The following is a 71,658-nucleotide window of genomic DNA, read 5'->3' as shown; positions in this document are numbered from 1 at the left end:
GGAAGAATGAACAAGATGGTTGAGAATTGTGGTAATTTCTTTCTGTGTGCATGAGATGGTGAAGGGTGTATCCACCTCAAACAGCTGAGGCTGGAATTCACATTCTTCTCTTCATTGTGTCCTGTCTGCATCCTGCAGATATAACAAAATGAAGGGGTGCTTGTCTTGGAAAAGGGTGTCAGGACTAGCATGGGAAAGGATGAGTTATGTAGCACCTAAATGTAGACAAATTGAATTTTCTTGTTTGGGAAGTGGTGACAAATGCCATGTTGGTTGAAGTAGTCTTCAACTGGCAGGGCTGTACAGTGGTAAGCAAAGTTTCCTGGGAAGTATTCTGGGAAATCTATGCTCTGGAAGTAAAATCTGTACGTGGGCCATTGCATCTGCTGTCCCCTGATTTGCAGAAGCAAGTCCTCAGCTTAGGGCAAGAGGCTGAGGCAACTCCCTGCGACCAGAGAATTTTTACTGCTCTCTCACCAGTTTCAAATTCTGCCCCATTTCCTAAATTCCCAACTCTCCCATTCCACTTGCAAGCAGTAAACTAGAATCAAATCCCTCCTAAACAGAATAGGCAATGTTGCAAGTGCTGGAATTTGCCTGAAAGTGTGTTGTATAATTTGACTTTCTTCCTGGTATTTTATTCATTTTATGCAATCTCTTCCTTTTAGCCAAGCTGTAGATGAGAGGAAGAATGAACAAGATGGTTGAGTTAAATATAGCACCGGGGTTGGAGCATAACAGACTGTCCAGGGCTCCACTCATAAAAGAAGAAAGAAATTACTTCAGAGAGGATTAAGCACTCTCTTGCTATAGAAGTTGTACATGATGTCAAAGAGTGGAGAGCACTGAACAGCATGCTAGGAAAAGGAAAATCCTGGGATGCTGACCCAGAACATTAACACGCTGCTCAGTGGTTAGCTCAAAATGGAAGAGGAGTTTCACAGCTCTTTTCCCTGAACTGGTGACAGCTGTGACAAAGCCATGCCATGGAGCTACAGCTCCAGCCTCATCCTCAGTGTGTGTGTGTGCCTGTGGGTAAGGAAAAGTCGTGATTTTGTACAGCCCCAGTGGTGTCCCAGAGTGAGCGAGCTGCAGCCAGGACACACTGAGGACTGCACTGGAGCAAGAAACTTGGCCAGATCCCATCCCACCCTGTGAATCTCTGCTCACACTTCCAGGATTAACCCTCTCATGCCAGCTCTGTACCTCCTAATGTTAGGAGGCACGAGGAAATGATTGCTGGAAGTATGAGTGTAACCCTGAACTGGGGGGAATGTGTCTGGATGCTGTCCGGAGGTCTGCAGGCAGTCTGGACAAAGACTGTCCATGGCTATGGCCAGTCTGTGTGGCCACCTCAGCTTGTGCTGCTCAAAGACCTGGCTCACCACCCCCCAGCCCAATATTCAACCTTCCAAATGCAAAAATAACAGCTGGACTGCACCAGAGCTTCTTCCAGGGCAAAGGAAGAGACAGGCAAAGGAGGCAGAGCTGGGTTTGGAGCTGGCAGGGGAAGTGCAGTGGCTGTGTCTGCTGGGTGCCACATCTCTGTCCCCTGAGCATCCCCTCACTTGGCACAGGATGTGGGACCCCTGCAGCTCTGCAGAAACCTGTTGTTGTGCAGGTGCTTTGTCTCCTGAAACTGTGGGGAGAAAAATACACAAACCAGGGGTTGCATTGCTTCTGCTGGGAGGGACCTGATGTGATGGGGGCAGGAGGTGCTCAGGATTTCTGGGTTAGTGCTGGAGGAGATCCTCCTCAGTGGAAAACTGTGAGAAAATAATGGAAATAGTTTCCAAACCCTTGCAAATGAAACAACCCTGGGGTTTGGAGAGGTGACAGGAGCTCAGTCACCTTTTTTGGTTGAACAAAGGGTGTGGGCTGAAGCAGGAGGGGAGTGAGTTCTCTTTTCCTACGTGGTGGAAAGCTTAGCTTTGTTTTTAGTATCACTGTTAAATAGTGCTCTCATGAATGCAAGAGGGTCCCCGTGGTGAAAATCAAGCTGTCCCCTCCCCACCATGCTGATAGGAGCTGTGTAAAGTCTTAGAATTTTATATTGCAGAGACATTCTGGGAATTGGGTCGCTACAGAGAAGAAAATGTTAGATCAGCAAGGAATCTGCTCACTCTGCTGCCTCCCCCTCTCTCTACATGAATACAAGGGCCCCTTCTGTGAAGAGAGGATTTAAAGAAAATTGAACATCGAAAGCAGAACCATTCACCTGTTATCATTTGTTTATTAAACAACCTCATAATAGTGATGATTAGGAAAATATTTCATTGAAATTCATCCAATACCTTTCTCTGTAAGGAAATTGCTATAGTAAAATGCTAGTTGTGCTGAAAAAAATAACAAAATCATCACAGGACCTATGGAACAGTTTACCCCACATATCCCATTTCTAGAAAACAATTCCCCTTCAATATCTGTCTTTTACAGTGAGAAAGAAATGCTAATCACTGGTTTAATTTCAGTTTGTATATCTCCAGATCTACACAAAAGGCATTTGCCCACTGAGTTTTGTGCCTTTTATTAGGAATGACTTACTGAAAAGGAATGTGTTTCACTTATAGTGACCCTGAACACTAGGATGGATGAAGAATTGATTTTTTGGTTTGCTGAGTGAACTAGGAATTTGTGAGGAAAATGTTTGTGGGTTGATCCCCCCAACTTTTTTCATCTTCCCACAGAAGTGTAAAATAAAAAAAACTAAAAAGGATTGCGTTGGCCCAAGCATTTCTTTGACATAGAACACAATATGTTGTTCAGAAAATGTGAAAATGAAAGGCCTGGAATGCTTTTACCAGAGGAAAAAAAACCACAACATGTCAGCTTTTACTGCTGGGAACGAATAAGGTCAGATCCCCTGCTCACTTCATCCTGAACCTCTTGTGTTGGAGCAAACCAGCAGTACCTTCAAACAAAACAAGAAACAATAGTGCAATAAAGAGAGTTTCTTGTGCTTGTCCGTAGTGATTCGCCTGAATTTTACAAAGAGCAGTAGTGTCAGCAACAACAAAACCCCTTTGCCAGAATTTTCAGTGGCAAAAGCTTTCACAAAAATGGAAATTGCACCAATAATGCCATTTTTTTTCAGATTGCTTCAGTTTTTTTCAGTTTTGAGAAAAAAAATATGGAAAAAGTGTTTTGCAGCTGCTAAAACCCTCGGCTTTTGTGTTTTAAATTAAGGGAAAGAAAGAGCAATCTTTGAGTTTTTCGGTGCAACTTCAAAAATGCTCAAACATTTTTAAAGAGAGCAGGGAAAAAGGTTTGACTTGTTCTCAAGATCTTCTCTAAACCAAGTCACATCTCTGCAGCTTCTTAAATGCACTGTGGTCACACACCCCAGCTTCTTGTGGGTTTGCACTCACAGAATTAATCACAAGGCTTTTATTTGCTTTCAGCTTAGAAAGGGTGATCTAACTGCACATGAAGCTTTTGTACTCACTCTCAGATGAGCTGGAACATTTTATAACACTTCTGGTCTATTTTCCAGCCCTGTAACAAATAAATAAACTTTTTGATGTTACCAGCTGAAAGCCTAATTGTTCCTATAATGATTCTTTGTTAAGTTACCTCTTTGCTCCTTGCCTGAGAAGATGTTTTCCACTGCCTGGGTTCAAGATGTTCTCTGAAAGGCCATCACATGATCCAATTATGTGACACATTGTAGGAGATATTTTGTGAAAGACTTTGGAAACTTTGAATCTTGGTTATTAAAAGATGAGGTGTTGCAAAGAATTATCTTGAAAGCCAAGCAAGATAGATTTGGGAGATTCACTGGAATGAAGCAGCTCTATTTTAAGAGCTGTCCATTCTGGTAATTTTGGGGAGGGAGATGCTGTTAAATGGAGAGGCATGAATAGAGAATGGCTTTGTTGAAAGAGCAAACCACCCTTGTTTGCTGCAGGGAAATGATCTCTTGCATAGTCCAGGATGTTTCTGGCTGGGTCCAACCTGGGCTCCACCCAGCTCCTGAACCTTGGTCCTTCTCCCACAGCCCTTAAAAGCTCTTGCTTGCTTAGAGGCAAGACATGACCTGCCCACATTCATTTTCCCTCTGCAGAGCACAGGAGGTGTAACTTCCCCCCTCTCATTCACAGGGATTGCTCACTGAGTCCTGCCATGTTATTCCAACAACAGCAAATTTTCCACCTTGGCTCTTTCCAACAATTTAATTTTCTTTCTCTCAAGTCTTCCTTCTTCCCCAAAGATGGTTCTCCAGCTGTGTTTGTGTATCCCAATTAACACAGCTCTGAAACAGAAGTGGCCATTGTATGATATCATTAACGCTGATCCATTTGCAGGAAGAATCTTGTTTCATTTTGAACTCATAGGTCAAATTTTCTAGTCCCTCTTCATTTATTTATTATGTGGAAAACTGCTGAAATATTCAGCTCTGGGCTATTCCCTACCTTTTGCCCCACCCTTTCATAGTTGATTAAAGCTATATGAGTCTTCCTATTGCTCCTTGATGTGTTCTCTTGTGTTTGCACTTCCTTTGTTAGTGTTGGAGCATGAAGGAACACAATGAAACACTAAATAATATGAGGTCAATGGAACTGTTAGAAGGTAAACAGAAAAAATGAGTATAAACCAGCGGCAAAAGGACCAGAGCCTGGGAACTGACAGAGCTTTTAGGCATTAGGGGAGTGTGGCCTTGCAACAGATATAACAGACTTAATTAGTTTAAGCAGAGAGTTTGATCCATTTGTGTGCCAGGTTTCACAGGAGAGCTGTATGTGATGGCAGGAGTGAGTCTGAGCAAGCTAGAAAGTCTCTTCCAGCCCTAACAGTTCTTCCTTAGGGAGGAAACATCCAGCTCCCTGTCTGACCCACTCCTGCTTGCTTTCCTTGCCTCAGTGGATTAGAAAGCTCTGTTTCCATGCTGAGGAGAAGGGGGCCAGCAGCACAGGTGGACATCCCTCTTTGTGGAGGCATGTTTGGGACCGGGAGAGGTGACAGCTTGGCAGGATTGTCTGTGGAGTTTCTTGACGTTCCTATTCTGAGGGAAACTGCCAGAAAATGCTGGCTGTTCTGGAGAAAAGAGATTCCTTCAAAGAGGAATCAGAGCGGGCAGGTTGAGTTACAACCTTTTCAGGTTTAGGATCTGTGTTTAACAACAGACCAGGCTGCTAAAGAAAATAAGCCATTCCCTCCAGGTTAGGCTTTGCAAGCAAACATTCAACTTGATTTGTTAACAGCTCATAGTGCCTAAGGGAGTGCAGAGCAGCTCAGTTCTCTGAAGGCGAGGAAGAGCAGGATGGAGTACAGGACATTCATCATCTAGCTCAGATGTAGAGCATCATGAGTGAAAAGGGAATAAATGCCAAGGGGTTAGTAAATTCTGGGGAGGCAATCTCCAGGCTGTTCAGCTGCCTGAGGTGCATCAAATAAAGGTCTGATAGCACTTGCTCCTCCTGAATACAGCAGCTCCTCTGGCTGTTGGGACAGCTGGGCCAATTCCAGAGTGTCACCAGAGGAGTTGTGCCTCTTGCCCCCTTCTGGCATCCCACTCATGTTCTTGTCCCCTGGCTTTGTACTGGCTATGCCATTGGAAGCTTCTCTTGGTTTTGCTCCCCAGATTTGAGATCTGCCTGCTTAGAGCATGGAATCAGCTGGAGGGAGGTTGGGGGTTAATCTGAGGGCCAGCCCCAAGAAACAGAGGCAGGAATGTGCAGATCTAAACTGGGGAGGAGAGGTGGAAGGAGGAGCAGGGCAGCCTGGATCTGCAGGCAGACGATGGCTGGATCAGCTCAGCTGAGTGTGCCCTCAGCCCATTCGCAGCAATTGCCCCTCAGGTTTGTGGGGGCCATGCTGGGGAGGGAGCTTGTCACTTTAGGACACGAAATAGAAAGGTATGGACACGATTCTCCAAGGTAAAAAAGAGAGCAGTTTAATTTCTGACTGCAACATTTATAGATTTTCAAAAGCGACAGTGGGTTGGAGGGTAAAAGTGCCAACTCTCCAATGACACTGGACAAGCCAATAGTCCATCAAATTTCTCTTCCTCCATAAAAGAATGCAAAACAATTAATTATTTACATAAAGTCCGTGAGGAAGTTCGTCACAAGAATGTAAACATTAGAAGGCTTAGAAGAACTCAAAAGAACAGGGTGACAGGAGCTGAGCTGGCACGGGGTGCCAGATATCCCTGGCACTGCCCAGCTGTGCCTTTTGTTAGGATGCTAAAAGCATTTCAGCTGAAGAAGAAAGTAGTGAGGCAAGACAAAGATGTAATCCATTGTGAGGGAGAGACCCTGCCGTCTCATAGAAAACTGTGGCATCACATGCTCTGGCAGAGACTTCAGGTTGGCCTAATTTAATCAAATATTCATGTTGTGGCTCTCCCAACTCTGAATGTGAGAGCAGCTGACATCGATCACCCAAAGCCTTTGACAGAGATAATTGCCCTTGTTGAGCTTTGCTTCTATTTCAACATCCCCTTGGCGGCATCTTTTCACACCTTCATGGATGTGCACATTTACTGCCAGTATTTGGTTCCAGGAGCTGCTGAATTCAGGTGTCTCTCAAGCAGCCTGTGCAGGCACATGTAGATCTGGACACAGAGCACATCCCCACGGAGCCAGCGTGCAGCATCCTTTGACAATTTTGATATGACATGCATTAACATGTCATGGCATCTTTTGCACAGCTGACAAGTGTGGCACTTTTTAAGAGCTAAAAAAGGCATTCATGAAATTCTGCATCATATTGCTGGCTCTTTGCTATCTTGTCAGTATTGTCTTCCCTTGTTATGCAGAATCAAATTGTGTGCCTGCAGAATTTGATAAACTCTAGCACTTCACACATCTGCAACAGGCTAACTTGATTACAATAGTTTAATTCTTCTTGATATCAATGAACTCCATACAGAGTAAGATTAATTATTGCTGTCACTTTGTCAGCTCTGTAATAAGAAAACATAGATTCTGAATGACAGATGCAAATTTGTTGGGAAGAGTCAGTTTGCCTCACCTGCTCCCCAGGGAGGGAGAAATCTGCAAAAGGTGAGCTGACCTGGCAAGGGATGTGCAGGCTGGAGCTGGGATTATCACCTGCTCTTAGATGTGCCATGGATGTGCTTGTTAGTATCTAAACCATCCCCTGTCAGCTCAGCAGAGCATCTCACAATTTACAGCCCTGCAATTAGGCTTGCCCAGACAGCCTAATTTTATTTTTGTGCGTGATGGTGAGGATGGAAACTAGGTGCTGCCAAATGTTTGTCTTCAGGAGACTGTGCTATGTATTTGCCTCTCCTTATAGTGATCTTCTCTGGTCAGAGTGGGTGTAAAATGCCACCAGATAGAGCAGCAATGGTTCCCACCTGCTCTGTGCTGCTAAAAATGAGTACCCAGGAAAGCTGGACTGAAAAGCTGCCTGCTGCTGCAGAGGTGACAGACATAGCTGTTATTTTTGCTTTGTTATTGTGCACTGGCAGTCTCCTGCAGACAGTACACTGAGTTATAGATTAGTATTTAACACTCCACACTCACACTGCTATGAGGGACTTCAGTTCTCTTACTGGAAGGGCAATGCTGGATGCTGGAGCATCCAAAGGCTGCTCCAACCTGTCCAGGGTGTGGAAGGTTCTGAATCAGGGAGCAGTGGCCATCTCTTCACTCTTCCAGCTTTGTCCTTGGAATAGGGAATGGAGCAGAGCTTGGAGCAGGGAAGAAAGGTGTTTGTTTTGGGGTGTGAGTTTGGTAAAGTGAATCTTCTGGAAGCACAGCTGGGAAAGGCACAGGCTGGTATCTCATGATATGAAGTGTGGTTTTCTAAATGGATCTGGTCTCTCTAGGTCAGTGTCTCCTCATTTGCTGGGTCTGCTGCACCTGCACAAATTTGGACCAGACGATCATTGCAGGTCCCTTCCAACTGGAAAGTTCTGCTCCGTATCAATGAGCACTAAGGATCCTGTTTTATCTGGAAGCAACAGGATGCTGCAGTCTTCCCTGCCCAATGACAGCAGCAGGAGAAATGATGCATTGTGCATAATTCCTGTTTCATTTCCTCAATACACAGTGCATACATCACTGTGGTGGCAGCTGAGCCATTAAGAACTACCCAAGAGCTGCCTCCAATATATCACATACATGAAAGGATGATATTATGAGGAGTTTAATGTCATATGATGATCCCTGGAATTGTTTGTCAGACTCCTGTTTTGGATTGGTCTGAGGTTAAAGCTGATGGCTGCCACACAATGTAATTCACACTGTCCTTCTCTTCAGAGTTTACTACCTGAAGTCATGCATTTAGGGGAAGTGAATGATGATAAACTACAGGAATATATTTAACCTTAACTGTTATTAAATGATAGCTCTTCTCACTGCTTCAGCTGTCAGTGATCAAATAGATGCTTGCTAATGACTTTGGCTTTTAAATTATGTGTTGAAACTTCTGAAATTCATCAGAGGCAGTCATGCTAACATTTTTGTAGCAGTAAAAAAGGGCAGCTAGAGTTGGAAGAGGGGAATAGGCATTTGCAAGCCATTTAGCAGAACAACTCACTGAAAACCCCACATTCCTGCCCAAGAACTGTGCTTTGGGCCATGGACTCCAGAGCTCAAGGAGGGGGTTCTAGAGAGTTGTGCCATTAGAATGAGCAGGAGGGACTGTCCTGTCACAAGATCAGTGCCAACCTGAGGTCAGCACAAGCAGTTCCTTAGGTTTACAAGGGTTTTTTTCTCTTCTTGTACCTATGCAGCCTTTGAGGAGAGCACTCAGGACACAAACATTGGGTCAGCAATGTCTCTCTGCTTCTGCTGCCTCCACTTTGAAGACAAATTATCTTGTGTAGGGGACAGGCAAGACTTGAACTGGCAGCACTGCCCTGCTCGAGATACCAGGGCATTAGGTATGCTGAAGGACAGGGGTTAAAGCTTTCTTGGTATTCCTCAATTGTTTCATTTCATTTTGGCATTGATGACTCTCTTACAGTCCTGTTTGTCTGCAAGCCCCAAAGCAGGTTGTCCTTCCCTGGAGCCGGCATAGGAGAGCAGGAGATGGCACTTCTGCTGGTGGCTGACAATGCTGTGCAGCTGAGATCCTCACCACGGGGTTTTTTGAAAGCTCACAGCCCTCAGACATTGCCTGAGCTTTGGTCTCACTTTTATTCATTCATAAACCAGGAGCTAACTAACACTATTTGCACTTTTTTTTTCCTGTGCTTTTATGGTTAGGTGGAAAAAAATGTTCCTCTGGTTGTGGTGTTTATTCAAAAAATAGCATAATATTTTTGTTTGAAATAATTTTAATTACTCAAACCTACAAGCTTGCCCTGTCCTTTGCTAAAACTGACAACAGCTCATTTTGCAATGGGGCTGTCTATCAAACGTAAACCCAGTAGAGAGACCCTTGTCTCATTTCTCCAAAGCTACAGAAGATTCATTTTCACTTTTGATTCAGGCTGGACTTGAATAGGTGACCTGTCTGAATGGGAAGGACTTTTCCAGTTGCTTCAATTGCTCACTTTACAGTAATTTTGATCTTGCTTCCTTTGAAGTATTTCTGCTGCTAACCCTTTTTTAAATGACACATAATTCAGTGTTTTTCTCAAATGCTTTGCCTTTACTGAGAAGCACCTTGATACAAATCAGCCATTGTTGTATTAGGGAGAGGTTCAAAGCTATGCTTGATACTGCAGGGCAAGCTAATGGCTCAAAACCAGAATCACTACAAAGTGTAGGTGTCTTTTTCTTTTTTTATCCTTTTTTTTTCCTCTCTGCTCAAAAAAAAAAGGCACAAAATGTATTCTCAGTAGTCAAGCGTGCAGGAGGGGGAGGAGGTATTTATCACAGCAGCCTGAATGCTGGAAAGGGACCATTTCAAAAGGACAGAGGATAAAAAGCCATGAATCAATATTGCTATGTGCCTTCTGCCGCTGTTTATTTGAATCCATTTGTTTTGCTGACATATTTCCCATGTGGCTGGAAATGCTATTTCCTTTGATAGCATCAGCAATTGATGTGTTGCGTTTGCTGTACAGCGAGGTGCATCACAGGCAAAGGGGTGTCACTCTGCCTCTGCCCTCAGAAAAAAGAGCACGTTTCACCTTTATCTCCCAGCCCTGCGTGATGGGCACTGCTCCTCGCAGGGAGTGAGCTGACAGACAGAACAAGTTGCTGTTGACCAAGGGCACACCGTTATTTTTGTGGCACAAGAGCGCTGGGATTCTGTGTGATACAGGTTCTCCTGGAATGAAGGCCGCTGGGATCTGGCAGGTCTGCTGCTGATACTGGGCACCAGGCAGTGGTGGGGACATGATCCCTGGAGAGAACTTCTGTGAGGTTTTAAAGCTGAAAGGACAACTGCATGAGAAGCCAGGCTGCTTCACTGGGTGGTGATGCTGCCTTTGCTGGCCACATCTCCTGGTTACCTCCCTTCCTATTGAAACAAATCCCTTAAACCTAATACAGCTTTCCATTTGCTGATGGAAGTGCTGTAACAAATGCTGTATGTTTATTCAAAAGTTGTCTAAATCTACAAAGTTACAATACAAAGCACCATGAAAGATGAAATACTTCACTAGGAATGGATTTGGTCGCACTTTGAATAACAGAGAATTAATTTTTTAATATCAGCTTTAGGTTGGTGTTTCAACAAACTCACAGCTCCTATGAGTGCAGACAGGTTTTGTTAAGCTGCAAACTAGGTTGATGTGTTGTGCAAAAGTAAGAGGAGAAAGATTCTATTTGTCTGATTTCCTTTCAGTGCGTGTTCTGAGAAGATGACACTTCTGCTGAAAACTTCCCACTCAGGCATTAGTAATTTTAATGAATGACATACCATTTTATGTCAAAAAGGCATCTTGGTCCCTGTCATCATTGCTGGTGTATGGAAAAAGCAATTATATTCTCTTTCAAATTCAGCAAGGGAAGAGCAGCTTTGCAATGAATCACAGAACTATTTATGTTTGCGGGGAGCACAGGGGAGAGAGGAGTGGCTATAGAAAACACTTTCTCTGTTTTGCCTGCTTTCAGTGACCTAGAAAAATGTTGGGTTTTTTTGGCTCTCCATAGTTACCAGAATATCCATTTTTCTTTTTTTGTTTTGTTTTGTTCTCAAAGCCTGGCACCTGCAGGAGGTGTTTTCTGAGCTCTTTGAGCATTGGATCAGTAAATGGGGAAGAGCACATCCTTTCTTTGTAAGAATGTGCAGTCTCCTATAGTTTTTCCTATTCAGGAGCTGCTCAAAGGGACATACCCTTCAAACATAATTCTTGCTATTCAGGAGGTGGTGCTGAACAAAGCTGAGGTTGGATATTGACCTGTTAAAGGGAATTCTTCCCTTTTCAACACAAAGGTGGTTGCATTCCAGCTCAGAATGGCTGCTGCTTCTGCTTTTTGAAAGATGAAGAAGCAGACACCAACATAAAGGGACTTGAACTGCCACATGCTATTTGCCATTTACTTGAGTCTTGCTGTGCACACTCATACAGGAATTGTGAATCTCTGTTTTCAGAGCAGTGAGGGTGTGTGGAAACACATAAATAAACTGGCATGGTGAGGTTCAGCTTCAGGAGACTTCTCCCATTGTCCGAATTGTTCTTTTTATTCTGTCCAACATCTGCTGAGTAAATTGTGCAGAGCAGAGATTTGCTGCCAGATTGCTCTCTTCTCTGGTGCTTGGTGCAGCAGAGCCCTGGGACTGGGCATGTGTTTCCAATAGACTCCTGCAACAGATGATAAATGGCCTGAGAGTTGTGGTCCCTTCTACCAGTGTTGGTCCTGCTAAATTCCATTAGGGCAATGTGGAAAGCCAGAGAGACTTTCTGGCAAGTTGCAGAGAAGGAAGAGCTTGTGCACAGCAACCTGGGTACACTGGGATCTTGTAATCAGCTTTCCTGAAAGGAAGGATGTGCTGAATGGCAAACACAAGCTGTGGTACATCCTCCTCCTGGCTGCCCAGACCTGCCACCTGCCCAAAGTGCCTTTGCTTTCCACCTGGGCAGCCAAGTTTTACTTCTGGTAAAAGCAGAGCATCAAGGGCAAGATGGGGAGGGAGAAGGGCTTGTCAAGCCTGAGCCTTGTCTTCACAGAGCCAGCACTTGTAGCACTTGTAGCACTTGTTTCACACCCTGACCTGGGAACCAAGAAAAGTTCCAGGAGCTCCTGATTTTTCTGAGGTAAGTGTCCCAGACTGCTCACAATGCAGAGTATTTGGGAAAAGAATGCAGAAGCTTTCAGCATTTATTTAGGTGGAAATTTTGAATGTTTGTGTCCAAGGTAGCTTCCAGTTTTATAAATTTAAAAATCACCAGCCAATTTGTCTCGCATCCAGCCCATAAGTTAGCAGCTTTAGTTCATTGCAATGAGTTGAAGTTCCTAAGCTTTTCAAGAGTTCACAAACACTGAATTCTGAGCTCTGGGTCTTGTGGATGTAGCATTTCTTAGCAGGATCTGAAGTGTGTTCTCCTAAACCATATTTGACAGGTGAATGCAAGAGAGAAAAAGTGGTTCCAGGGTGAATATTGAAAGCAGATGCAGCAAACTGAGTTCAGTGGCTCAGAAGGGGGTAGCTGCTGCAAAGCTTGACATAGAAGATAAATTATGAGGTGCTATTTCTGGCCTCTGGCAAAAAGAAAGGTGGGTGATAGAAGATTGACTTGAAAACAATCACTTTAAATGATTTTGGAATTGTATGAGCTGGAGATGTGCTGCATTTCACTAATGGATGAGTTCAGAAGCTGACCTAATTCCCTTTATTATTGTCATATGGGCTTTTCTTTACCTGCTTCACTTACAGAAGAAACATTTAAACAGAACTTAAAGTCATTTCTGTCTGTGAAAGTAACACATATGACAGGCTATTTGCAACCTCTTTTATTGAAGCTAGTAATTTCAGATTTCTAAATATTTAATTTGCTTTGTCTGATCCTGTTAGTTCCTCTACAGCGACTTATTTGTTTAGGTTTTTGTGGGTTTTCTTTTCTTTATTTTTTTCATGTAGATGTTAACTTCTTCCATAAAGCAGCAGATAAATGTTCACCTATAATGTGTTAGTTCTCATTACATGAAGAAAAAGTCTATGAAAGGTGGTTAGATTCAGCTGAGACTTTTTCTGTAACAGTAGAGTAGCCCCTTCTCTGCTTTCATTAATGATGCACAGCAGCAGTGAGTTTTGCAGTGAAATTTCCACATGCCTTAAGCCACACTAATGAACACACATAAAGAGAAGTTATGTTATTGTTCCCCCTCCCTTTTATTTACTGTAAATAAAGCTGATTTTGTTTCTATTTCCTCCTGCATTGCTTTCCATTCACTGTGTTGTTTTGTAGAACCTCCACAATGATTTTGATCCTGCATGACATTTATTAAAGAAATTGCACCCATGAATTAAGCTATTTAAAAGCTTAGTCCCTCTGTTCTAGACTTAAGCATATGTCAAACTGGTGGTGTTTGGAATTAGGAATGCTATACTGGCTCTGCTGCCACTATAATTCTGCCAGCAAAAGTTCTCCTGGTAAAGATTTATGGCTTAGAAATTGTTGTCTAACAGCAAAACAGAATGTTTTTGACCACATGAATATAAAAGAGTATTTTCTTTGAATTCTGCTTTCACTTCAAGGAGACATGGATGAAGCCAAGTGGATAGGTCTTTGATTTAGGGATAAAATCTGTCCTGGTGAATCATTCTTGAAGCAGAGAAGGAGAAGCTTGCAAGAGGGCGTGACAAGAGCAGAGGAACTGATTGACCTGAAGCATAATCTGTGCTACTTATTACCATGGGAAAAAAAAAAACAGGGTTGGATTAGATATTTTTTGTAACATCAGAAGATGGTAATTAAAAGGTGCTTTGGTCCCAGAGTTCTTTAAAAGCCCTCTTCTTCTATCCTTGTTTCCTGATAAGTTCTACCAGTTCTACAAATAGTTGATAGAAGAAAAGGTGTGAATTTAAAACACAGCACATATAAAAAACCTCCTAGGAATGCTTCTCCCTTTTCTTATCTTTTCTGCTGATATGCTGTCAGGAGCTCCATGTTTATTTTTTCTTTCGTTCTGGCATGAAGTCAGAATTAGTCTTCAATAATGCTTATCTGTGTTCTTGCTAGTTCATTGCTTTCTTTTATTAGGTAGTGTTATATGTGTCATTTGCATCTAAATTCCTCCAGTCTGTGGCGAATTTGGGACAAATCTGCTACTAGAAATAAAAAAAAAAAATAAAAAGAAGAATAATTTTGATGAGAAAAGGCTGTGGATTGATTAATTCCCTTACTGTTGTAATACAGGGATCAGGACCTCACTGTGGTGGGGGCTGTGGAAGAGAAAGGAGATGTCTGTGCTTCCCAGACCTCACTATCAGACAATTAATGAATGGCTATAGACAGCGAGGGAGGCAGAAGGACACATGAGCCACTCTGAGTCAGAGGGCTGCAGCAAACCCACAGCCCGACTCTTAAGGATGGTACTGACGTAATGCCACAGGAGAATTATAAGGATAATGAGGATAGTTTCACAGATACTTACATCTGCCTGGGAAAAAGCACAAAGGTGCCTAAGTGAGTGTTTTAACAAGTGGGAGATAAGGGCTTTTATGCTGAATGGATTAGAGGACAGAGTTGGTTTCCTGACACTTAATGCAAGACAAGAACTGGATCATAAAGAACCTTGAAAGTGAAGCTTCTGTTTGATGCAATGGAGAAGAGGGTCCAGAAACCCAAGAGGGGTCTGAGATGGTTTAGGTTTGATGGATAAGGGGGGAACACAACCACGTCTGTTGAGGGGAAGTGAAAAAAAAAACCAGGCCACTGTAAGAGAGGCAAGAACCTGCTCTGGAGAGCTGCACCTTTGGGGGATTAAGAGAGGGTGGATGCCAAAATGTTACCTGAAGCAGTTCTCAAGAAGGGCCAGGCCAGGTGGGGTGACGGGACTGTGCCCAAGGAAGAGGAGGAAGGAGATAAGGCTGTGAGTCCAGAGGGAGAGTTAAAGATGCCTTTGAGGTTTTTGACATGCTGAGGTTGTACTGCTGCCAGAAAGGAAGGGAGGAGAGAAAGTTAAACCAGGGACACAAACACAACATGGGCGGGGGAGGAGAGGCTGAAGGGGAGAAATAACTGAAGAAGTAGGAAGAAAATTAGAGAGTACTGAGCAAAGAAGCCAGACAAGACAAGATTGTGGGTGGTGAATGATGCCAGAGCTCTGGGCAGACTGAAGAGGATGAGGCTGAAGCACTGATAGAGAAGTTTGATTAAGATAAGGCCACTTGCTGTGCTAGGAAGAGCAGTAATCATGAGGGCTAGAGGCTGGCATTTGTGTGCCTTTGATCCTTGAATAACCACACATGAAAATCCCTTGCATTTTTTATTTCTGTGTTTAACCTTGTCTCTAAAGCCTCTTACATTTGTGTAATTCCTTTCACCCCGAGGTATTTTACAGAGGGGACATTAGTTTGGCCAGCAGAGATTTTGGAGTGAACCAGAGCAGGTGTCAAATCTGGACAATGCAGAATGGAAAGTGGGAAGCAGCAGCAGGTCCCACAGAATACATGGGTGGACCTTCCTTTGAGAGTATTAAATTGAAAGCAGATAAAAAAACACTTTAAAAAAATTAAAAATAATTCTCTCTAAAACCTTCCCCACCATGACAACTTACAGGGAAAAAAGTTTTAATGGACCAGCATCTCTCCTCTTATAGCCCTGGAAATAAAACAGTCAGGTTTAAAACTGAAGGCATGATGAATTCATGCATTATCTTCCAGCAGGAGGAACTATGGATGCTATTTTTCCATTTCCTGAGAAAACACAAATAATGAGGAAGTTGATATCCAGTATCTGATAAAAAACAAAGACTGGGTGCCCACTCTTTTGTTGCTGCACAATGGTAGCTTACACCAGCCCAGATAAGTGCTGTGCAAATTATTTTCCAGAATGCTTGAGATGTGAAAGCCAGTGAAAGACGTGATGAAGAAAGCTTCCCTACTATCTGATTAAACAGTCCTAGAAAGGCCTGTTCTTGAAATAGCAAGAGAATTGCTGCTTGACACCTAAAAATTGTGCAAGACAACAATCAGCAGCATGGCTCTGCATGGTAGGGCAGCAAAACATTGCTCTGTGAGGAAGGTGCCACTTGTTCTCTTCTCCTTTATGTATGGTTGTCATTTGTGCAGAGATTCTTTCTTCCCCCCCAGGCTCCTTTCCCACATTTTCCCCTGAGAAATTCCATTGTGGATATCACACTATATTCTAAAACTTCCAGTAATCTGCTGCTCACTGTTGGTGAGGATGTATCACACCCACAGAGCCATTATTCAAACAAATCCCTGACTTACATTATTACTATTTCTGTTTTCCTGCCTTATTGCTCAGAAAACGTCTGCTGCTCTGTGTTCAGCCCTGCAGATGACTGGCTCCACCTCTAGGCCAATTACAGCTGGCTCCGCAGGGTGAGAGCTGTTCATGCTCAGGTTTTTATTTCCATTTAGGAGAAATCAGACCAGAATTTTTGTTGTTGTTGTTGTTGTAGATGACTCTCAGTTACAGGCACATTTCTATTGTTACACTTACCTGCCTAAAGTCTAGGAGGAAGGAAAGTTTTCACTCTATTCACTCTTATCATAAAAAATTCCCAAATATTTCCTAAACTTCATACATAAATATTTTGATAACATACCTTCAAAAAAACTTTCTTACTACTAAGAGAATTCTATTGGTATCAGGTAATATAAAAATACTCTTCACTTTTTTTCTTTTTTAATGGATAAAGTTCTCATGCTTTTTTACCCAACACATCTTTATGTCTGCATTCACAGCTAAAAAACTGGAAAGGGAAACATGGGTTTAAGATTAAAGCTCAAAAGCTTTGGGAGATTCTGTGAAAATGTCACTTAATGACTTAATGCACACGCTAATGCACCTTATTTTACTGGAATCAAAATTTTCACGGACTCTCACAAACTCTCTGAATGCATTCTGAGAAAGAAATTAAATACTTAATGACAAAATAAACAAAATCTGCACTTGGAAGTCTACAGTCTGCTTTTTTCTTTTAGAGAAGCAAATAAATGGGTCACTTTTAGAGATCTTAGAAGAGATTGCACACCCGAATGGAGGCAGAGGCTCAGCGGAAGATTATTGGGAGATAATGGAGCAAGTCAGATGAGAAAACATGATGAAGCAGCAGAAAATTTACATGCTGTTTTGCTTCTTCCTTTTGCATTAATAAAACTGAAGCTTTTGTGTTTATCTCCAAATGCTGCCTGTTGCTTGATGTACCCAGGTGCTGGATGACCTTCCCATTCCCCTGGTCCCAGCTGTGGGCAGCTAATGCCAGGCTGGAAAACAGCCCTGGTGAAAGAGCCTGGGCAGCTCCAGGTGCCTGGTTCTGTAAGGGACTGAGCACATTTTCACAGAGTCCTTTCTGTTTCTTGCACTGACCCAGTGTCACCCAGATTCACAGAATTCACAGAATGACCAGGTTGGAAGAGACTTTCAAGATTATCAAGTCCAGCCCAACCCCAACACCCCAACTAAACCCTGGCCCCCAGTGCCACATCCAGGCTTTGTTAAACACACCCAGGGATGGTGACTGCACCACCTCCCTGCGCAGAGCATTCCAGTACTTGATCACCCTCTCTGTGAAAAACTTTTTCCTAATATCCAACCTGTATTTCCCTTGAGGCTGTGTGCTCTGGTTCTATCAGTACTGCTGGAGACAGAGCCCAGCCCCAGCTGAGCACAGGTACCTTTCGGGGAGTCGTAGAGAGTGATAAGGTCACCCCTGAGTCTCCTTTTTTTCCAGGATAAACATCCCCAGGTCCCTCAGTCATTCCTCACAGGGCTTGTGTTCCCAGCCCCTCTCCAGCCTTGTTGCCCTTGTTGATACATGAGACTGGCTGACCAAGTCTCAGAAAACAGCCAAAGTGAGGTTACTAATGAATAGCAGGCAATATATTTTATTATTTAACATGAATCCCCTTTGATATTGGCTTATGGGACAGAATAGTCTGGTCATGCCTGTAGTTAGAAGGATTAACTCTTATCACATGCTACAAATGTGCTTGTACTGCAATTACACTAAAAGAATTGTGCTTTGTCTTGGTGCAAGAGCAAAATAGAGTCCTGTTTTACAGGGTACACACACCTCCCACCCTGCAGCCCTCAGGGCTGGGCTCAGGACACTCTTTATGTGCCTGACTGAGGTGACAGAGCATCCAGGGTGGCTCTGCTGCCCAGGGGACACAGCTGGGCAGGGCTCTCTTGTCCCTGCTCCCATGGGCCAAACACTGAGCCATTCTCATATGCAGGAACTCGGTGCCAGAGACCTTGAGATAATCCTGTTAAATAATTCATGAGGGAGGAACGTGTCAGGACTCTGAAAAAAAAGGTGACAGGGCATGCACAGCACAGGGAGTGAACCTTAAACTCTGAGCTTAACAGGGCACTGGTTTTATGGGAATCTAACTCACACTAGGGAGGGCACTCACACCAGGCACAGATGATGCAGGGAATGGGACCACTAGTGGGGAAACTGGAAAAATGTCAGTGTATATACTCCTGTAGTCATTGTGCTCTTAATATCTGGCTGGTGAGAGCATTCAGACAAAGACAGAGGAGCTGGTTTGAATATACATTTTCATTTTAAATGTTTTCACACAGTTCTGGGTCCTATCCTCTTAGTGAGGCTGAGAAGTAGGAATACAGCCTTGCTGAAGAACACAGGCAGGGACACACTTGAGCTTTATCTAAAACTATTCCACGTAGGCTAAGTGCAAATTATGAAGCTGAGTTTTTGCATACACACCCAGGGTACCAGGAGCAGACCATGGAGTGACCCTTTAGCTCATTTCAGGAGAATATGATCTGATTTGACTCTGTATTTGTGTTCTGCCCTGCAAAGCAGCCATGTGGGACAGAACAGGGAAAGCACAGACATCCCTGGAGCACCTGGTGTTCGGCTTTGATCAGAGCTCACATCTACCCTGCTGTTCCCTGGCTGTTCCCTGACTGTTCCTTGGATGTTCCCTGGCTGTGTGCTGGCTGTGTGCACCTCTTCTCCACCAAAGGCACTCTGCTGGCACCTGGCATGACCACACTCCTGCTGTCTTGGTGGGGATTCGCTGGAATTTCCTTTGTTCACAATAGAACTTCTGCCTGTGGAAGATGGCAAGGATCATTCCTCTTCAGGTGGGTGAATTCTGCTTGTGCTCTGATGCCTTCCATCGAGCTCAGAAATTGATAGTGCTGGTCAAATGTGTTAACAGCCTTTATTTCCCAAAGACTTACCACATAAACTGTGTTTTTCCATTTTTTCCCTGCTTAAGCAGAGACCAACTGAGACACCATGATATGAGAGACTGTACACAGTCATTGTTCACAAATTACATGCAGTCAAGAAACACTAAGGATGGTCTCCACATCCCACAACTGGCACATTTTCAGGAAAACTTTACACTGATCAGCTTGCCCAAAGTGGAACTTGCTATTGAAAGAGTTATGCCACAAATTTCCAGTTTGCAATGGGACTTTCAGTTCCCTGTGCCTGAGCAAATCATCAGTTGTCAAAATATGTCTCAAAAATAACGAGCACCTAAACCTGCTTTTAGGTTTATCTGCTCTCTGCCAGCACTCAGCAAGGGGCTGTCTTATTAAGCATTGAAAGAGCTGTGTTCCACACTCCTCCTGACACACTGCTATTTAAGGCTCTGCCTAGCATTAATTTTTCTTTCTTGTTGGAATTACTTTCTTTTTTTAATTTGGTTTTTAGAACCAGAGCTATAAATCTGAAAAACATTTTACACGCTGTGTTAGGGCTTGATTGAAATCCCATTGAAATCAATGAAAGCTTTCCTACTGACTGCAGTGGGATTGGTGCTTGGGAAATCAGGAAGAAATGTCTTTTAAAATAAGAATTGCATCCATGTCATAATGTTTATTACCAGTGGCAGGAAATAAACCAAAACACGCACTTCTTTTCCCAACATGGCTCATATATCATTTAACTGCTACCTATATACACCCAGCTGGGACACAGAGTGCAGAAACATCTCTTCTGGGCTACCTAATAATTCTGCTTTATAAACACAAATTGATGAGAAAAACAAAATTCTCTTACCTGATTGATACAAATGGTCATATAAAATTGAAATTACACTAGAGGAAACTGCTCTGAGAACCTGGAAGGAAAAGCTTCTTTGTAGTCCCATTTCTGTGAAGTTCTGTGTAGAAAATATTTCTTTATATATTAAAGATTATAACAATATATATTATAATATATATTATAATATATTATATATATTATGTATTATATATGTGTATATATATTATTTTAAATAATATTTCTCACACTTTCCATGGACAGGTACTGTTAGGAAATTTTAATTTGTAGCAAAGCTTGTGGCTGTGACCTGGTTAACAAAAGTGGTGAGTCAAAAAGAAAAGAAAAAAAAAGAGATAAAAATTATGATGAAGATGTAAAAAACACTTGTGATACTTGTCTGGGTAATTACATGCAGATCCTGGAGACTGAAATGAAAGTGTGACATCTGCATGTTACTTTGTCATCAAAATTGCTGCAGTCTACTGATGAGCTAGTTACAACAGAGACAAGCCTTAAGTCTCCGGGGATGTTCCTGAGACGTGAGGATCCTCAGGTCTTGTCAGAATTGAATTTTTATGTGGTATTCTCAGCTAACAGCGAAAATAATTATAGTTATGGTATTTCAAAACCTAACTTTGCCAAGGCAGTATTTAAAGTCTGAGTTGAATTTTCACATGCTGACAAGGAAAAAAGGAAGCAGTGCAGAGCAGTCTCTGTGCAAAAACAAGTGCTGCTGCAGTGATGAGCCCTTTGATAGTGCCTTTATCAGCGTGCAGGCGTGTTTCGAATAGCATGAGCCACGGATGACTGTCGCAGCTTGCTCTGTGCCTTATGGGAGGCAAGAGAGGGCTCCTTGTTTGATTGGTAAGATGAGCTGCCTCGTTGCACAAGGTGATGGAGGAGAAATGCTTGTGAAGTATTTCCTAAGCTTTCTTGGATTCCTGCCACAAGGAAGTGCAGTGAGTGTAGTCACAGTGAGTGGAACGTTGTCAAAAGGAATTAGAAGGGCAAGGTACCTTTAAAGATTGTGGCAAAACCCCCAGCCAGCAAACCAAACTGAACCAAACCAAAGCAACCCAAACCAAAGCAACCCAAACCAACTCAAACCAACACAACCCAACCCAAACCAAATCAACCCAACCTGAACCAACCCAACCCAACCTACCCCAAACCAACATAACCCAACGCAAACCAACACAACCCAACCCAACCCAAAACAACTGATTCTAACCCAAACCATTCTAACCCAAACCAAACCAAACCAAACCAAACCAAACCAAACCAAACCCCAGCTCTTCAGTAAATTACAGAGATGGCAGCAGAAATAGGTGAGCATGAAAGAGAAAAGAAGACATTTTAGAACTGAAATCAACCCAACCTGAACCAACCCAACCCAACCTACCCCAAACCAACATAACCCAACGCAAACCAACACAACCCAACCCAACCCAAAACAACTGATTCTAACCCAAACCATTCTAACCCAAACCAAACCAAACCAAACCCCAGCTCTTCAGTAAATTACAGAGATGGCAGCAGAAATAGGTGAGCATGAAAGAGAAAAGAAGACATTTTAGAACTGAAAATGAAAAGCAGTATTTCTAGAACTGAAAAATGCTGTGTTTGTCCATTGCTCTTGGATGTTAGCATAAGCACTTTTGAAATTAGTAAAACAAAGATAAAACTCTGCTGATAAGAGTAAGTTTCTGATTCCTCCTCAGCTCGTTTTCAAACACTGGCAATCAGTTAGAGACCCACTGCTGACATCAGCAGGAGCAGATGAGTGGGAGGCTACAGTGGAGCTGGTCTGAGGGCTGAGAACACAAACATGCCTTCCTCGAAGCAGCAAAGATATGCAAACTCCATTTACTTTTCTTTGTGGTTATCAGAGTTGTGGTTATCAACACTTACCTACGCTGGAAATGGTTTGCTGCTTTAGCTTTCCAAGTTTAACATCCCTTACAAATGACTCTACTGATACCTGCATTACACTGCACATCCAAGTCACTAAACACAAATTGCAACAGAGTGAACAAAAACGTCCTGTCTGTTCTCTTTCCAGGTGTGGGGAAGGTGTGGATGGAAACAAACCAGCAGCCAGAGCAGGCCTGTGAATTTGCTGAAGCTGTAGTCTGAGTTCTATGCATGATGTGCCAAATTTTGGACTCCGAGACCAAATTGTGACTGGTTGGGGTTTACCAAGATGGAAAATGAAGGGAAATGTCTGCTGGTTTGAGCAGAGCATTGATGTTCAGGGTGTGATTTTACATCCAAGAAAAACATTCTCAGTTCAAAAATGTACAAAGCCCCCCTGTGCAATAGGGACAAACTGTTTTCATCACTTGCCTTTATCAAAGCAGCTTGGGATGGTTCCACACTGCTGTGAAATCAGTGACATCTTCTGCTTTTATAAAACAGAACAACTTTGTTTCATGCTAAAATAGAACCTGGTGTTTCTACTCGGAAAGAACATGATGTGCTTTTCACTTCTTATGAGTCGTTTTGGAAAGAAGGCAAGGCACCTTTGATCTTATCTACATTTTACACTTTTTTTTTGTTTTGTTTGCCAAGCAAGATCAAAAACCCACACAGTGAAAATCTATTTCTAGTAAAAACCCACTGCTCATTTCCATTCTTCCATCACAGTGCCCAGGTGAAAATTAAACCTAAAATAAGTGTACTTGAAGGCTACTAGGCAATATTATCACAGGATCATGGAATGTGGAGGAGTCGGAAGGGATCTTAAGGACCATCTAGTCCCAGCCCTGCTGCCATGGACAGGGACATCTTTCAACAGACCGGGCTGCTCAAGGCTCATCCAAAGTGTCCCTGGACACCGCCAGGGATGGGGAATCCATGACTTCTGCGGGCAACCTGTTCCAGTGTTTCACCACACTCACGGTAAAGAATTTATTCCTGACATCTGACCTAAATTTCCTCTCTTTCAATTTCTATCCATTACTCCTTGTACTTGTAACTACAGTTCTTGGCAAAGAGCATAATAAAAAAAACCACCTTTTTAATTGCTACATTGTTTATTGCAAGACAAACGGCCTTACACCTTATTTGAACAGGTTATTCCCGTCATTAACAGGAGAATGGAAGGGAGCAGCGCTGTGCAGGCACTTCGCAGCTCCCGGAACAGCTTGGGCTGGAAGGGACTTTAAAGATGGTTTGTTTCCAAGCCCTCCGAGGGCAGGGACAGCTCGCAGCGGCCCGGGCCGGTGCCGAGGAGCGGAGGCCGTGACCAGCGCCATCCCGGCCGCGCCCGCTCCCTTTTCCTGAGGCGGCCCCTCCGGCGGCCGCGCTCCCGCCAGGGGGCGCTGCGGGCACGGGGCCGCTCTCAGCGCTGGCCCTGCCGGAGCCTCCCCGCTCCAGGGAAACCCTGCCCGGCATCGGGGAACCGGGAGCAGCGAACCCCGGGCGCGGCCGCGGACGGGCGCCGCGCCTCTTTCCGCGCCCCGCCAGTCGCTCCTCCCCGCTTCGCAGGACTACATCCCCCATCATGCCCCGCGGCGGTGCCGCCCGGCGCGGCTGCTGCGTTCCGCCCGGCGCGAAGTGTCGCGGTGATGCCCCGCGGGGCCCGAGCACAACGGCGCGGGGCTGCGGGGCTGCGAGCCGGCCGCCGCCAGGGTGGGGGCGGCCGGGGCCATCGCCGCCATCAACATCAGCGCCTCGACCTCCAAGTTCCGTGAGTGACCCGGGTCTGGGCACGGGGGGGCCCCGCCGGCTGCGCCCAGCCCGCCGAGCCCGCTGCCCTCGGGGGCCGCGCTCGCCTCTCCCTGCCCCGACCTGGTTCTCGAAGCGAAGTCGCGCGGGTTAAGGCGCCTTGGAAGGCGAAAATAGCCTTTCCTCGCACACCTTGTGCTCTGCTGTCGCGGTGGATGTGGCTGGGGAGCTGGGAGGGTGAGCGTGGGCAGGGCTCTGGGCTGCTGCTGGCTCTGAAGCCTTTTACTCGGTCGGTGCTTCCAGAGTTTGTCTCTCAGCCTGAAAAAGCTGGAGATAAATTGGAAGCCTGTTAGGGATTGCTGGCGGCAGCTGTGGGCAGAGCCCCTGGAAGAGTCCTGCTGTCCAGGAAGGGATGAGTGTCTGCAAAGGTCTGGTGAGAACGGCAGAGCGTTAATTCACCCAATTTAGCCCCAAAAATAGCATCATAATATCAGCGAATGGTTTGGGTTGGAAGGGACCTTAAAGACCATATTGTTCCCTGCTTGAGCAGGGGTACCTTCCCCTAGACCAGGTTGGTCAGAGCTCCATCCATCCTGGCCTTGGGGGTTCTAAAATAGCTTTTGTGTGTAGCTTCTAACAAAAATAGCTTTTATTCCCCTTATTTTTTTCTTAGTTAAGACTGAGGGAATGGAAGATTTTTTGCTGTACGTTTCAGTTCTACTTTTTTTCCAAAAGTCACCTTTCTGGGCAAAATACACCCATTTTTTTTCTCATGGACTGTTGGAAAACTTGGATTTGTTTAGTTAAAAGCATTCCTGGAAGTGCAGCTGTGTGACTGCCACGATAACATTTACATGGGAAATGCACTTTGTGTGTCCTCCCTGCTTTCCCTAGTGCTCTCTCACCTGTCCATGTCCAGGGGTGATCAAAAGCTCAAAGTTCAGGCCTCTGGACTTCTGCTTCTCGGGTAAGCCTGGCTTTTGTGGCACATGGCCAAGGCTGCCTGCTTTGAAGTTAAGACTCCCAGGCTCTGTGAGTTTCCTGGCATTTTGCTGCCTTGCTTGTCAGGTCTCCAGGTACCTTGGGGTGGCTTCTACACCCTGGAGACAGTTGAAATCAATGTCGTTCAACCTTGCTAAATTAGGCTCTTGAAGTCCTACTCCAGATGTTCAGGATCTTAGTTTTTCCTTCTGTTTCAGAATGAAAATGGTTTTCAGGCTGGATCTCTAGCAAGTGGGAAGGTGATTTTCCAGCTAATCCACAATTTATGTCTGAGAGGGAGAAGCAGCAGCATGATTTTGCTTAGGGTGTAGTTTTGGAGTTCATGTTTTCACTTTGCCAGCACTGGTAGCCCAACGTAATATTTTACTGATTTTTTAAAAATTATTTTTCTGCAAAACAGAAAATTCTCTAAGTGAAGTTCATAACTTTTCCACAGCTTTGTGTTGTGGGTAGTTGTGATGGAACATGCAAGTGAACAGAACAATTCCAGTGAAGTAGTACTGACTGAGAACCTAAAGGAGCTGAGGTGGGCTCCTGCCTGTTCTTATCTGCCTCTGACAGAGGATCCCTTACTCACCTTTAATTTTTACTCCTAGAAGAAGGGAGAAAGGTTTCTTTGGATATAAATGTTCCCTAAGAGGGAATCAGCATGTGCTGGATCCCTCCTGCCTGCTCTGTCCCACTAATGGCAGAACGTGTGTGGAGAAGTTTGCCAGTCCTTAGCCTGTTGGAAAAGTTGTCTGTTCTCAGCTGGATGAGCAGCAGCCCCTGCCTTGCTTCATGATGCAGAGGCTCTCCTGGATAGAGTGTCCTTCCTCTCTTTCAGAGAGGCTAAATCCAGTTCTCCTTCTTGAGATTTTGGTAAGACTGAGAGCTAAAATTAGAATAAAGCATAGTTCATTTAATAGTTTTTCTTTAATAGCTTTTCTTCTACTTAAAGAAATTTAAGAAAAACTTCTATGTTGTAGTAAACTTAAATATTTACAGTTGATCAGCTTCAGTCATAGCTGTGGATTTATAAAGCAGTAGTGTTGTGAAAAGTATTTTTCAAAGTTCATGAGGGAGAAAAGAAGGCAAAGAACCTTTAGTACTTTAAGAAGAACTCTTCCATGATAGTAATTGCTGATTGAGGTGAGCAATGAAGAGTTTCCATTTTGTTTCTTTTGCCCTTTTCAAGAAAGAGTGGTTGTAAGTGTTGTTGATGCCATTTGTGACAGGCATGTGGCTGTGCACTGGCATATCCACTGAATCTGCTGCCTTCCCTGTTGCATAACAATGTTCAGTGCTGTGTGCGTGCATTGCTGCGTGGGCACATGGTCTGATGAAGAAAAAGTTACTTTTACTAACCAGCCTTCATGCAGGCTGAGAAACAGGTTATAAAAATAGAGTAGAATTGGAAGCCAACCACGGGGCAAACTCATAAATTTGCTAATGTATGCTGGGATGTGTCAGGCAGGGGGGCAGAGCAAAATCTATTGTGAAAACATGCACTTGGGGCTGGGAAACAGGAAAGCACAGGGCCACAGTCTGTACATGGCTCTTGGACAGCTGCCTGAAGAGTTTGTACACTTGAGTAAAATATTGAGGATTGTAGGGTGCACTGCTAATTGAGCAGTAAAATTGAGTGTATCTCACTTGGTGAGATGAAATACAGCTTCTGGAAGATGCTTAGTTGCTTCCTTTTGTTTTTATTGCCAGAATAAATGACAGATAATTGTCAGCCTGCTTTCTGCATACTTGGCAGTAGGTTGGATCAGCCATCCTGCTCTGTCTCTTGCTTTTTAGCTACAGATTTGAAAAAGTGAGTGTGTGTAAGGTTTTATTACCAGTTTCATGGGGTATGTATACTTATTCTTGATGGACTTTTTTTTTTTTTTATTTTTAGTCTTAGTGGGTTTTGCCATTCTTTTCCTTGAAGTTGATATCAAAGAATTTGGTAGGTTGAAGCAGACTGTGTTTCCATTATGACTATAATACTGATATATCTAGGTTATGATAGCTCATGCATATTCTTTTTTACTGAAATGGTTTCACTGCTGCATTTCACCTAAAGTTTTGCTTTAGAACTTTTTTTCTGTATGGAAAAGCAGCAGTTGTTGCTCAAGATTTACTTGTGAAGTCTTTAATAATTCTCTGGAAAATACTGACTTCTTTCGGTTCTGTTGGACTGATTTCTCTCCCAGCCCCAGCTCCCCAGCCTTGCTGGAGTTGGATAAAATCCAGCATTCTAGCATGCTTTCTTACAAAATATCAGTGTCACTTCCCAGAAACCAACTAAACTGCAGTTTGAGAGTGGAAACTGTTGGGCAAATCCTTTTAAATCTTGAACACCTAATGTAGAGATAAGCATTTAAGCATGACATCCTAAAAAGAGAGAAAAATAAAAAATTAAAGGGCAATCTGTCTTTCCTTGCTGAGCATCTCTGTGATTCCTTCCTTGCTGGTCTTGACCTTGTTCTTGCAGAGTTTGTAGTTGGAGGGTCTTCAGGCCACCCTTCGCTTCTGTGTGTGTAAGAGCTGCCAGGAGAAAAAGGATGTTACTAATTTGTGATAATTATTAAAATGTTGAAGTACTTTAAGTTTTCTGGATTAGAAGAAGAAAAATAGTGGTTGTTCAGTTTGTAGTCTTGGACTTTTAGCTATGTAAATATTGTGGTTGGCTTAGTTTCAGAACTGAAGTGTGGAAATCAAATTACATAGTACTTGTAAGAGACTTTTTGAATGAGAATGAAGCTTTTCTGGAATGTTACTGTGAATTTATCAGTAAATTTTCTATGCAGGCTTTTCTGTGCAAGTCTCATGGGGCTTTTTGTAAAAGTGTTTTGTTCTTTACCTGTGCAGCATGTCTAATGGGCAGACCTTGCTGTCTGCTGCTGCTTTCTTTTTCCATATTGTAAAAAAATACAAAAAATTAACATCTCAACAGCCTGTTGAAATTATTTTGCAGTGTTCCCAAATCTTGACTATTTTCTTTCGAATTAATATGGCTCATTTAATATGTTAAGCCAGATGTGGGCGTGATTATACATTGTAATCTTAAAAGCAAGGCTTAGTCTAATGTTTATGCTGACTTCAGCTTAACATTTTCTGTGGAACAGACTGGTTCTGTGGATGCCCATCTTTTTTGGGGTAGCAAAGTGAAAAACAAAAGCTCATGTTTTGCTGCTGAGTGCAAGCAGGAATAGTGAGGGTGCTGTGTGGAGCTGCTGCTGAGAACTTCTGCCTGGAGTGTGGGCTCTGTAAGGGCTGAGAACTCAAACAAGGCATTGCAAGGCAAGGAACAGGGGCTGAGTTTACTGCCAGGGAGGTGCTCTGCTGTTGCTGACTGCATGGCTGCTCTCTCATGGGGAAGCTGACTCGTTGGCTTGTTAACTCAAATCCTGGTGGTTGTGAGCCAGCGCTGTGACCTCGACTCTCTGGTTAGCAAACAGTGATGTCCTTTCAGATTGCAGCCTGGGCTCCTGGGGCAGTGTCCTGCAGTGCTTGGTAGTGGGGACCTGGTCACTGCTCAGACACTTTCAGGTTAGCTAGATCTGATTCTGTAACAGCTGTGAAACAAGAGGGCACCAATGGCTGCAGCTGGATGAAGAGGAGGCAGGGTGCTGCACTAACATCCTCCTCTAGGAAAAGCTTCTGGCTGAAATACATGGCACACAAATCTTGCTCCTACAGATAGAGTTCCAGCACTTCCTTGTCTCACACCTCTCTCTTTTTCATGTTCTCTTTACAGTCTTTTATTTTCCCCATGATACTCATAACTGTTTTGCCAATTTCCTTACAATTGTTCCTTATAATGCTGCCAAAAGTGACTCACTCACTCAACCCCTTTGAAAGTGCCTTTCAAAAATATTGCTTCTCAAACCCAGCAGTGAATCTACATTTAAATGTATATTTAAAATTCATTGCTAACCAGAGTATTTCTTTCCAGTGTTGTGTCTAAAATGGTCTGTGTGGGGTGAGAAGTATCTTTATTCTCTGCTCCATGTAGGCCAGACCCGCATGTGGAGTTCAAATGAAGAAGTTATCCTAGATTTCCTAGGCTGGATAGTTTTGATGCTTTTTTGTTTTGATAGATTTGATTTGATTTCATTGCTTGAATTCAAATCACAGATTTGATTGAGGTGCTGTTGGTTGCTGAGTGCTTTTTTGAGTGGGTGCTGTGAAGCTGTGGTGGTGTGACAAGGCAGCGAGGAAGTGCTGCGAGTAAGGCCTTGAAGGGAGGGTGTGAACCTGTTGGAACTGAGCCACGAGTGCTTGGTTCAGAAATCCTCCCTGAAAAGAGAGAGATCCAGACCCTTCTGTGGCTGTGAAGGTGCCCTGGGTCGCTTTTGCAAGAGGGTGCAGTTGGGAAGCTCAGGGTCAGGGAGCAGTGGGGAACGATAATTTAAACACTCCTGTTCTTCCCTCTGGTGATCTTTATCTGCAGAAGGAGTGTAATTTTCCCTGCTAGAGGGGAACTGTAATGCAGATTCAGAAAAGTTGCCTGGAAGCCTAACTGCAGTTGAAGGCAGAGGGAATTGCATCATCTTTTAGACCAAGGAAACTGCTGGTCCCACCTGAGACTTGTGAAATGAATGCATCTGCTGGGAAGGAATATTCAAAAACCTACCAGTCTTGGCCAGAGCTTGTCCTCCTGAATGTGAAGATGCTGTGTTAATGATTGATTCTGAACTGCCACAAAGTTACATAATTTATTAGTCTGAACTAATATTTTTATAAATTTTTATTATTATATTTTCATGCTGGAACTCCCAGGAGTTTGCTTTTCCATGTTACTTAGGCCTCAGGGAAATACTAAAGCACTGATCTGGCAGGTTCTCTGATTGTATTTTTTTAAATACAAAGGTACAAATTCAAATCTGGGCTTTAGTTTTAGATGAGGTTATTTTGGTGGAAGTGAGCTGTTCCCAGTTTTTTGGCCTTGTTATTGGTGTAATCTGAAATCACAGAGTGTTCACTTGTTTCTAGTCTTTTAGGTGAAGTTACTAAATCTGTTCTTGTCTTTTTCTTGCAGTAATGAATGTTATAACAATTGAAATCACAGAGTGTTCACTTGTTTCTAGTCTTTTAGGTGAAGTTACTAAATCTGTTCTTGTCTTTTTCTTGCAGTAATGAATGTTATAACAATTGAAGACTATAAGAGCACATATTGGCCAAAGTTGGACAGTGCCATAGATCAGCTTTTAACTCAGAGTCCTGGTGACTACATCCCTATCTCCTATGAACAAATATACAGGTAAGGAAATACTTTAAATGCTACATAACTATTTTTTTAAAGGAAATGTTTATTTGATGTTGTTGTCTATGCATATGTCATATTTTGTACCTTTGAGGAGACAAATTGGAAAGTTATGTGAAATACAGTACTTCTAAAATAGTTAGAGCCAATAATAGATACATATCTTGATATACCATGTTAACAGGAATAAATGCTAAAGAATTAAAATGCTGAAGTGCTGAAGACACTAACATTAAAATAAACCCATCACAGTTACTTAGTGTAATGTCCTAGGAAGTGCATTAAAGACTCAACATCCTTTCCTCCAAAGAAATTGGCATGATAAGCAGTTGACTTGCTGTATCAAAAGGCTTCTTTATGATAGCTAATAGGAGCCAATTTGGTGTGGTTGATGTGCAGAAGGAAACAGAAGCATCTGGTGCCAAGGTCCTTTGATGTAAATTGTCATTGTGTGTTTTGCCTCACGTGTTCTGGTGTGTTCTCCCCTTGCCAAGTTCCAGGCAGTTTGAAGGACACTCCTTTGGATCTGCATTCTTGTCTGGAGAAGGCTTGGGCTGTAGCTGTCTTGGAGCTGCAGTTTGGTTTGAAAGGGATCTAATCACACACCAGAACTGCCCTTCAGGCTAAACTAGTGCTCAGTACTGGGGGTGGTGGGGGGTTTCCTTCCTCATCACACTGCTGCTGCTCCAAACCAAAATGCTGCAAAGACCTGGCAGTTTCTTGAGATGAACTAAAATGGAGATGTTCTGTACTCAGAGTGTTGGTGAGCAGGATGGAAAGTGGGTGACTGCTCTGCATTTACTGCCCAAGATGCTGTTAGAACCCCTGGCCCTTGCACACTGTGGCACTGCTCTCTTGGTTTTGTTCACCAGAGGGTTGCCCTGTGGAATAATGCTGCCAGCTCCAGTCACTGATGGCTGTTTTTAGGGACTTTCAGCTCTGTTGTCTCATGCCCACTTGCTCTTAGCCACTTTTCTTTGCAGTTTAAAACTTTGGATTAAGAAAGGCAGCTGTTTGGTTTTGCCCCTTCGTTCCCATTGAAAACTTCAAGAAACTTCCTCTTTCCTCTGCAAACTTTTGTCACTACTTTTGTCAGGACTCAGAGATCAATCATCTTGTGTATAAATAGAGATGGCTGATTGAATTAAGAGAGCCAGCTTTAGTGTAAGTAATCAGAATTCCTTCCCAGCTTGAAATCCCCAGTGTGCAAACAGTCTGCAGTAAGACATCTCTCAAAAGTGATCTCTGATAATGAGTAGGTTTGCAAAGTTGATGGTTTAATTATACCTAGTTATGGTTTGCAGATAACTGGACTTCATCCTTGTCATCTTTCTACTTCTCAAAAGTTTTATTTACTGAAGGAGTACTGGATTTTGAGTTTCTTCTGGATAAGCCCTGTACATCTGGGGCACTTGGTGCAGGACTGTAATGATGCATGGATATCTGTTGCATATATTTTACTATTACTAAAGCTAAAGATTTTCCATAGTTTAGTGTTACTGGTAAAGCTGGTGTGTCAGTTTTCCTTTAAAAATTATGTCTGTGGTTGTAATTACTCTGCCACAGCCTCTTCCAACCAGGAGATTGATTTTGTTTATTTTTTAAAATATTTTTAGACTGTTCCTTTGATTGACAATCTGGACAAGACAGATTGACAAGGGAAAGATAATTTTTTTTTTTTCTAAAGAATTGAATTTAATAAGGATGTTTGCTTGGAGTATTTTGAGAATCTGTAGCAGACTTAAGTTCAGATCTTCTCTGCTTCCAAGTTCTTTAGTTTGAAAAATGGAATGTTTCTTGAAGTGGTTCAAACAGCTACATATGTATTTTTTTTCTTTGCAGTGAAACTGACATGCAAATACAGTAGTATTCTTGGTCATCTTTGTGCTGACTAGAGGAATCAACTTTTCCTTAATACAAACTCAAAATACATGATTAGTTACCCAAATATTTGGGTATTTGCTGTATTTGACATGGTCACTAATAGCTGTAGGTGTTTACTCCCAGCAGTGAGAGCTGGGAGATAAACTGCTCCATGGTAAATATCTGCACACACACCTTGGCAGTTATCTCTAAGGTATCAAAGTGTCATTATTGTCTGTTTTCAACTGAGTCCAAAGCCTGCCTGTGCAGAGTCACTTCCAGTTCCAAAGGGTTGGATAAATTGGCAGAGAGCTGTGAAGGAAGGTTTGAGATGAGGAAAACATGAGCAGCTGAGTTGTCTTCTGGCAGTCTCCACTGCCTTCCAGGTGCACTGCAGTTTTCTGTTCCTCAGCAGGAGATTGATTTTGTTTATTTTTTAAAATATTTTTAGACTGTTCCTTTGGTCGACAATCTGGACAAGATAGATTGACAAGGGAAGGATAATTGATCCTGTTCCTCAGGAGAGCTTGGGTATTCATCCACTGCTTACCCTCTTAATGTCCTTTTTAGGATTTCCTTTTCCTAAGGTGTTTGGTTATGTTAAAGAACTAACAAGCTTGTGACTTCTTTTGGGTAACATCAGGGCAAGGATGATTCACAGAATTAGCCCACAATCAGGAACTGAAAACAGGATCTCAGAATGGAGAAGGAACCTCTAAGTAGAAGTGTTCAAATCAAATGTAAACACACCCTGTGTGTACATGGGAAGACTGGTGTTTGACTAGAGAACATGTTGCAGAAATTGAGGCAGCAGTAGTGTGTGTAACACTAAGGAGAAGTGTGCTTTAAATATCAGTTTAGTTGCATACAAATTAAGCAGTCAGCTTGTGGAAGTGGCTGTGTGCTGGTTAGCTGTGTAGCAAACAAATGTGTGACCATTTGCTGTGGTTACCCAGCTGGCTGATTTTGTAAGAGATCACAAAAATTAGTCTCACTTTTCTTATCAGTGTTTCTCTCTTTGATCCAAACCAAACTGATATTTTTGCTCTTAGCAAGAAGCATTGTACCAAAATATCTTTTGCAGTTGCTTGTTTCAATATAGGATTTGTGGTTGGTAGACTTGATATGAAAGAAAAAGAATGACCTTGACTGATAATATATAAATAATAGCAAACTAGAGATACCCTACACCTCTCATATTATTATATTTTAAGAATACTGAGTATCTTTTGGTTTTTAACAAATAACATGGTTCACCAAATAAGCAGACTTTTGCTATCTTTGTAGTTTGCCTGTTTTTGTGCCACCACACCTTCTCAGTAGAGAATTGGAGAGTCATAGTTCCCCTACAGAGATAACAGTGTTGTTTTCCCATAGCTTTGGGCTTTTGGGGCCATTTAAAGCCTGCAGAATTCAAGGCTGGGGTCTGGACCTCCCTGGAAATCAGTTGTTTGCACATGTCCTAAGAGCAGTCTCTGGCCTGAATTGCTTGTGGTCCCATTTCTGTACAGAGAGTGGAGAGGGGAGCAGGACTGAGATGAAATCTCCCTGGGCCTCTTGGATTTGGCAGCTAGCAATAACATCTTGCTGAAAGTAATAAATGTATGTTTTACAACTGCTGTAAATATGTCTTCAATGAATAGCCTTGTTTTGCAGATGTTACATTACAGTATATAAGCAATAAAGTGTTCTTAAGAATCAAAGGTGGTACTGAAGACCAGACATAACACAGCAAAGCCATAGAATACAGAATTAGTTTTATTGCCCTTTTTTGCATCTTTCTTTATTATGAAAGTGTAGAATTTTCTCAGAATTTAAGTAACAAAGAATGGAGAAGCATGCTTGGGTCTGTAATTGTAGAACTTTTGCCATTTCTTTTTAACACTACCATGATTTTGATGCTATTTCTCTCATACTTGTCACCATTCCCCTTCTTTTAGTGAGGGTTTTGCCTTAGAGTATTCATAGAATTGTTAAACCTGCTTATTTTAATGGAGACTTAATTCACAAAGGAGAGACAAAAACCAGAAGTAGGAGTGTGCTGTTGACAGAAATGTCCTGGCTGTTTTGAAGTGCACTGTAAGAGAGCTCATTGTAAGTTAAAATGAAATTGGGGAGGGGGAATGGGATGGACACCTGGAGTCTCCAGGGGAGTCCTGAGAGCCTGCTGGAGCTCATTCCAACCTTAGGACTGTATTTAAAAGTTCAATATTCAATTAACTCTATAATCCTCTAAATTGAAACTTGAACAAAATGTTTTGAAGTCTGTTACCCTTCATTGCAAACTGTTGTAAGTTCATTGTTTGTTCCTATATTTGTTTCTGCAGTTGTGTGTATAAGTGTGTATGCCAGCAGCATTCGGAACAGATGTATAGTGACCTAATAAAAAAGATAACTAACCACTTAGAGAGAGTCTCAAAGGAGCTGCAGGTAAGAAGCTGCACAATCTAATTCTCTCTTTCCTGGGATCTGTGATTATATCAGAGCAGTATGGAGGTGGCCCGTGGAGGGGATTGCTATTATGACTGATTTACATTAACTTACAAAATTGTCAACTACTTCACTCACTAATGGGCTGTCAGACTGAAAACCAACTACTAGATCTAAAGGTTTGGCACTGCCAGACCTTGGAGATCTCAGCCATGTGGAGAACAGTGGCTAAACCTGAATATATGATACAGAATGAAAGAATGGAGAATGGGAAATCTTAAGTATAATATGGGATGTAAATACCTCAGTCAAATGTAATCTGAGCATGAGATAAACGTCTGCCATTCCTGTGTAAATGTGTATAAACTATTTATGGTTCTTGTGCAACCACAAGCAGCACAAAAGGGAAAATCTAAAGGAAAAAAATTGTGTGAATTAAATATAGATTGTGAAGTATAAGTTAAGAATTACTGCATATGGAGTTCCATTACAGCTTATTCTGCATTTTTCTTGCCTATCTGTAGATGTCAGTGGTTTACAGCAGTCCTAATATATACAGTTTGTATATCCCTATCCTTCCCTGCATCTTACCTGTGCATCCATGGTTGCTTTCACGTGTGTACCATGTTGAACATTCCTTATAGACTAGAATCTCCAGATATGTACTTGAAATTGTCATTGTTGTAGCAGCAACACTGCTTGATTTTTTTTCCCTGAAGCATTTTTTCACTTCCATAGCTGATGTTTGAGTTCTGTACTGATTTGCAGTGCATGAAGTAGAGAAGCCAGATACAAAGAGACCCTAAAATACAGCAGCTTCTTCAGTGCTTCTAACACATTGATAACTAATTTAGGTCAGCCCAAAACACTCCTAATGCTTTAACTGCCTCAGATATTTCTGGCTAAACATGCATTCCCAAAATACATAGCACTGTGATCTTTCTGATGTCCTTTTTGTTGCACTGTTTTCCTCTTGTGACTTTCCTTATAAAGAAATTTAATAGGCATGGTATTTGCTAGGTTCTTTCTTCTTTTCTCTTTTATGGTCTCTTTTATTTGTCATGGAGTGATAGCCTCAGTGTTCTGTAAAAATTGCTTGGAGTTGGTGAACATAGAATTTAAAGTAAAGTCTTCCCTTGGTTCTGCTGAGCTGGTGCAGCCTGTGCATTTTTTCTTCTGTTTGTGAGAACTATGAATCATTTCAGCTATACAGGTTTGGCCAGTTCTGATATATCCCATATATCCCAACGGCTTTAGTTTGATTTGAATTTGGGAATACCCTACATTCTTTACTTGCTAATCCTTGACTATTTTCTCTTAAGTCCCAAAACTGAGGCAGCTGATTTTAAAGTGTGTTTTAGCACATATGAGCCTAAATACTTCTGCCTAAAAACAAGGCTGCCTTCTGCACATCAGCTTGTTAAAAGAATAATTGAGACAAGTGTTTAATGCAATCTTAGCCTTGCAAAAGCTTCCTTATGTGGGTTAGACACACCTGCAATATAACACAATACCATCCTTGAGTGCATCATGTGGGTTTTGTCTGACGTGCGAACAGGACTTGGCTTTTGGATGACAAATGGATCTTTTTGAGCTGCTGGAGGTGCAACTCTCACATGCCTCAAAAATTATTCTATAAAGAAACTGTGTTAGCTGTGGGTTGTGAAATTTAATCTTAAGAAATTACTACAATATGTTTTATTATTCTGAAACTTCTTTAATCTTAGTACATTTTGGTGACATTCAGTCACCTGGAATTTATGTTGAAAATGCAGTTCTAGATCTTTATCCTAGCAACAATAGCAAATTACTTTGTAAATGTTGGTTGCTTGGAAATTTCTGGTTCCCACAGGCCAACAATGAAAAAAACCCTATATCTGTGAATCCTTTTAATGCACAGTTTGTGGTGTTTTGCTTTTTGACATAATCTCATTCACCTGCCAACAACATTTAAGAGTTCTGTTTGTTTGGCAAGCTATGACTTGATGCAAGTTGTTGGTTTTTAGTGTTCAGAGCTGCAAAAGTAGCCCAGTAGAAGCAGGAATGTTGGTTTGTGTAAGAAAACAGGTGTTTATAGAAACTGAAATGGCAGACATATGCAATGCCTTTCTCTGGACAGGGCAGCACTTTCTTTGCATAGCAGTGCAGCAGTTAAATGGGAGGTGGGCTGCAGGGTCTGCATGTAACCAACATGCCAGAGCAAGCTGTCTCCTACAGGAGCCACTCATCAACAGCAAACCAGTAAAACCCAGATACCAAACAGTAAAAGTGGGGACTGGTCAGACCTGCTCTTGCATGGATTTAGTCTTAATGGAGTTTGGTTTCTCTCTTCGGGGCATTCACTGCAGAAACTCCCGATCTATATTCACTGCCCCCTCCCTGTGTGTGTAGCCCTGTGCTTGCCTCAGCAGCTGGAGTCAGCAGAGTGATGGACACTCGTGTGTCCTGAGCTGGGTGTCCTGTGCTGGGACACTCAGAACAAACCCTGGTCATCTGCTTTTCCACACCGCAGGACAGCTTGTGTGGCATTGGTGTTTGTTGCCCTGTGTGTTCCTGAGGGTTTGTTACACAGTTTTTCAGCTCGGGAGAGTTAGTCAGTGATGGCAGAGACCCAGGAAAATGTGGCTGGGCTCATGTATTTCTGCATGTTGGACATGGGGTGAAGAGCAGTGAGCAGTGCTGCTGAGTAATGGTACATTTAGAGGAGATGAATTGCTTGTCACCAGGCTGATATGGGGTCTCCTGTATGCCAAGCCATTTCCAGCTCCCTCGTTGCTGTATCAGGCAGTTCATGATCCCCACTTCAGACTGCCATGGAGAGACACAGCAAGGATTGCTGTCCTATCCTGCAGCTGATGTCTGACCAGCTTCCCTGCATTGATTAAAACAGAGTTTTACCATGCAGAGTTTCAGTAATTGAGAATTCAATCTCCCTAATTCCTGAGCCGATTTGAATTTTGGATTTTGTCAGCTTAAAAAAATAACGTGTCGCTGCAGAAAACACAAATTAACTTGTTTCCTGTTGTGTTGAGGTCTGTGAAGCCTGTAGCATGCAGATGATTTTTCTGAGATGCTTTATTTGGAAACATTTCACTGGTAATGGACATGGTTCATTATGTTGTGGTTTAAAATAATGTCAGCTGTTTTTGTGGGTAATTGCTGAGTCATTCAGATGTATGAGGTAGGGTGGATACACAAACATATGCTTTCAAATTAAATACATCTCTTTAAAATGAGTAAAACTGTATTTGCATTAGGCACTGGTGTTTCTGGCTTAATTTATTCTTATGCACTCTGATAAAGTAATTTAAAATCAAGCACTTTGCCCATTAGCACTTCAGCAAAAGATGCTGGAAAGTACTCAAAGCATTGACAATCAAAATGTGCTGTGGCTTTGAGCCTGCTTGTTACAAATGTAGCTCTTTTGTGCAGGTGCAGTGCAATATTTTCTTTTTAGTTAGAATGAACTCAGTGCTTCCTTTTTGAAATGATTGAGGGCTGAAAACCATTTATTTGTCACGTTGCACCTTTTATTTATCTAGAGGAGAGAGAAAAGGGGATCTGTTATTTTCTGTTTGTGGTGGGTTTTTTTATGACAATGAATTATATTTTTTTTAATGAACATGGCTGCACTGAGGAGTCACTGGTGTTGGTAGACAATTTGCATGTCTGCTGTTTGGCCCCCAGGACCTGCAGGTTTATAGTCTTTGTTGTGCAATGCCAGAAAGGTTTCCTGCCTGCTATTAATCATTACAACTTCTCAGCCTTTTGTCTTGGCTCTCAAACCAGTCAGTGCAGTGTATGAAAGTAGTGTCCCACTTGCTGTTTCCTTGGGAGAATGGGTTTGGAAGTCAAGTGTCCTGAGTGAGGGCTTTAAAAGGTGCTCAACCCTGGTAAAGGTATCAGCAAAAGCAGCTTTAATATTAAAGTGAAATTATTACTGTGAGTTTCACTGAACTGAATCAGCTCATATGGATGGTTTGAACTCAGATGGTTGAAACCAGCAGTGTTACAAATGTTTGTATCTCTGTGTGTGAATAGCAAAAAGATGGCTTTTGACTTGAAGTAGTAGGGGTGACCATGTTGCTGGAATTGCCATTAAAAATAACAACCATCAGCAAGTTAAGCTGAGAGGAGCATTCTTGTCTGCAGCTTTTTGGAAAGGCTTGTTTATCTCTGCAGCTCTGTTTATCTGTTTTGTCACACTACGCTGGGGCGGCAGACCTTGGTGCAACTACAGAAAGATACAAGTAACTACAGCACAAATTAATGTGTATTTAATAGATAGAAAAGCTTCTGAAGGCTTCTTACTGCTACAGTTTTGATGTCTTTAGATACAATGTCTTTTTGTTTAACAAACATTTAGAAGGGAAATGGAACATGGCCCACACCTGCTAACCTGCTGTAAGACAGTTTTGTGAGAAAATGTCATGAGGCTTTGAACAGGTTTGAGTGCAGGCTTGACTAGGAAGAGACAGTCTTTGAATCAGTTGTGCTTTGGTTTGATGTCTGTTTTTTGTAAAATGTTTTAATAATACCAGTGTCTAGTGAGGTAGACCTGGGCATCACGTATACATTGCAAGGCAAGGCAAACAAATTATATTTTCTTGAGAAAGAACAAAGAGTGGTTTAGAAGATTCAGACCACTTACATGAATAACAGGTTAATTTGTGTAGTCATAGCCATTCTCCCTTTTCACTTGGCAGGCGTGGGAGGGATGCTGCAGTCTATGTGCTGGCATTTTGGCAGGGAGCATATTCCCAGGAAAATGGAGCTGCCCATTCACCATAGGAATGTAAGCTCTACTACACATACTGCTGGCTGTGCCAGACAACTCTTCATAAACAGTTTAACTTTGTGTTCCTCAAGCACAGAACTGTTGTCTCTGTTTCTTTCTTCTGAGCTGTTTCTGAGTTATTTTGAGCCAGCAGCTGCCTTCTGATGTCATATGTTCAGTTTAAGAATGATATTGAGACTGGTTTTGAACTCAAAAAACCCATATCTTTTTCAGATCGTTTCTTGCCCACGAGTGCCTTGAAATGCCTAGGTATTAGATTTCAAATAAGGACAGTTTAATTTAGTACACAGGATCTCCAGCTGCTTATTTTCTTTTGCTGTGTCTTGTATGTAATCCTCTCCCAAATGTGTTTTCTTGTTACTTCTCATTTCTGTTGCTGCTGAGGTGTCCACTGTGGTGTGTGAGAAGATAAAATTGTGTCTTTAACATCAGCTTTTAAACAGCAGCCATAGTATTTTATTTTAAGAAGCAGATGACTCACAACCAAGGTAAAGATGTTAAGCAAATGCAACTGCATCAGAGTTTGAGAAATCTAAGCAAACATTCAATGCTCCTGTGAACAGACACACAATACAATTGTTCCTGGGAAACTGTTCTTAACCCTACAAGTGCTAGGTAAGACCAAATGTAGGAGAGGATTTAAACTGCCTGTATTGAGTGTTTAAAAAAAACAAAAAAACCCAAACAATTAAAAAAACCAACAAACTTACAAAAAAACATTCCCAACCCCCTGAATTGACAGTTTGATAGGATGAAGGTGAAGGAATGAGGGATTCTCTTCTTTCCTGGAAAACCTTAAGCTAGGAGTGTGTGCTTTGTATTTTTGAATACCTTCTGTAATACATCCCTTAGGTAAGATAGGAGTGGGTTTAAACACTTAATAGTTGCTGGGGAGTTGTAAGAAGTAAATGTCATGCTTAATTCTACCCCATCCCTTGTAATTTAAGCAGCTGAATGTGTATATTATCTTTTTCTGGACTAGGATCAGGAGTAAAAAGTGTCAGCCAAAGCAGTTTTTTGGCTTTTTTTCTTGTAATAGCTATATCTGAATAAGTGTAGATTTTAAATTCAAGTTGGGCTGTAATGATGGCCACTTAATATAAAAATCTTAGCAACTGCTGTTTACTCTTGAATTTGTTGCCATGTGCTGCTTTTTAGTTTACAAAATTCAAATATTTTTTTATAAAACTATTCCAGCTCCAGTTACTGTCCTATAAATGTGAATGTAGAGATGTGGAGAAAGATCCTGTGCTGAAGCAAATAATTGATTTCAGTCTGGCAGTTTGGAGCAGCTGTACAGTAACATTGTGATGAACGGAAAACAGATGGTTCTGTTTTCCCCACACAGATTACAGTAATTCATAGATGAGCTGTGAAAATACTATTATTGATTTCTCTTTGGCTTGGGTATTTTGGTAGTTTACAAGTCAGGCTTTAGTTGAGTAGAGTTTGATTGTCAAGCTTGCATTTTTTTTTTTTTTTGCTGTCCATTGCTGTTGCTGTTACTGTCTTGGCTATTTAGGCTTGACATGAAACACTTGTCAGGAGAATAAAATTGAAAAGTGACATGTCATGCTGATAAAGCAGACAACACCATGATTTCTGCATTACAGAGGTTAAAACCAAGGCCTGATACTTGCCTGACACCAGTGAGGCACTTCCTCTGAAGCCATCAGGAGATCTCTTGGCTTTTTTTGTCTTTATCCAGAGCAGTTGCTTTCCACTTAATTATGAGGCAGAGTGGTGGTTGGCAGCTCCCAGGTGTCCTTCCATTAGAGGCTCCTGAGATTCTCAGATGTTGTGCCCTCATAAACAGCCTCCCTTACTGTGACACCTTTGGGAGCTGAGATAGCACAGTTCTCATCTGCAGAGGGGAAAAAAGATATCCGTGCTTATATCCCTTGTCAAAATGTGGCAAACTGGCTGCACACATTGCCTGGGATTAAATCTCCACTGCCCAGACAGCTTCTGACTGTGTTTCATTTTGTTTGCTTTATTGTTGTTTTGTTTTTATAATGAAAATGGCAATCTATCAGTGAGAGAAGAGTGGTGCCCTGTGTCAGGCTATGGTCTCTTTTTGTCTGACATGTTCTTTCAAGTAGAATTTTCCTTTTTCTTTAATCTTAGAAGCTGTATACAAATCAGAGGGTATAACCATATTTAAAGTTGAGGTTGAAAAGGAGTGAAGCAGGAATACATACTGCTTAGAATGCAGATTTCATTGCATGTTATTTGCAACAAATTGTATATGTAGCTGTATATGAAAGGGAGTCCTTGGAGCTCATAGCCACTTTTATATGTTGTTGGCATTTTTGAACTAAAATTTGTTTGGCCACCCCTGAGAACTGCATTTGCAATAAGATTAAATCCTTATGATCAAAATGAGGAATAACCATTTATAGCCTTTGGCAACTGCATATGGAATAGCACTCTTTTTTCCTTTGCCAGTTTTGCTTTCCTTTCTGAACTGTCTGCTCTATATTGGTGTTTGCTGTGAAGATTACCCACGTGTTCATTAAGCATATTAAGAAGGGAGGCAAAAGAAGCCATTTTAAGGGGGGAAGAAATGGTTGTAAATTTAGAATACTTCATAGAGCCAAATATCAACATAAAATTTAACTTTTCTCTTAGGGCTGCTGGTGAATGTCCATACAAAGGTTGAAAAATGTTTGTGAAGATAGCTTTAAGTTTTGATAAGGTGGTCGAGGTGCAGCTAAGCCTTTGAGTGTTTCTTGTGCACAGATGCTTTGGCTTTAGGAAAATCTTTGAACTTGTTTTCTTGCAAGGTCCCAGTTACTGCTGTATTCTCCATCTTCTTTTGGCTTGGTGCTGTCAGAGGGGAAAACAGTGTGGGGGAAGAGGAGTTTTGCTTCTCATTGGCAAGCAGCACTTTGCCCTTGGGTTCATATAGGTGTATCTATATATGTGAGCAGTAGGAACTCAGCCAACCCAGCCCCTCTGGAGAGACCAAAGCAGGGCTTGGGCCGGGGGTAGGCAGTGAAGGGGGGAGGATTGGGGTGGAGACATTGCTGTAGCTCCACTTCCAGCTGTGGGTATCTAAGTGCACTTCTGAATGCTCCAGTGCAGCTCCCCTGGGGCCTCCAAATGGATATTGTAACAGAAACAGTGCTTAGTGCTTCCCTTTCTTCTGCTTCTCTTCTCAATTTAACTTCACCTGCTGCTGAACAGTTCTTTTAAGCTTCCTTATCGCCTTCTTTGGGAGATAGGGTATTGTAGCCAGAAAACAGCACATTCAGGTTTTGTGTAGCCAAGTTTTGGCTGGGGCTCCAGGGGGATGCTGTGTGTTGGAGCAGGGCTGGATTTCCACAGGCCTAACCCTGGAGCAAAATGCAAAATTCTCTCTGAAGATGTTGCTTCTTTGTGAAGCTGAACCCCCTGAGCACTTGCCTTGCCTGAGGTGACCCAGCAGTGACTTAGAAAGGTTTTCTGAGCAGGGCAGTGTTCCCTGCAGCTGGAGGATGTGCCACTCACCTGCTCAGCTGCAAAGCAGCAGCTTATAGCACTTGCCTTGCCTGAGGTGACCCAGCAGTGACTTAGAAAGGTTTTCTGTGCAGGGCTGGAGGATGTGCCACTCACCAGCTCAGCTGCAAAGCAGCACCTTAATGCCACCCTGCTCTGGTGGAGGGACAGCTCAGTGGGGTGGGAGCACACACTGCACTGCAGCACTTGTGCACATTTGGTTATGGATTCTAGGCATGACAGCTGGTGCTTTCAGAACAAACCTCTGGTCTTTAAAAAGTGTTTTTATTTGCATATGCTAAATGTCAGCTTGTTACAGGCTCACTGTAGTTCTTATTGAATGGACCTTGTGCTGGGCACTGATGTACAGTCCTAGGATAACCTAGTTACTGAAGGGAGATTGCTTTTGCTGGAGGGAGTTAGAGCAGAAACTCTGGAATGATGTGTGGCTTGCTTTGTGTGAACCTAGTGTATCAAACCCTTTGTAGTTGTTTGAGTTTGCTATGAAAGCATAGCCCATGCTGTTCCAGATCTTTCTCTTGTTCAAATTACAACCTGACTTTTACGGTTTCTTGCAGGCCAGCCCTCCAGATCTCTATATTGAAAGATTTAACGTAGCTCTTGGACAGTATATGGGAGCATTGCAGAGCATTGTGCCTCTTTTCATATATATGGTAAGTTTTAGAACATTCTTTTCAAATAAATATGTCCATACACAAGATGCTGACTGAAAATGAAAAGAATAAAACCCAGCTATAACGACTTCTGACATGTGAAACTAATGATTCATGCCTAGTTTTGGTGCTTGCCTAACAATACTGATCAAATTGTATGGGGAGAGGAAGGGGAAGCCATGCTTTTTACATGCAGAGTTTTGCAGTTGGTTTCTGCCCTAATACTTCTTTCCTGGGAGTGGGGAGAATGGGTTTGGTTTTGAAAGGAAAAAAGCCGTCTCAAATAGTTCATTATTTTGTACAAAGGTAATTTATTGACTTGTTAAATTTTGGCTTCTTAGTTTGGTCAGGTTGTGGAGATTATTTTGCTTTCAAGTAGTACAGATTCAGAAAAGACGGGAGGAAATGTGGCTTGGAAATGTCTTCATCATTTGATAAAGCAATTCACAGTGTCGGATGGATGAAGCCAAAATAATATTCATGGCACTGTCAGGTGTACTTGGAGTGGTTCAGAAACCAATAATTTGCATCCTTTTTGTTAAAGTACCAAAACTTTTATTGCCTTTTTTTTTGTGGTAATGAATAACTTAAGCTTGAAATTTGTCCTTCTCCCAGAAACTGTCCTTGTTTTGACATCACTTAGAAATGAAAAAAAGAAAAAAAATAGATTAAATAAACCTCAAACTCTTAAAAGTTTTTCTCACTGGTAATTTCACAGAGTTTGGGAAGCAGCAGCCTTTAGGAGGCTCTCCTGTATCTCAGTGAATTTAGGTAACTTGCTACAGTATTTTGGCATTGTGTTGCCATACAGATTTGTTGCATTAAAAGAGGAACTTGCCTTTCTTGAACTCGAGGTCTTCTAATCTGCCCTTTTATCTGGTTCTGTTACCTGTCAGTTCCTCTTGCTGCCAAAAGCAATGGAGACCTGGCTGTACAGCTGGTTTATAAGGCCAATGGCAGATTAGCTGCCATGCTTTTTCACTGAAATAATTTCAGTGTTGTGCATGATGTGGGAAATAGATCTAGAGAAGTCAGGGTGAAAAATGTGTTTCTTAGTTTATTCTGTGTGCACTTGGAAGTACTTTTATCTACGAGTACTCTTACAAGCTTACATTGTACTGTCTAACCAAGTTTTCTCATACAGCAACGACAGTTTCCTCTCTTTGGTCCAAAAGTACAATTGAAAAACAACTGCAAGAGGTGAAAGCCTAATTACAGTCTAAATTACAGCTTTGCAGTTCCTTTGATAGATACTTTTCAAAGCCTTTTGAAGTGGACCAAGTTGTTAAACTCTGCTGTTATGTCAGAGGTGAGGAGAGGCTTTCCGTTTCTGTGATTGCTTTAATCAGGGGTTGCTCTTGAGGACTTTGTTCTGAAAGGACAATTATATTGCTGCTTAGGAAAACTTCCAATATGCATTTAAATATTTTTGAAATCTATGAAGCTGAGGAAAGACTAAAAACTTTTATGTAGAACTGGAATATGGCATAATACTTTGTCTTAGTCCTGTGTGTCCTAAAAGCAGCAGCAGCACTTTTCTTTCCTGATGCATACCAAAGAAAGGTGATTTCTCACCTTGTGTGTGTATGGTGACCGAGGGGTGTTTCCAAGCTTATCAGGAGGGGACTGACCTTGCAACTGAGGGAGTTTTCTTTTTCCTTCTTTTGCTGGGAGCACTTTGTTTTTTCACATGGTGATGGATTTTTCAGTCTTTAGGCTGCTGCAGCAGATTTGTCAGAAAAGCAGAGAGACCAAATGACCCTCTGAGATTCTGTGGGTTTGGGCTCCTTCAGAAGTTCAGGGATGTAACTGAAGGTAAAGCAAATTAAACTGGAAGTCAGCTGCATACACAGTGCTTTGTTCCTTGCAGAAAACTGTTTTTCAAATTTAAGTGAGATTATTCTAGGTGCTTACAGAGTGTACATATCACAGCATGCTACGCACATGAATGAAAAACTATTTCTACTTGAATAAAAAATAAAATTTAGATAATCTATTTTTCTTCTAGAATCTCAGTTTTTCATTTTACTTTGAGATGCAGCTGAAAATCTGTTATTTTATCATGTTATATGAGCCTAACATTTGTGAGCACTGTGGTTTTGGGATAGTTAGAATTTTTTCATTACTTCCAAAATAATGTTATCCTTACTGAGTGGTGTTGCATTTTGTGGCTTTTCAGCTAGAGGGCATTTTGTGTGAGTCTGTATACACAAATATATGTGAATATGATGTGATAAGCACACCTGTATACTGTGTTTTCTTCTTTCAAGTATTATTGATCTCCTCTTAACTGAGTTTGATAAGATGTGCCAGATTGCTTTATCATAAGGTGTTTTGTAGAATTAATGTTTGTAGCTGACTTTCTCAGTTACTCACATCAGCTTACCTTTTTGTGTCAGTTAGACCTTTATGTGACTTGAGACATTTTTCAAGAAATACTGACACAGTGTATAACTTATGATTGGTAGTGACAAGTTATACAGAAAATCTTCCTGATCTACCCCTAACAAGAATGGGGGAGGTGACAGCTCCTCTTCTCTCTCCTTTCAGTGGATTGGAAATGAAGTACTTTGGTTAGATGTTTTTTCACTGTCTATTTAAGCTCACAAAAGTGGAACGTCTTTTTGGAAAGGTGTTTCCAAGTAAGCAAATGTGAAGAGTATTTTTCATTTCTTCTGTGTTTGTACTGTCTTGGAACTGGTGGCTTGTGGGGTTTTTTGTTGCTTTTCTAGTAATGAAATTACTAGAATTAAAAGTTTAGGCTGTCCAGCCCCTGAGCAAAACAAAGCATTGTAATTTGCACATCTTGTGCAAACTGGTTTTGGAAAATGTTCTGGTGAAAGGCTGTAGTGTGATGTGTATCTTAACATTTCCTTGAAGTGTATCTTTAGTTGCTGTGGGTTTCTGTAGCAATGGCAATTCACCATTGACCAAAAGCATTACCAATAAGTGAGTCTGTTTATAATTAGGATATTCTGTCTGCAGAGTCTTTCCCTCAATCTCTGTTCACAGGCCCAGGTGAGGGGAAACAACTGAGTCCTAGTCCTTGATAAAACCTCTACAGGCAGGGTAAATTCAGGGTATCAGAGGGAACCACCAGCAGCAAGTTGTGTAAATTGAAGAAAAACATTTTTTAAGGCTGTTGTCCATCACTGCGACAAACTTAAATTACAAATAGGGGCATGTATTCAGCCCTCAGATTGCCTTTGTTCTACCAGGCAACCTTTATTAAAGGTAAATAACTGCTGGTGAATGTTCTCTCACAGGTTTAAGGGGTTTCTGTCTGGACAGATTGTTACGGTGTGTTTGTAGTTCTGGGAATGGCTGAGGTAATGGGTTTCACACAAAAACATGAAGATTGCTCTGTGTTCTGAGATTTTGTTCTGGTTTTGTTAAATGCTTTAGTGAATAGGAGAAAAACTTGATTTAAAAACATGGAAAAACCTTTCTCCCTTAAGATATCCCTTCTTCTAGTAAATATCTCACATAAGTGCTCCTGTGGATTATTTTTGAATTGATTTTCTGTTAGATTGTCTGTTTAACTCTTTTACACCATTTGTCTAAATCAGTTAATTCAGCTGTTCAACTTCCAAGTTAACTTTTTAATGGTAGGAGATTTATCTTGAAGAAAATTCTTCCTTCCGGCTTTTAAAACACCTCTATGAATAAGACACACAAAAGAAATATTGCTATTAATTGTAACAGAATCTTGCTATTAATTGCAGGAAATGGGACATTGATACCAAATAGTACATTAGGTGTTGGGGCCCTTGAGGAACTGATGAATAGAATTATCTTTGAATTTCCCTCAGAGAAATGAATTCTTTATTAGTGCTGAATTGGTCAAAGTAATGGAATCCTAAAGATTTTAATGTAGTTCATTTTTGTGTAGATTTGTATGTATCACTTATTTCCACAGCTGATTCATTCTGAGTAGCTATCCTCTGAGATTGTCAGTGAACCACAGAAGTGGATAGTTGTGCTGATGTTTTATTATTTTAACCCATCTATTTTAATGGTTAGTCATTAGAAAAAATACTTTCTTCTGTTGCAAACATGATGTCCAGCTGTATTTTGGTGTTAAGAGAATTTACAAAATGTGTAAGAATTCTAAAATGAAGTGTTTTGTATACAAGCTCTCCAGTCTGGATCAGTATGGAGGTATAGCTGTAGATACAGAAAACAAAATACATATGTATGGCTGTATGTAAGTAGGTTTGTCACCAATGTTTTTTCTTGTACAGGAATGTTCTATTTAGTTTAAATGCAGTCGCCAAGGAAACACTTTACTGATGAAATATTCTGCAGCTTTAATATTCTGAACTGTTTTTATTCAGGGAGAAAAAATAAGTTGACTTTATTTGCTATTATGAGAAACAAACTTGAAAACTTCTGTTTTATTTTCCAGAATAAATTTTACATAGAAACCAAGTTAAACAGAGACTTAAAAGATGACCTTATAAAGCTGTTTACGGAACATGTTGCAGAAAAGCACATTTACAACCTAATGCGTAAGTAAAGCTGTTGAATTTTTGTTATAGTGGAAGCTTGGAGAGCCACAGTGCTTTCAGATACTGTGGAGATCCACAGCAAATAGGGATAAAATGCCAAATATTAGTGAACTTCAATACAAACTCCTTTGGGGCATGAGGAAATGTGACACACTTCAGCTTATTTACTTCAGAAATCTGATTTTGTATTAAGTAATGTTTTTCTTGAGATCTGGGAGATCAAATGTTTATTTCCCCTTGTGATTTGTAATTATGGCAGAATGAGTGTTTTATTGTTCTGTTGTTTATGCTGCTACTTTTCAACTTCATTATCAAAATATCGACAGGTGTCATGAAGAAGGTGGTGTGGTCAAAGAGCTGTGCTGCCTCTGGGGTTATTGTCACGATGTGCTCGAGTACTGCTGAGGGTGGTGAGCTGCAGAATGCTGCCAGCAGTTTCTCTCTTAGGTTAATGTGTTAATGCAAATACAAAGTGCTGCAAGTGATAGCCACAGGAGCACTGGAGGGGAAGTGTGACTCCTATGGTGAGCCACAGTGTTTGTGTGAAACCTGCCACCCCTGGGAGGGTTTGTGTGAGCACAGGGAGCTGCTGCTGGCCTGCTTGGCCCCTCAGAAGGGCAGCTAGCAAAGCTTTGGAGCACTGGGAGTGGAGTTCACTGCTCCTTTTGTCCTTGCTTGGGTAGCAGTGCCCTGCCCTGCCCTTTCCAGGCAGGGGGGAAAGGAGCTTTGCTCTTGTTTCAGGCTCACTGAGAGGTGACTTCCTGGGAGAAGGGTGGGTGACCAGGGTGGCCACAAGGTCAGGGAGCCTGGCACCCTACAGGGATGGGAGGGAGATCATCAGTCTGAAGTCTTGTTCTTGCCATCCTGAAAAGTGACACTAGGAGCAGATCACATCACCTTAAAAATAGCAGAACAATGAGAAATGCCCAGCCATGAACCTGATGTTTTATTTTGTGCTAAAGAGAATTACTGGTATGAAACATGATAAGATGATTACTGCAACAAGATTATGGAAAATTTGGCTGATAATTGCTTTAAAATGTTTGCATTTTTCAGGCAAAGAATTTTTTTTCCAGTAGCAAGGCAAAGGTGTAACAGTGGATAAACCTTTGACAAAGGTGATGTCAGATGTGCTGTTGCTAAGTAATTAACTTTCTGCAGTGATAATAGCAGAATCAAATAGAAATTGCAGGTGAACTGTTGAAAGGAAAAGACCTCTAGTGTTCTCTGTGTGTGTGTAATCAGAAATACTTTCCCAGCCCTGTTAAATGCAAAAAAAAAAAGAAAAATAAAGGTAAGCTGTCTGTGTTGCTGTATATGAAGTCTCTTGTTTAATGGGGAAGAGGTTCATTTCCTTGGGTTCATTTCAGTCTCACCATCAGCTTATTAAAGCTAAGTTATTTGGATTTTATCTCCCTCCTAAGTAAGATGATAATACTGACAGGCATGAACTCATAACTGTGATCTGATTTAATTCAGTCTTGGATAAGAGGATCTGTAAATTGAGTTAAGGTATACCTAAATAAAATTTAAAATTTGCTAACAGGTTCTTGGGAAGTAATTGAAGATACATTGCACATGATGTAGTACTGCAGATGTGCTGAAAAACTTCTAGTATTGTATTTTTTTCTGCCTTTCTCAGCTGTTTTTTCTAGCTTCCTGAAATTCAAACCAAAATAGATGAGTAGTACCTTGCTTTTTGGAAATGTAAGGGCTCTGTGAAAATAGAATGCAAGTCGGTGTTTGTTACTTGCTTTGCTTCTCAATGTCAGTGTGCAGTGCTCTTTGCTGATATTTGATACAGATTTGGTTCAGCAAAAAAATGTTTTTCTATTGTGAGAGAAAAAAGTACAGTTGTGAATGGGGATACTTTGGAAATTAAAGTAAAGGGAGTTGTGACTGGTATGGAGAAATGGAATCCCGGGGCTGTCTTTAAAAAGATGCTGCAACTACTACTTCAGTGAGAGGAAGCTTGCATTCCCTCTGTTTGAAAATAAAATCAAATTACAAAATTGGTTTAATCCATTTGTGATCTAGACTTGGAGGGTCAGAGTAACATCTGCTCTCTCTCCTGAAATTTGTTGCTATGTTTGTACAAAGTGGGTTTTGTTTATAGTACCTTGTCATTCTCAGAGCCTGGAAGCTGGCATTTCTATTTGAAGCTGTGTTCAGGAAGGACTGTAAGTACATTTCAGGTTCATTTGATTTTTGAAAAAGTTCCTGCTGCACTTCAGAAAGAGAAGGGGGAGAAGCCAGAGGGGCAGTGCAGCCCCAGTCTCTTCCTTGGCATTGGATCTCCCTCAGACTCCCCCAGGCTGAGTCCCCTCATTCCTGCTCTGGCTGCTGAGGGGCAGGAAGGTGCAAGATCAACGCCTGTCTCTGCTGGGGGCACTTCTCTGAGCACTTGGTTGCAAAAATTTGAGTGATCAAGGTGTCAATCCATTACTTGCAGAGGATATATTGCCTAAGTAAACATTACTTTGGCAAATTTTTCATGTAGCAATTTGGTTCCATTTGGGGTTTGATAGATGATTTTTTTTTCTTTTAAAAAAACACTTGACTATCTGGAGGACTTCTCATGAATTAAAGTAAATACATAATAAAACCCACAATACACAGATCCATGAACACAGCTGTTTGTGAAACACTTTTACACTCACACATTTATCAAGTCAGTGCTCTTCAAATTAAAGTGGGTACATTTGAACTAAGTGACTATAACCTTATTATTTTCTTTACAAAGCCAAAGCTGGCTCTTGCTGATAAGACTGCTGCATTCAATGGCTTGGGAGAAGTTGCTGTGTGCAGAACTGCTTAACTGAATGTAACAAGCAAAGATACAGCATCTTATTTACAGGCAGCTTCAGAAATGAGTGTGGGAGGGGGAGAAGGTGCAGATAATATCCCCATGTCACTAGGGAAGGGGTGGTGGAGGACGTTGTTTTTGTTCCTGCTACAGTCCTGCATGAGGTGACTTGTAAGCAGAAAAGCTCAGAAATAGATTTATTTTCTCCTTATGCAGCCAGTGTCTCTTCTGATGGTCCTGCAGTGTAATGTCTGTGCCCTGGAAACATCTTGCCTGGTTTTTTTTGTCTAGAAAAATGGCAATTACTGTGAAAGTGAATAGCAGCTCCTGAAACTCTCTACTTCTGGTACTTCCAGTAGGTAAAATTCAATGGCAGAGTATTTGCAAATAACTGCTGCCCTTCTCCTTTTGGATATTGGCAGCTTAGTGCCCAAACCAAGCTTGCTTTTGAATCTAACAAAAGAGGAAAAGCCATTAAGAGCATAGTGTTGTGTCTCCTGGGTGGAGAGATCACTTGGGTTTAAATTACAAGAGTTTGCAAGTATTCCTCTTCTCTTCCTGAAAACTGAAGAAAGGAAGGTGAATGCTAGACTGTAATCCTGCTCTGGGAGGTCGATGGTGTTCCCATACTAAAGAAGAGACAGCAGAAAGTTAAGCTGGTCACTGAGGTGAAATCTGTTTTAGAGGACAGTCTTCCTCTCCTGCCTTCTAATTCTTTGCTGTAGTACTTCAGCCATTTATATCTGTGTGTGTAGGGCTGTTTCTTGCCTTACACATTCCTGTTTTGAGTTCAAGAAGTGTTTTTTACTCTTGAAAGAGCAATGTGCTGGTACAGATCATTCAGTACAAGTTGGTTCTTCCCAAAAAAAAACCATCTGCCTGCACTTCTGTGTAATAGTTATTCAACTGGGTAGTCAGGTGAACTTTATCAGAGGGAAAATAGCTTTGTGGAGCACTTCTGATTTTGTTCTTGTTGGCTGGGGTAATTACAGAATTAGCCACCAAAGCCTGAGCACACAGAGTGGTTACTGTGTGTGGTTTCTAAAGGTGCGTGGGCAGTAGCAGAATGTAAGTCTTTATGTCAGTGCCTGTGTGAGTTCAGAGCTAAAACCCAGTGTAAAAATACATCACATATGTTTGCCAAAGTAGTTTTTCTCATGGTCTCCAAGAAAAAGTTCTTTGGAAAAAGTCAGGAGGAGGGAGACCACTCACAGCCTACTTCATTGTGTTTTCGGTTTGTCGTTAGTTACAGAGGAAGTCTTTTCTCTGAAGATTTTTACATATGACAGCTTTGTTTCTTTCTTGTTAGGTCACTTGGAGTCAGATGAGGGGAAGAGATCTTGTGTATCCATTTTCTTTTTTTTTTTTTTTTTTTTTTTTGTTTTGTTGGAGGTGTATTAAAGTTCAATAGAAGGGCTGTTTATGTTGAAAAAGGTTTTTCCTTTATAAAAACAGGAAAGATACTTCCACTGCATTGCTGCTTTCTAAAAAGTACCAGAAAAGTTAACTCGAATGTTATCAGCTCTTTAACAATAAAATTGTCCAGCTTTTTGATTCAGCAGGTAGTAATGCAATGCAAAATTATAGAGAATGGATCTATTTATATCTGCTAGGGGCTGATGAATGCAGCAGGGAGGATGTTGCCTGAGCAGGGATTCTCCTGTTGCTGTGCAGTGCCTCAGTAGGGGTGTTTGTTGCTCTGTGGGCACCCAGCCCTGTGTATTTAGCAGCTGTGTTTTGCTGTGCTGACCTCCCAAAGCCTGTTGATGTCAGTGAAGCAAAGGATCCTCCTCATCTCTTCAGCTGTGTGCTGCTTTGACAGAATGCCTTTCATTAATAAGTGCCATGTCCAGCTTTTGTTTGTGAATACAGAAGTCTGTTTGAGAGGAGCAGTGCAAAAGTGTGACAGAAGGACTGTGATTGATGCCAAGTTCATGGCCTGACTCTACAGCTACAACAGAGACCACAGGGTTTGTTTTGATGTGTGCTGGGCTTTTTAATTCATTCCCCTTGCCTCACCCTTTGGCACAGATAGACAAGAAAAAGATGGATTGAATTGACATTCACCCTGTTTGAGGTGGCATTTCTTCCCTCCCCCTCAATTTTGACATCTGTCTCAAACAATCTGCACGAGAAGCAACCTGATACTGCCTTGATGCACAAACTGCAGATAAAATGCCTGACAAGGGGAGAAAACACACTCATGGTGTCTCAGCTTCTTGCAGAGAGCATTGCCCCCAGCCTTTCTGTACACTGCTAACATTGAAGAAGCTGTTCTTTGTGCTTCTCATTTCCTTGTCACATTTAATGACTGTTTCATAAGGAAAATGATCTTGTTCTTGAATATCTGTTCTGAGTTGGTTTTGACAGCAGTGCCTGGAGCATCATTATAGGTTTGGTGCAGCAGAACCACGAGCTTTTATCTGAAAGGTTTGGGCACTGTAGGAAGAGCTGGGGTTTCATGGCATGGTTTAGGCTTTGTCTGCATCAATAAGTGGGGTGTGTAAAGGGAGCAGATAGGAAATGCCTCCCTGTTGATGTTGAGGACCCAGTGCTGACCTTTCCCTGCTTTTTGGAGAATTTTATTTCCTCCTTGTTCATGTCTGCTCCTTTGGACAGAGTGCCAGGGAATACCAGTTTGAGCACATCTGGTTTAATCTCTCCCAAAAGGAATTAAAGTAATATGCTCCAAGACAGCTCTGTCATACCAGCCAAGGAGAAGCAGTGTGGGGATGATCAGTGAATTTGCTTCAAAATCACATTTCTAATCTGAACTAAAGCTTTAATATAGAAACTGCCCTCAGGAGTTTGAAATCATTATTCTTTTTGGTTTGGGATTCAGGGTGGCTACTGTGATGACAGAAGCAATGTGTTTTTAAAATGTCTTTTTTGATTACTGAAGCCCTTTCCTCCTGGAATATATTGAATGTTACTCAGCCTCTAGACACTGCTTTACTTTCTCCTCAAACTCTGAAAAGTTAGTATGAGAAGAAAATCTGCACAACTCTACTCTGCCATGTTCATAAACTGTATTTCTTGCTTTTTAACTTTTAGAATGAGACAGAAAACGGGAGATTTCTTTAAAAAAGAAATATTAAAAAGGCACAATGACTGGCCTGTGGAGTGACTCTGTCCTTAGAATTAGCATGTGTGTCAGGATAGGTAAAATGAAGTGAGGTTTCTTCCTCAGGACCTTAAAAATTAAGAAAGGTAGTGGAAGACTAGGAGAAAATACCAGTTAATACAGTGGGTTTGTGCCAGACTAAACGAGGGTGATTTCTTTTAGAATTCCTCTGAAACTAAAAGCTAATTTACTCTTTTCCCCACCTATAAAATTATTGAGGTTCCAGCTTCTGATTGGTAATTGATTTGGGGGGGCAAGAGTAGCATAAAAAGTCCTTTTTTGAGATGAAGGGAGGGGATGCAACTATTCTAAAGTTCTTCATTAAAAATAATTTTAAAGAAAATTTATGCATCTACAGGATTGTGAATTTCAGTATTTAATTTCTAACTTATTTTATGTTGGCAAATATTTTAATCACTTCAAGTTTCCAATTCCAACCTTCAGTGTTCTCCTTCCTTCTTTTCTTCTAAATATTGATAGACGCAGATAACTGATGGTGAAAATCACCTGCAGTATTGTTCCACTTTTCCAGCCGTGGGGAGTGTGCTGGGATGCTGCTGTTGCAGGAAAGTCAACCATTCCTTCAAAACTCTTGTCACATGAATGCCACCCTTTTCTTGGACCTCAGCAGACACCTTTTCACTCTGCAGGACTAACTAAGAGAGCTTTTGTAGCTGTTAATGTTTTGTACCCCCTGTGCTCTGTAGATCTGATGGAATAGTCAATATTTACACGCTCAGCAGTTCAAGGGGGCCATCACTAATATTGAAGTCACAGCTGTAATTTGACAGCTAAGGACCAAGTAATTGTGTTGTAACAATCCTGGAAGCAGTCTGGGTTGTTACCAAGTACTGTAGAACACATTCAAATTCTTTAAATAACTACATGCAAATTTTTTCTGTGAACTAAACCTTTCAGGAAAGGTCTCTAGGCCATTTTAAAAACTTGCAGCTACGTTTCTTATTTTCCTTGTTTCATGTTCAGTTGCAGCACCTCAAATTAAGTTGGAAAATACAGTCTCAGGTATGACCACTATGGCTAATCTAGCTCCTTGGCAAAGAAATAGGAATAATATTCCAATTTCAATAAGACCTCATAAAATTATAAATGTGAAAATACCACTCTATTTTCCAATTATACAAGTCCAAAAGCATATATCTCTGCATTTATAGCTGTGTTTTTCATCTTTATTACTTTTACAGCACTGAATATTTTCCATGTGATTAAGACTCGGAATTTATTTTGTAGCATTTTTACTACATACTTAATAAAGCTTTTGGTCTATGTAATGAGTATTTTTAAAGTAAGCTGTGGCTTTATTAAATGCCTAGTGGCAAATGCATAGTAATAATATTTTTATGGTTTTTTTTCTGATCTACATTTTAATTCATTACAAACTTACAATGAATTTAAGTTGGTAAAAATTTATTTTTAGTTGTGTTTAAAGGAAGATAAAATCCCTGGATCATGAGGAGTTTGAGGGTTAAGCCAAAGACAAAGTCAGTTTTCATTCAAAAGGCTTTTGAAGTTCTAGATCAGTAATTAGCATGGAGAAACTGAAGAAGTGAAAAGGTAATACATGATCAAGCTTCATCAGACAATTTAATAATAAAACAGGCAGCAGGTAAAAAACCCCAACAAACCAAAAATGCCAAATAACAACAATAAAAAACAAACACAAAAACCTGACCAACCTAGAGAAAACCACAACCCAAAATAGCAACAACAAAAACTTTCAGCTGCATTTTGGCTGCCAGCTGTGGCAATTCCCTCCCTGTTTAATTGCTGTTGGCTTTGGTGTTCAGTCCAGAGCTTTGCATGGACTGAGATAAAGGAACCATCTCCAAGGTGAATGGGATTTTATCTCAGCAAAGTGCCAAGGTTTGTGTGGTCAGATGGACCCTGAACAATTGGGCTGAGGGAAAGGTAATTTATCCTACTACAGATTTGACTCCATGGGATCTGCAGATCTTCCCAAGAAGGCAGAAATGCTGTGCATTTATGTGAGGGCTCAATTCCCTGGAAGTATTAAAGTTGTCACTCTGCACAATAATACAGACATTGGAATGAAGTCCTGCAAAGCACAGTTTGTACAGCAGGACAAAGATCTTCAGCATCTGTTTATGTTAAGCAACAGGTTCTGCTGCTGTTGGAGACTGCAGAGCACAGCTGACTAATGCCTTGGTGGGCAAGCTGTTGGGGTTGCTTTTAGTGGGAATATGGTTTTTAATTTTTTTAAGGTGCATTGTTGAGTAGTTACAACTTTGAACACGTCTAAGTCATACTTAGTAATGATTTGTTAAAATAGTTTACTTAGAAATTCTGTTAAATTACTACAGAGGGAGGGAAAAAACCCCTTGTTGCAAAAGTCCCACTGTTCTGCCAGAAAACTTACATCTTCAGCAATTAAAATAAATCAGTTTTCAAGGGAATGTTGAAGGGTAGAAAAAGCTTTTTAGAACAGCTAAGCCCTAGTTTCTGCAAGTCAGTCTTGAGTTATGAATAAGTGAATTTCAACTTGTTGAAATATCATCTGCTACTCCTGGAATTACTGCTCCTGGGTTTTGCCCCAAGTGCCTCACTGTAATTAGGAAGTGGCTTAAATGTTCATCAAGGGCCGTGGTCCTCCAGTGCTGCTGTGCAGTACTGGGGTGACTTGGTTACTGCAGAGTACCTGAAGTGTTGGAGATTCACACCTCACTTACTCCAGTACTGTTCATTCAGTTTCTCAGGAATCCTTGAGGCCCTTTGGGTATTGTGTTCAAGAATATTTCAAAGTATTTTATATCTTTCTGCATTTAATACTTTTCACCATGGGAATCCACACTTCTCTGATTCTGCCAGGAGTTATTTTCCAGACTCTTTGTAGCTTAATTAACGTGTTTGCCTGTTAGATACTTAATTTGTGAGCAGTGTGGAGGTGGTCAGATGGTATCATGGTGCCATTACCACCCTCATTCAGCTGAGGTTCAGCTTTATTTTGCCTCTCCCTCTATCTTTGTAAATGCTGCAGGTGCTGTTCTGGGAGTGGGTAGAAGGAGTCTGTGCTATTTCTGTGTTGTAGACTCTGACTAATTGTTCTAATAAAGCAAGAGTCAAAGCCTTAGTATTTGTTAGTCTTTTGTGAGATTGTAAAATAACAACAGAGGTAATTTCAGCATGTCTGGCAGAGCTGTTTCTATTCCTTGAGTGAGCCTCTCCAGAAGTAATACAGGATTGAATGAATGTCTAAGTTTGTTTCATTGCAAAACTGAAGATGAATTCATGTGCAAAGAAGTTTTAACATCTTTGCATCTTAGTTTACAACTTTGTCTTTAAATTTACATTGAGATCTTTTGCTTCTATCCAGAGAGGAGTCTTGTTTGCTCTTATGGAAATCATTCTGAAAACACAAATCCTACAGCAGTGTCATGCATTTTTTGAGGTTTGATGTCCAGCTTTTGGACAAGTTAGATTGGTTCATACTGCATTGTTTATTGAACAGGATATTCTTTAATTTTCTTTGTTGAGAATCAGGAAATACATGCCATTACTTTGTTATCTTGTTGAGCATAGTACTGTCATGCTTGTATTTATTGACTGTAAATCAGGAGTGAGTGATTTAAATCTGCATTGTAGCAGGTGTGCATTTGCAGAAGACAAGATAAGAAATGTTAATTTTTAAAGCTGCAAAAAAGTAATCAATATTTTTTGTTTTAAATAATTTATTTTGCGTAATTTAATGTCTATGAAGAACAAATTCACATTTCTTTGGATACTTTGCAAATCTATTGGTGATGCTTAGGCTGAAGTGGCCACAGTCTAATTAAAGATACAAATATTTGTATATGCACACACATTGTTTGGATTGTGCATTACTGTCACATAAAGCACTATGCTCGTTTTAATTCTGTGATTTGCAGCTTTCTTGGCTGCCAAGAGGCTATTTGACAAACCTTTAGGAAAGGGGCTGTAAATAGGTAATTACAGAACAAATCACAGGCTCTCATACCCTCAAGGCTTCTGTTGAAATGAGCAAGCACTTTTAAGATGGCTCTTTGCAAAACAAATTCATCCATAACAGTTAAATATAACAACTTTGATTACTTGAAGGTTAAAAAAAGCACTTTGTTTTCATTTCCCTATGACATGAGCCATTTAAATAGTTTCAGAAAGAGAAGAAAAAACATGGTAGTGAATATTTTTCTTTCTATTTAAAGTATTCTAGTGGCAGATGCTGAAGCCAGAACTGGAGATGCTCTGAAGCTTAAAAAGCAGAGCTTCCCCAATGTAAGCCAAAGAGACATTTCCCTTGGGTAGAATTGTGAGAGTCATTTCTCCTCCTGTGGTGGGCACAGAAAGGTGCTCAACTGCTTGATAGAGAAATAAAAACCAGGATATAGCAGTTGGTTTACACATTTCTTAATTTCTTTCTTTTGTGTGTGTGTGTTTCTGTAATTCAGATGTATGTACTTTGTATTTATTCTGTAAATACAAAGAAGGATAAAAACCTTTACATCACAACATAAACAGTAAATGTGCTTTTGGCAGGTTTTTCCTCAAGAAGAAGGTGCAATTATTAACTTGTCTTTAAAAGAACAACTTTTCTTTTTGGAAGTTTACAATTTTTGCACTACAAGTGCATAGACTTTCAATCCATCTTAGTTTCTTAGTTTTGTGTGCAAGATCCTAAATGCTGTAAAGGATTTGTGGATCTTCAGGTGTTTGACACACTTGAAGTTTGCTTTAGTTCTTGTGTGAATACTTGAAGCCATCACCTGCTTGGTTTTACTGAACCTCTGCTACCTCTAATGAATGAAAAAGAAGTTATAACACATTTTCACTATACATAATTTGAGCAGGATACTTCTATCTAAAGGTGATTTGTTACTCTTCAGAATAAGTAGAAATCAGGTGTGTGGCTGTTTTGTTTGTGAGGACATCAGATGCCAAAAAAAGCACAATTACTGTATTTTTTTGATTAAAAAAAATAATCTGTGTTCAAGAGCTTGTTTTTCTTGGTTGGACAAGTTGCTGATTGTGTTAATTTTGTTTCAGCTTTACTTTTGGAAGCTCAGTCAACACCGTTTCAAATAACTCCTTCAACCATGGCAAATATTGTGAAAGGCCTGTATACACTACGACCAGGTAAAAAGGAAAAATGTTTGTCCTGATCTCATCTTGTGATTGTCATTTGTTTGCCAAAATGTGTCTGCTCTCTAACTAATGCACAGTTAACAATCAGAGTGTGTTGTTTCATAATGCTGAGTTCCACCACCCTGGTTCTGGTTGTCTGTCTGTCACCTGGGCAGGGTACCATGTGAGTACCAAATACTTTTAAAAAAAAATCAACCCAGCTCTCTGTTCTGGAGACAAAGGAAAGATCCATTCCTTCTCTGTAGAAATAAGGAAAGAAGGATGGTAATGGATCAGTCATGGAAATTTAGAAGTATTGAAATGGTGAAAGTCACTCTTCAAACAATCAGATGTTTGGAATGAGGTGAATGATTGACTGTTTCTTTTATTGTTTTGTTATTATTTCATGGAAGAGCTTAATTTAACTTGTGAATACATTGTGACATCTTATGCTACATCTTATGCTGATTTCAATCAGTTTTGTACAAGAATCTTCCAAATTTTGGAGAACTGAGGAGGTCCTTACCCTGTATTTGAGAAGTTTTTAGAAACAGGAAGTGTTCACAATGTCCACAAATAAATGGTACCTGTTTCCCTTCCTTTTACAGTACTGACAGTTTCTTCCTGTGGCGTGCCTGAGACACTGTTCCTGAGCTTCAGTCTATTTTTGCAGTCCCCATTTATGGAAATAGAAATGAGACTAGGAATCCTTTACAAAAAGCTTTAGTGCAATATTTAGCATGTGTACAAACCAGGAATATAGTGGGCTCTGCAGTACAAAATGCACTTTCTTTAAGCAAAGATTATTTTTACATCAGCAAAATTAACATACTTGCATCATCAATTTTAAGGCAGTGCTAATTTCAGTTTTAGAAAGTGTTCAGAACCAAAGATAGGAAGGGTATATACATAAGAATAAAAGTAGTACACTTTTAAAAGCAATTCAGGCTGGTTGTTCTTTGACCACACTTCATATTGTAGGTGATGGACTTGTGATTTCACAGTTTTCCATTTCACATGATCCCTGTCTTGCTGTCCACAGCACAGCAGATACTGCTTTGGGTTAGTACCATGGGACTAACCAGATTTTGAGTAATTGAAGAGCCCAGGATAGATTTCTTGGAATAAAAGGCTGTTCTTTGGTGATCCTGGTTCTTGGGGATGAATTCTGAATCAGAGCAATGGTTCCTGTGAGACAGGGCTGCTCACTTTGCCATGGGATTGCTCCATTGGGTGTATGGTGAGGCTGGTGGGCAGGTACCTGGGGAGGGGGAGCAGAAGGGGGCCAGGGGAAGGTGCTGTGGGTTAGAGCAGCCTGTGGGTGTCTGAGAGCCCTGGCAGGCACCCAGGGGCTTCCCCTTCTCATTCTCTTTGTTTCCTCCTCAGGTTGGAGGTTGCTAACAGCTGTCACAGTTCCGAACTCTCTTTTAATCCCAGCTCAGTACTGGGGCCAGTCCTTTTTAAAGCCTCTATCACTGCTCTGGATGAGGGGGTTGAGTGCTGCCTCAGTCAGTTTGCAGGACTTTGGGAATTGTATAAAAACTTACTATGTTCCTCAGTGAATTTAAAAATGTCCATTTTTTCTAAGTAAAGATCAAATTTTAGGTAACTCCTACACCCTGTGGAAAGTCTGGCTGCAGAAATAGTTGAGGGCTATTTATTTTTCTCAGAACTTGCTATACAGTTGCTGTAAACCCAATTTTCATCCCTTGCTTAGCCTTAAAGCCTTGAAGCAACTTCAAGGTAAATTGTCTTGCTCCTATAAAACAGTGTTCAGTGTAGTGAAATTAAATCACCTTTCTGTCCTGAAGCTGAACTAGTACAGGTTAGACATATATTATGAAGATTAAAAAGTGTTTGTCTAAGCTTTGCAAGATCAGTGAGAGGAATGCATTAATTCCTTTGAAATGGGGATGGAGGAGTAGGTTTGTATGAAACTACTGTGCTTTTTAGAAATAAGGCTCAGGAGAGAGAAGGGTGCATTTTGGGGATAGATTTCCTGGAGTACAGCGTTACAATCATTATCTAATTATCCAAGTGAGTTTGCTGATCATCAGTTGCAAGTCCTTAGGAGTGTCCAGAGACTCAGCAGGTCCTGTGAGATGCAACAAGAACTGAATTTCAGTTTAATGATGAGGTTGAGAAAAATAGTAATTGTTCTATCTACATGTAAACATCTGATTTCAACAGTCTCATTATTTGTTCTGCTTTAAGGCATGGTTTCTGTGGATTTGGAGGTATTTCTTTTTCCTTTTATTAAATTCAGGATCCTAATATGTATTCAAAATAAAGTTACATTTGTCAAAGAGTAAAAATGTCACAAAATATCTCTTCCGTGTATTTTGTTATTGCTTTCTCTCTTCTTACAGAATGGGTACAGATGGCACCAGCTTTATTTTCTAAATTCATCCCAAATATTCTACCCCCTGCTGTGGAATCTGAGCTTCAGGAATATGCTGCTCAAGACCAGAAACTTCAAAGAGAGCTTATTCAGAATGGATTTGCTAGGTAATAATTGTTAATCTTTAGTAGTGATTGTGCAGGACAGTGCTCAAATGATAAAAATTGATATACCTAAAAATACTGAAGAAATAATTTAAGAGCTACTGCAGAACCTTCACAATTCAGTATGTGAAATATGGCCTTATTTTCAATGTCTTCTGAGCACTAACAGCCCTGCAGATGGTACCTAATAAGTAGGTGATTGTAAGGCTTGACATTTTTTGATCAGGTTGCTTGCAGTTCATGCATCCCTGGGTTTTGGTTGTACTTCTGCTGCATGATGATGGTTCTGTTCAACTTCAACCTTTACTTTGGCTGTTTATTTTCTATAAGCTCTCTTTTATTCATGGTGCTTCTGGAAATGTCAGTTTTCTCCTTACTTCACTTTCAGAGTTATTTATACAGGCAAGGTGTTTATTTTAAATAGACATTTCCCATCTGAACATTGAATTGGGGAGAGGGGAAAGGGGAGGAACAAACAGTAAAAGACACAGCAGAAAATGTTCATACTGTAAATTGTTCCCTCTGGGCAGTGCCTGTTGCTCTGTGCTCTTCTATTTTTCTGCCCAGACAAAGGCACAGCACTTTTCACCATTTCTGCAGTACTCTCACAATATGAGATCAGGCTGGGGAAGCCTTGTGCTCTACTCCCAAGAGGTTCATTTCTTCATAAAGAGAAAATGTCTTTATTTTTCCTGTTACCTGTGCAATGCTGAGAGTCTGGCCCTGTAGTTTGAACATCTACTAGATGTGGCTATGTTTAGTGCTGGGTGTATTTCTGGATTTCATACCCCAAGGTTTTCCCCATCTCTCTCTTCACAGCTTGGTAAATTATTGACCTGCAGAGCTGTACCATTGACCCAAATGCAAATGATGTGGTGCAGACTCTTTCCTTGTAAAGGCTGGCTGTTGAAGAAAAGAATTTTTTGAGAGATAAGCATAAAAATAAAACCATCAGACCCTGGGCTGAGAAAAGCAGTGCATTTGGCCCAAGAAATAGAAGTGTGAGACTCTGTAACTGAGTAGGCATGTAATGCTGACAAAAGAATGTAATGTACAGAACAAGAGAAAAGGGAACAATTTTGTGTTGTCAAACTTTCAATCTTACTAATGCTGTAGGTGGCTGATAATAGTTCTGCTTGCAAGTGCATTTCACCAGTTTCATACTGCTTAGAGAACTAAACGTGACATTTCAAGTACTAACAGTCTGTATCCACAAAACCAACTGGTTTGAAAAATGTTTTTCTTCAGTTACCTGAAAATGAGAGACTTGGCTGTGAAGTTTGGAGTTTGGCTGGTTCTGTAAGGATGAGAGACTGCAGGAAAGTCTGGGAAGGGCACTAAGGGACACTGACCATTGCAAGGCAAAATGCATTTCAAAAAACCAGTTGGTTTTGTGCATACAGACTGTTAGTACTTGAAATGTCACGTTTAGTTCTCTAAGCAGTATGAAACTGGTGAAATGCACTTGCAAGCAGAACTATTATCAGCCACCTACAGCATTAGTAAGATTGAAAGCAATAATCATGAGGAACACAGCACAGTGAGGTGTATTCAGCAGCAGTAATTGCACATCAGCTTCTAGTTGAAGAGCAACAGCTTATCAACACCATTAATTGCTAAAATCTTCTTAAAGAGCAAGTGTTGTCAGCTCAGACTTGCTTAGAGTCTGTAAGATTCAGGAGCATCTTTTCAGACTGACAGATGTAGAATTTTTTCACATATTTCTATAAAGTTTGGCTGAGGAGCTCAAAGTGAGGAAAACAATTTTATGCATGTTTTCAGCTCCAACTGCACATGAACATTTTTTCCTCATCTTCATTTTGTAAAAAATTATCCTATGAGATGGAGCCTACTGTCTATAGCAAAAGGATGAACTGATTAAATCTGTGAAATATAGCTTATACTTTCAGTAAATTGAGTAGTAGTATTACTATGTTTGCATTTTTTAAAAATCTCTAGAAGCTGCTGATTGTGCTAGGGTGTTTCACTGTTACTGAAGATCACAGGATGCTTGGGGTTGGTGGGGACCTTTGAAGGGCCCGAGGAGCAGGGACACCTTTAGTTGAGGTTATCCTGAGAACACCTTTCTTTGCTTTCTCCCACAGAGGTGACCAGTCACGCAAGAGAGCTGGAGAAGAGTTAACTTACAGTAAGTACAGATCCAGCCCTGCCCTCCCAGCTTGGCCAGACAGGTCCTGCTGCACTTCTGGGTTCTCAGGGTGGGAAGGTGTCAGAGGCTGCATCTCCACATGCAACAGCTGTCTGCAATGGAACCTTTCCCTTCCAATAAATAATACAAACTGCTTGGACGTGGAGCCCTTGGGGAGTGGTGTCTGTTCTGGTACCATTGTTAACTTCTGCTCATTTTATGGCCCTCTTACCAGCAAGTTTCCTCAAGTGCTTTCAGCTGAGTATGTTCACTTTATTCCCTGCCATGAGGTGATGAACTCTTATTGTAGGCTGAAATGACTGAGTGGACATTTCTGCGTGAATGTTTTGCAGACACTGCTGTGTTTTGGGGGATGTAATGTGGAAGTTTAACGTGAGAGAATTTCTTAACTTTTTCTATAATTTCAGATGGCTCATCAGCTTGTGCAAGCTCCAGGGGATACAGATAGTGAATATACTGGATCAGCTTCTATTCCTAGCCAGAACAGACACTGGAGGAGCACAGGTGGTATCTGGAGCCTCCTTTGGCAACTGCTGATGCTCAAGCTCTGACACAAAGTATGCCTCAAAGAAGAATTTTGGACTTTCTTCTTTATGTATTGAAATGTCAGTTGCTGCTACAGTTGGAAAGACTTTGAAAGACAAATTCCTTGGTCTGGTCTATCAGCAAACTCTTCTTCTGTGACCTTTGTGAGGAATGCACCTTGAAAAACAATCCTTTCAAAGTGGGAATGGGCAGCCAAAATCAGCAGCTTCCAAAAGCATTAGAATGGAAGAATCCTTTTTGCACTCTTTTCTTAATATTAAGGACATTCTTAAAACTAGTTAACATGTCAATGTATTAGATTTTAAACTTCAAGTTATTTTCTGGAGCTTCTACTTAAATGATAAGAATAAAGTTTCATTATTTTGCAGTATTTGTTTGTTAGTTGAAAACCTGTCACCTTTCAAGAGTTGGTCCCATATAAATGTATCTTCTGTCAGGGAGTTTTGAATTTCAGAATTTTCTTTTATCTCTTATTTTGTTACTTGGTATTTTGAAATCTGTTTTCCTATGTGTTTGTACTCTGTGCCTTCAGCTTGTGCACTTTGCGACTTTATAGACCATATTTTGTTACTGCAAAATGTGTTCTTGAGGAAAAACTTGATGTGAACAAACATGCTGCAAAGTTGCACTTTTCTCTTGCATTAATAGGAAGTGAAAATAAGGAGGGAGAAAGGAAAGTTGAACCTATCACCATCACTAATAGTGACTTGGAAGATTGTCCCCAGTTATTTTTCACGTGTATTAAGTGTTTAATGCAGGGACCAACTCTTGTAGAATCCCCCTCACTGATATTTCATTGGCCTCAAGAGTTGGACTGGGTGATCCTTGTCCCTTCCAGCTCAGACTATTCTGTGAGTCTATGATTCCATAATTGCAATAGATGAAGATGAGAATTCCAGACTGAACAGAATATCAGGATCTGGTTTATATTGTGCTCTGTAAAAACATTGTGGGCAAAACTCTCCAGTCTGGTAACTCTGCAGAGTGCATCTCCATCAGCACAAGATTTGCTCTGGCCTGAGCGACGGTACCTGTCCAGCATCACTGTGGCTCCTGTGCCATTTCTCCTGCTGGGGGATGTGATGGAGCTGTGGCAGTGGGTGTAGTCAGAATCAGGGATTTCAGGAGTGATATCAGTTGTGCTTGTGCCCATCTGCCTCCTGCCTCCAGTTTTGTGTCCTGCAGATCCAGCTGAGCCCAGCTCCAGGGAATCTGAGCCTAGGGGCTAAGTCTGCTCTTGTGATGTGGGTTTTAATCAGCAGTATGGCTAATGCAGCTCTTTCATGAGGGGAGAAACATACTTGAAAAAGCAGTTTTATTACAGGGTTTGGGGTTTTTTCATTACTATGGATTTATTTTTTATCACCTTTAGTTATGAAGAGAAATAGGTTGGTAATATAAAAGAAATCTTTCTGAAATGAAATAAAAGTTTGTTCAGTTTTGTCTGGGAAAACTCTTATGCCTGTTTTAAAAAACAAGACAAAATACCAACACAACTCCTTTCATGCTTGTATGGGTTCATTACAAAATGCAAGAAAAAAAAGAAAAAATAGATGCGGCAGGGACAAAGTTTGTTTTTGTTTTGTATCCAGGCTTTATGTCAGAGGATTTAATTCCATCAGTGTCTCACCAGCCACTTTGGCAATGTGATTTGGTTGGAGGGTGGGGAGGAAGAATGAGTTTGACACTGCTGGGATTGAGAGATTCAAATATGATTTTCCTGTCTCTTTCTTTGCATATTTGCAAAGCCTGTTTAATTTTGAGGAAGTGTTTCTATTCCAAGTAAGACCTAATGCTTCAGTGTTTTGTGTTCAGCGTAGAATAATGCCAGCAATCTGAACTCATCCCCAGTGGTGTAAACCAAGCCTCTCTTAAAGGGATTTCCAGGTGTTGGTAGTGTCTGCTTCAACTTTGCTACCAGCTAATTACGTTGGAGCAGAATTAGATTAAAATCAGGGGGTTTGAAAATTTTGTTGAAGTGTGCTGTGGAGAAGTTAATGAAGGCTAATAAGGAACAAAAAATTTCGCCATCTTCCAGGTTTTTAAAGTTTTGGCTTTAAACAAAAATAAAACCTCTGAGAGTGTCTTTAGCTTTAAAAATCACTGTCTGCTGAAATGGCAATATTCTTAAGAATAGATGCATTAACCTAATTTGGTTAAATTTGTTTACAACTTCATTACCATCCTGATTCACACAGTACAGTAACCAAGCTCTGCCATCTCTGTCAAGTGGTCACAGTTTTTCTCTGGTCTTAAAGTGGTTTTACTGGTTCAGGTTTGTAAATAACATGTAGTGCTTTTGCTTCATGTCTGAGGCAAGGGTTTAACATTCCTTTTCCATTGCATTATGTTTGGGACACAACCTCCTAGAGTGACAATTCCATCAGAAGGTAAAGCATTCCTGTCAGTGTGGTCCACTGTGTATGCACTGAGTAGGGCTTGGATGCTTCTGGTCCTGTTGAGCATTGTCACCACTGCCCCCGTGCCTGAGGAAACTGTTTGTTAAGCACTGTATTATGTTGTAAATCTGGCATTACAATTCCTGTATGTTTTGGCATTATTTCCATAATGCTGAAATGTTGTTTATCTGTTGAAGACATTATCATTGTGACTGAGCATGGAACAGAATACAGGATACTATACTAAATTATTTTGTTTCTCTGTGAACTTGCATTTTACTTACAGTCAAACTAACTCAGCCAACTTGAGCATTGGTACTGTAAAACCAGAATTACCAACAGCATGATTCTAACTTCAGTATTTAATTTAACCAAATAACTTGTGGTGAATCTGTTGCATCTGTAGCTTACTCTGTTAAGCAGTGAAGTTGGTTATACAATGGGTGTCCTCTTTATGTTGCACTGGTTCTATAGCCAAGCTTGCTACATTAAAATATTTTTAGATTAATTTCATTTCTTTATTTGAGAAGTTGAAATATTTGAATTCAGCATGCTGACTAATGGTTGACAGTTGTTGATACATGGTAAAGATGGTTTTTGGTACAAATGATGGGGTTGGGGGTCTAACCAAATAAGTACCCAACTCTTCTTCAGCTGCATCTCCTTCCTGCAGTTGTTGGGGAAATGTTTACAGATTAATGCTTTGAAATTTTTTTATTCCTGTCATTTGATAAGAATGTGATCAGCCAAACTCATCCCTTTTAATTTGTCCCTGATATGACTTTACTTTCTAAAAATTACAAAAACCAAACAAAACCCCCAAGAACTACAAAGGGCATGTTTTGAGTGACTGAAAAATGTTTCTCATGTACACTGTGACAACCCTAGTGAAAGGAGTATTCTGTAGAACTATGGAATAAAAAACAACCACTTGAATTTGACTCCTGTCATCAACCCAGCTCCAGCAGAGAGAAAACAAAGAATTTTGGTTTTGTTTAGTTTTTTATTTTTGGGTGATGCCTTGACATGCACAAGGTGTCCAGAGGGCACTTAGTTCAGCTCAGTGTGGACCTTTATGGTCAGTTGACAGCAACCATCCTGGATTTCATCTGGGATAAACAGGGATATTTTTGGTAGCTTACAAACTTCAGGTATGGGTAATCATGGCAGGCATGAACCAGGTGTGGATTTATTCTGGCAGGTGTCATTCCAGTAGTTACAAGCCACGGGAATTTACTTTGTAAAAGCACAAGTCTGTGTGATACTGGCCCAGCAAGATACTTTAATGTCCCTAGTACCTGTTAAAAGAAAAAGGCTGGAGAATCTAAATTTCACCCTTGTAGCACTGAAATAGAATGGCTTTGAATGGAGACCAGAGACACCTGTGAGGGGAGGTTGTGCCCTGTCTATCAGGAAGGGCAGAAAATCAGCATTACTGCATGAGCAAAACAGGGCAAACTTGGTGATTTGGCCTCAGTTGAAAACTTGATGAAGTGCTTTGTGCTTTGCTAGAGAGAGTGATGGAAAGGATTAAACCAATGTATCTTGATCTAACTGGAATGACTTGTTAAGGGGACTCAAAAATGCCATATGTAATGAGGACTTAGAAATCCCTTCTGGCTGTCTCTGGAATGCTCCAGCTGCACTTGGTTAATGTTCATCTTTCTGAGCTTCTGCTATCTGACCTAATTAGCACAGAACAGGAATGTTGACTTGCCTAATGATGACAACAGAATGGATTTAGTAATGGCACTTATTGCCTCATTAGTATTGTTTTTCAATTAGGGTTCCTTATGAGAAACTGTTCCAGTTTCAGTGATGACCTGGGTCAGCACAGGACTCTGTTAGCAGTGTCTACACTGCTAACAATTTATTTGTTGTTACTCATGGTTTGCACCATTGACCATTTATCAGCGACCTGGATGGTTTTGTGCAGAGATCAGTTCATGAATTAATATCTCAGGGAGGTTGGGAGGTGCTGCCTTGTGCACGAGGTGCATTACCAGGACGAGAGCTCCTGCTCTATTATGGGATAGGTGGGGGTTTGAAGGCTCTGAGGTGATCCCTGAGCTAAGGGTCACACTGCTGTCCTGTGGGAGCATCCAGTGACCATGGAGTGAATTGCACTGCCAGCAAACACCCCAAATGCCTCTACACAGTCACCGTGGGAGAGCTGATGGACTGTGAACTCACCTCTTAGCTCTGCAGCTGCCTGCTCCTGTGGCAGAAGTGGCTGAACAGTTTGAAACAGGTCAGGGCTTGAAATGTAAGGATTTACCTATTCTGACTCAAATTCCCTGAGTGGTCAAGGTGAAACAAAAGACTTTTCCAGCAGGTACCTCCCATGAGTAAATGGAGTGCTCCCACATTTTGGGTTTGGGGTCTCAGTTACTGACTGTGGGCTGCTGGTGCTTGAACCCATGTCGTGGAAGGAGCTGGAAGTAGAACTTGGCAGACAGGACCAGTCCTACCTGTGCAAGAGCAGAAGGAAAACAGGCCTGCTTGGTTCTTTTTCTTAATTCTGTATTAAGTCTTTATTGAGCAGGCCCCTGCTGTTCCCAGCTGCTTAGACAGCCTCAGTTGTTTCAGGTACACACTCTGGATGTCTGTTGGAATGGATCTGAGGCAGAATTCCATCCAAGCTGTAAAATAATCATTTCCCTTAAAATGCCGAGATGCGTCATACCTGGTGATTATCCACTTGTTTTGGAAATAATCTCATTATCCTGTTTGTTCCCTCAGTTACAACTTCTGAATACATATTCAAGGGAAATGTGCTTGCCAGTTATGGCTCTGATCTGCTTCAGAGAGTGCCATAGTTACAGATACGCAGGGGAGAGACATCCATAAAGTGAACTCCTGCTTCCATACTTGTTTCCCTCTGGGAATGTGACATGGAATGAAAAACTGCATCTTCCGTTCATTCATGCTCTGGCATAATTATGTTTTATTATTTTCTTAATAATCCCCAGCATTGAATTTGCCTTTTCTTACTAACTGCTGTATATCAAGCAAACCCTTCTTACAGCTGCTACAGTGCCAAGATGCCATTTGTGGGTAGCAGCAGCTCCTCCTCATGAAAGCAGAATTGGGATCACGTTTTCCCAGTGCCTCTCTTTGTCAGTCACTGCAATCAGACATTTTTGGAGCTCTCACCCCCTTGCTGAATAAAATGAAGTCCTGTGGCTCTTTGTAGCCAATGTTCTGCACTTCCCTGGGTGATGATGTCACAGGAACTTCATGTTTCACTGTTCATCTCCTTGTCAGCTTATTGTGAACACTGCAATGAGCAGGACCCCAGTGCTGTGGGAAGGTGGTGCTGACCTCTCTCTGCTGGGAGCACAGTCAGTTCCTGCTCTGTAGCTTCCCAGTGGCAGTTTCTTCATGTGGAAAAGCTTCTCCATTATAGGGATTGCTGGGCAGACCTAAGGGTCTGAACTCTCACATCGCAGGTGACAAAAGTTCAGGTGGAAATTTGTGGTGTCACAAATGTGTGTGTCTGCCCCTGCTGATGAATTGGGGATTTCCTTGGGTAAAAGGAAATAAGACAAATTTTACCATGATATTTCATCTGCTCTATTTAGCAAAGAGTTTCTCCAAATCTGCTGCAAACTCTCTGAACTTGGACTGGTAAATTTATAACTTGCCAGGCCCTCTTGTCAGCTTGCCAGCACAGCTGCTCATCCTGGGAGAATCTCCTGGCACCTGAGGATCCAAACTGGGAAGGAGGCAGAGCAGAGCAGTGCAGCAGCCCCAGTGGCTCTGGCTGAGCTCTCACACCCACACCTGCTGCTGTTTCATCTGCAGGGCCCTTCAGTGCCTCATTGCCACACTTGCTTCTCTGATTGTCACTCTAAATAAGCCAGTCAGTGATCTGCAAATGTCAGGAATCACCTTTGAGGCACATTTACCAAAGCCACCCTGCCGTTCCTGAGCTAAATCATCTCTGGGCTCTGTAAGAAATCAAAATTGTGGCTTCCTGTTTCCAGCTCCTGGAAAAATCCAAATCCCTGGGTGGGATGGGCATGCAGGGTCTGTGTTCAGCTGTGCAGGGCTGGGTGCACAGGGGTCCCCAAGGCCTCAGCCCTGGGCCACATGTGCTGCAGGAGGGTTTTTAATTACAGGTGTAATGGCAGTGTGTGTATGCCCAGGGCTGACATTCAGGGATGGGAGTTGGTCTGCCTAATAAAAGGGGAAAAAAAGATTATGCTTTGCTCTGTATTTATGTAAGTGAGAAGAAAACGGCTTTGAGCTGTAAGAGAGAAGGTTAGATATTAGAAATTCTTTACTCAGGGTGGGCAGGCCCTGGCACAGGGTGCCCAGAGCAGCTGGGGCTGCCCCTGGATCCCTGGCAGTGCCCAAGGCCAGGCTGGACAGGGCTGGGAGCACCTGGGACAGGGGAAGGTGTCCCTGCCTTGGCAGGGGTGGCACTGGGTGGCATTTAAGGTGCCTTTCAACCCAAACCAGCCTGTGATTCTGTGAAAACACCACTCTCCCGTGGGCTCTGGGGAAGAAAGGAGCAGAAAGCTGAATCAAGCTGGGCAAACTACAAAACATTGTCCTGCCAGAGCAGCAGGGACTGCCCCTGGCTGGTTTAGGGCATTTTTCCACGTGTTTAGAGCTATGTTTCCAGAGTTCAGAGCTATGTGCTGATTAGAAGTGTTCTGAGGAGAGTGGGATTGCCCAGCCTGGTGGGAGCTGAGTGCTGGGGAGGGCAGGGTGTCACTGTACCACCAAATGGTGCTGGTGCTCCTTTTAGCTATTCCCAGGGTAGGACAAACCACCCTTAAACTGATTCAGCTGCTTTGCAGCCAGTTCTTGGTTGTATACAAAGTACTTCAAGAGCTCTATTGATTTTTGAAAGCATCCTGAAATCACAATATATTTGAAGTTAGTTCCTAGGGGAGCTAATTTAACTTTCTGCTGGTTTGCGTCCTCAGAGTGGCTTAGCTCAAGATTGCTTTAGTCTTATGCATTATTCTTCTGTTGAATACAAACAAATGCTTTGGCCATTATTATATTATTCTCTTTGTTTCTGGGCTACATATGCACAGGAAAAAGCCCAACATGTCTGGCTGCTTTTAATTGAACCATATGACTTACTTGATTTTTCATCAGTCAAATTAAGGCAAACTGAATTTAAAGCAAAAGAAGGATATTCATACAGAAGAAATAATTCTCCTTTTGGCTAAACAAATTTCAGACAACAGCTTTGGCCCTCAATATTAATCTCTGAGAATTTTCAGAGTCATAAAGAGCTAATAAAAAAAGCCCTGGGTCATGTTGGAATG

At 41.3% G+C, this 71,658-nt stretch overlaps 1 protein-coding gene across 1 annotated transcript; it reads left to right on the top strand.

Moving 5' to 3' along the window:
* Positions 1-23,613: 23,613 nt before the first annotated feature.
* CACUL1 (CDK2 associated cullin domain 1) lies at positions 23,614-66,618 on the top strand. The gene is made up of 9 exons (XM_039709003.1): positions 23,614-23,727; positions 29,817-29,943; positions 34,137-34,239; positions 43,096-43,191; positions 47,600-47,702; positions 58,670-58,759; positions 61,117-61,255; positions 63,358-63,401; positions 63,830-66,618. Exons 2-9 carry the CDS (start codon positions 29,819-29,821, stop codon positions 63,868-63,870), a joined length of 741 nt encoding a protein of 246 aa, XP_039564937.1. The 5' UTR covers positions 23,614-23,727; positions 29,817-29,818; the 3' UTR covers positions 63,871-66,618.
* Positions 66,619-71,658: the final 5,040 nt, after the last annotated feature.

The sequence above is a fragment of the Passer montanus genome, unplaced genomic scaffold (genome assembly GCF_014805655.1).
Source record: "Passer montanus isolate IOZ18808 unplaced genomic scaffold, ASM1480565v1 scaffold21, whole genome shotgun sequence".
Taxonomy (NCBI): Eukaryota; Metazoa; Chordata; class Aves; order Passeriformes; family Passeridae; genus Passer; species Passer montanus.
Note: the sequence above shows the minus strand (reverse complement) of the source record. Positions and strands in the feature narration are given on the sequence as shown.

What these genes read in the sequence shown, in the direction of transcription:
- CACUL1 (XM_039709003.1), top strand. Translation starts at nt 29,819, where the DNA reads ATGAATGTTATAACAATTGAAGACTATAAGAGCACATATTGGCCAAAG. An exon ending in GAGTCTCAAAGGAGCTGCAG is followed by an intron (nt 34,240 to 43,095) that starts GTAAGAAGCTGC and finishes GGTTTCTTGCAG; the next exon opens with GCCAGCCCTCCAGATCTCTA. An exon ending in TGGAGAAGAGTTAACTTACA is followed by an intron (nt 63,402 to 63,829) that starts GTAAGTACAGAT and finishes CTATAATTTCAG; the next exon opens with ATGGCTCATCAGCTTGTGCA.